The sequence below is a fragment of the Megalobrama amblycephala genome, linkage group LG18 (genome assembly GCF_018812025.1).
Source record: "Megalobrama amblycephala isolate DHTTF-2021 linkage group LG18, ASM1881202v1, whole genome shotgun sequence".
Lineage (NCBI taxonomy): Eukaryota > Metazoa > Chordata > Actinopteri > Cypriniformes > Xenocyprididae > Megalobrama > Megalobrama amblycephala.
This window is the reverse complement of record NC_063061.1, coordinates 37,599,208-37,660,155: the sequence shown is the minus strand read 5'-3', so window position 1 is coordinate 37,660,155 and position 60,948 is coordinate 37,599,208. Positions and strand designations below refer to the sequence as shown.

The 60,948-nt window shown below is 39.4% G+C and overlaps 5 protein-coding genes across 7 annotated transcripts; all 5 read right to left on the bottom strand.

The window, feature by feature from the left end:
- Positions 1-3,259: 3,259 nt before the first annotated feature.
- LOC125252847 (vitelline membrane outer layer protein 1-like) lies at positions 3,260-14,027 on the bottom strand. Of its 3 annotated transcripts, none has more exons than XM_048166463.1 (5): positions 13,656-14,027; positions 12,935-13,041; positions 12,700-12,813; positions 12,301-12,482; positions 3,260-3,500 (listed from the first exon to the last, which is right to left on the bottom strand). In XM_048166463.1, exons 1-4 carry the CDS (start codon positions 13,860-13,862, stop codon positions 12,302-12,304), a joined length of 609 nt encoding a protein of 202 aa, XP_048022420.1. In that variant the 5' UTR covers positions 13,863-14,027; the 3' UTR covers positions 3,260-3,500; position 12,301. The 3 variants fall into 3 exon arrangements, with proteins under 3 accessions (XP_048022420.1, XP_048022418.1, XP_048022419.1); XM_048166461.1 differs by lacking the exons at positions 12,301-12,482; positions 12,700-12,813; positions 12,935-13,041; positions 13,656-14,027 and adding exons at positions 3,572-3,768; positions 4,233-4,346; positions 4,543-4,664; positions 5,320-5,624; XM_048166462.1 differs by lacking the exon at positions 3,260-3,500 and adding an exon at positions 11,954-12,229.
- Positions 14,028-16,760: 2,733 nt separating this feature from the next.
- Positions 16,761-19,131, bottom strand: LOC125252844 (vitelline membrane outer layer protein 1-like). The gene is made up of 5 exons (XM_048166458.1): positions 18,851-19,131; positions 18,338-18,459; positions 18,048-18,161; positions 17,056-17,240; positions 16,761-16,984 (listed from the first exon to the last, which is right to left on the bottom strand). Exons 1-4 carry the CDS (start codon positions 19,055-19,057, stop codon positions 17,057-17,059), a joined length of 627 nt encoding a protein of 208 aa, XP_048022415.1. The 5' UTR covers positions 19,058-19,131; the 3' UTR covers positions 16,761-16,984; position 17,056.
- A 2,260-nt stretch (positions 19,132-21,391) lies between these two features.
- LOC125252846 (vitelline membrane outer layer protein 1-like) lies at positions 21,392-25,739 on the bottom strand. The gene is made up of 5 exons (XM_048166460.1): positions 25,393-25,739; positions 22,378-22,496; positions 22,143-22,256; positions 21,773-21,954; positions 21,392-21,701 (listed from the first exon to the last, which is right to left on the bottom strand). The coding sequence occupies exons 1-4, from the start codon at positions 25,594-25,596 to the stop codon at positions 21,774-21,776; spliced, it is 618 nt and encodes a 205-aa protein (XP_048022417.1). The 5' UTR covers positions 25,597-25,739; the 3' UTR covers positions 21,392-21,701; position 21,773.
- A 12,327-nt stretch (positions 25,740-38,066) lies between these two features.
- On the bottom strand, positions 38,067-43,013 carry LOC125252843 (vitelline membrane outer layer protein 1-like). The gene is made up of 5 exons (XM_048166457.1): positions 42,659-43,013; positions 42,302-42,423; positions 42,070-42,183; positions 38,482-38,663; positions 38,067-38,410 (listed from the first exon to the last, which is right to left on the bottom strand). Exons 1-4 carry the CDS (start codon positions 42,869-42,871, stop codon positions 38,483-38,485), a joined length of 630 nt encoding a protein of 209 aa, XP_048022414.1. The 5' UTR covers positions 42,872-43,013; the 3' UTR covers positions 38,067-38,410; position 38,482.
- Positions 43,014-48,514: 5,501 nt separating this feature from the next.
- Positions 48,515-53,162, bottom strand: LOC125252852 (vitelline membrane outer layer protein 1 homolog). The gene is made up of 5 exons (XM_048166469.1): positions 53,134-53,162; positions 52,777-52,898; positions 52,545-52,658; positions 48,930-49,111; positions 48,515-48,858 (listed from the first exon to the last, which is right to left on the bottom strand). Exons 1-4 carry the CDS (start codon positions 53,158-53,160, stop codon positions 48,931-48,933), a joined length of 444 nt encoding a protein of 147 aa, XP_048022426.1. The 5' UTR covers positions 53,161-53,162; the 3' UTR covers positions 48,515-48,858; position 48,930.
- Positions 53,163-60,948: the final 7,786 nt, after the last annotated feature.

Genomic DNA, 60,948 nt, shown 5'->3' with positions numbered 1-60,948 from the left:
AACTTTTGGAGCATAATAATAAACCAAAAAACAAAGCAAAAAAACATCTTTATTCTACTAATTGGCACTGAAAATGATAACTCCATTATGGCTACTTTCCACATTTTACTGCATTTTCTTGATTCCTTCCTTTTGTCTAAACTTTCCAAACAGATGCCTACGTCTGTCATTTACAGATACAAACTGTTGGCCTACATCGTTAAGGTCCACTTTGTCAAGGGCCTCTTGATGTACATGACATACAGTTACATTATTAAGGCGCTGCTGAGACATAGTAGATCGTAACCAAGTTTTCAGTCTCGTCAGTGCAGTCTATCATCCGGGGTAACACATACTATCACCAGTTAATACTATTTTCCACAGTAGAATCTGCATTTGAAAGCCTGGTCAGTCACTACTGCTAGTTTATTTGTGTGGCTAGCTAGTTATTTTGCCTACTTACACTCTGACTCTGCTTTATGAAAAAGCTTCTTATGTCCCCTTTCTTCTTCTTGGGTGGCATCTACAAAGTACAAAAAGGGGCAAAAAAACGGAATATCAAAATGTTTTTACTCTGGCCTTTGTATGTGGCAGAGAGACAGCCCTGGTAACTTACCGTCGGCGTCGTCAACACACACACACACACACACACACACACACACACCACCCGCTCGCTGCTGGTGCAAGCACAAAAGTAGTACCGGCCCGCGCGTGTAGCCTGTCAGATACCCCGCCGCCAATCAAATTACGGCGTTTCTTGTACTGTCGTCGTCGTCCTGGCCGTTAGAATCGATCCAAATAGTAGTGCAAAGATCCAAATAGCAGTTCAAAGGAGCTTGCTAAATATTGGTGCGGACAAATTTGTCATCTCAAAATATTGATAGGGACTAGTACCTAGCGTCCCCCCCTAAACCTACGCCCATGCTTATAGGCAACTAGCCATCATATCTTCCACTCCATGAAACACGTTAATGCTCAGTAGTACACATATATGGTGCTTTAATGTATTTGCATTGTACTAAAATGCGTTCATTTTCAATGGGCATATAGGCATCCCGAATTTTTCAACATTAACATTTTAATATAACATTATAGTCTTTATAGCCTTTAGAAAAATGTTTTTTTAAGGAGGTGGAGAACACAATAGGCCCCTGTGGCGCGGCCTAAGCTTTTGTCCTTAATGGCATTTTTTCCCCTACATTACTTTTACTTTTATACTTTAAGTAGTTTTGAAACGAGTACTTTTACACTTTTACTTGAGTAAGCTTGAGTTGATATTCAACTTCTACAGAAGTATTTTTAAACCCTAGCATCTATACTTCTACTTGAGTATTGAATGTGAATACCTTTGACACCAGTGGCTGAGAGAGCGCGTTCCGGCGGAAAAGTGACGTCGATGCATACCCTCTATAGAGAGCTGGACTGAGTGGTAAAAGAACCTGCTGCATGACTGGATTTAATAGTGGAAACTGTAAAAACGTGAGTAAAAGGTTTGGCTCGAAAGTGTTTCTTACAACTTGTCAAATAAACCTAATCCATGGATATTGACATGCAGCCAGGAGTCGTGTTTCCTGACATTTAAATGTGCCTGATTTCGATGCCGGGGAAATACATAAAGCAAATCTGCCTGTGAATATTTTATATAACTTCAATATAGGTAGGTTTAAATCCGAGTAATCACTTATATCAGTGTTAGGCTATATATATTGTCATATTGTCCAGCCCTTGTATAGTTTTTGTCAGTGTTTATTAAAAAACACCCAATTATGCAGAATATAATGGTAAATATTTAATTGATGATTTGTCATAAGATGGTAAATATTTAATTGATGATTTGTCAACACAATATAATACAGTAGCCTATGATTTGACCACAAAATCCTACATTGTGACCTTATTGGAATATAAAGTGGATTGGAATATCCAACTTATTCCTACGCCCCATGACACTTTGCACGAATTATGGGTGTAACTTCCGGCTCGCTCTAATGCAATAATGCGTTTTTAAAAAACCTGGGTTGAATGAGACGACATTACTCACCCTTCAACCAACGAACATTAAAAGAACATTTAAAAGTGTAAAAGCATCAACAAGGTATATTCAGGCCATAAAAACAATTCTTGCAATAACGGACGGGTATAGGCCTAACTATAATGATATCTGTATTATGTAATATATGTTGCCTCATGCCTTTATGAACTTCAGCATTGCATGATACTATTTTAAAGTGATTTCCATAATTTTTACAGATAATTTTATTTAGAGATGAAAAAAACAAGAGGAGAAAAACAAGAGATGCTTTGTGCATTTTAGTGAATTTTAATGGGATATATCGTAAATTATATCGGGAGAACTGACCACAAATGTGCAGTATATGTCGTCTTTTTACTATTACAGCAATATGCAAAGACACAAAAGAATATAATCACGAGGATAGAAAGCAGCGTCTGAAAAGAGCTCTTGCCATAGATATTCTTGTTATAACATATTATGTTAAAATACCAACGTTACATTAATCTCATGAATTCTATATAATAAAACATGAAAGAAACATTGACAGCTCATTCAGTCAAACTGATTTCAAATATGAAATTTAATCGAAAGCTTGGCAAACAGCTTTAGAGAATTTGATGTTTCCCCATTCAAAGAGATAGGGGCTGCACTTGGATGCCCAAGAGGCGTTTCAAAGATGGCCGCAGAGTGAAATAACTTGAACTTTGTCCAAGATGGTGGGGCAGTAGTCTGGGGTGGAGTGCCCTCTGGTGGTAATCATGGGCACCCTAGCTGGTGACTGACAGGTTTAAAGGAGAATAAAGTCAAAAGCGCCTTTAACCCTGCTGTATATAAGTATTCTTATGCTTGGCTTGACTTGATTGTATGTAAATGGTTGTATATATGGGTTGTGTCAAAGAAAAAACTTCTGTCATGTAAAGAAAAAAAATTGACATGACTTGATTTTGTACTTAGGGAATAGATTGGATCATGAAAAATCTTGTTTTATATTTTCTAACCCCATTGGCAGATACTTTTTCTTGTTTAAAGCTGAAACTCACTTCTTTTTGATAATTTGATAAGTCATTTTGCTTCTTCAGTAGGCATGTGACGGTACCAAATGTTCATGTTGCGATTAATTGCTGAAGCTTTTATCACAGTATACTGTATTATCACGACATTGAACTAAGTAATGTTGTCATAGTATAAAAGGTTTAAGAACTCTTTTTGTAATCTTTTGTAAACATTCTCTGAATGTTTAAATACAATAATACAATATACAAAAAATATATTAAAGTAAAATTTTAAAACAGATTTAAGTACAAAAGAATTGGACTATAAAGTACAACAGGTAACACTTTACAATAAAGTCTCATTATTTAATGCATTAACTAAGATTGAGCTGACTGTGAATTATCCCTTACAAAAATGTTGTATGACATGGTTCATGTTAGCTTATCATAGTATGATGATCAATTATTACAATCCATTTGGTCTTCTTGCTGTTCTTGTTGTCATCCTCCTACACCTGAAAGAACAAACAGATTTAGTTGATCTGCAGTATGTGTCAGTCTGAGGTTTAGATTGAGATCACTTCACCTTAATCACAGCAGAACATGCGCGCGTCATTGAGAGCGGTGTCATCTATGAAGTATCCCTGTGACTTTTCTACCCGCGTCCTGATACCACATATCCCTTTTCCCTGACACAATGGGCTCCAGTCGCCCCATTCGCCCCGGTCTGTGCCATCACCCTGAAGCAACAAGTCTGTGCCGTCACCTTGACTGCATTTGAATCTGAAATAAATGTGAAAGTATTATGTTAAAGTGCCCATATGCTTTTTCGGATATGACCTTGCATTAAATGTGGTATCGGAAAACTGGGCCCTTCACAAGCTCCTGTTCAAGATGCTTATGCAGAAATGCATTATCATGTGTGTTCGCCCCCAAAATTGGTCACTTCCAGACTATTTCTTAGGTTTGCATTCGAGGGTCAGGTGACAGGGACAGTACCTTGTACTGGTCGCGGAAGCTGCCCTTGCCCCGTTAAGGGAAACTGCCATTTGCATTCTCAAATATGTTAATGACTGCCTCATTCTAGCTCACTCTCGAGATTTGTTGTGCAAACCCAAGGACCTGGTGCTCAAGCCTGCCTTGTGCCTCATATTCAGTGATATTGTTTAATTGAGCTGCTTGATCAGGGACCTTAAACTGAGACCTTAATGGCAAATTCTAACCAGAATGTTCTGCCAAATACTCACTTGATGTTGTTTGCGGCCGTATTATCTTGAAGTTTTTGGGCAGACTGGACTCTTAGCTGGAAAGCTGTCAAGAATCCAGAAGGACACCATTTGGCATCTGTCCACTCACCCCAGCTGGAGAAAAAACACAATTTATGGCTTTTTTAAAGGTTTATTAAGACATTGAAGAACTTTAGTGATTAAATCAGGAACTGTTTTCAAGAAAATCCTCAGTTCATTTCTCTAGCCTATGAAGAAACTGCTCTTTAATGTAATAAACCCAGAGTAAACCTGCTGTAACTAGTTTTCATTTAGAGTCTGAGTCCATTACCTTCCTACGTCAGACTGAACGAAGGTGTCCTCATTTGAGTCTAACAAGTCTTTGGTCTGACTGACACAGTAAAGACGAATCCCATTGAGTGCTGTGTTGTCCGATACATGAGGTTTTTCCACCTAAAAACAAAACAAAAAACAGTAACAACATTAAGACAATCCTCTATTTGATAATGTTCATGGCAGGTTAACTAAGTTAAGTGACCAACGGCTCAACCGCTTCGTTCTTACTGCACTGCAAAATATATATATATATGCTGTATATATTTTCTAGATTTCTTTTTCTTCTTGTTTTCCAGTACAAATATCTAAACATTCTTAAATCAAGATACATTTTCTTTATGAAAAATGTGTCAAAATGTAGTGCTTGAAACAAGAAAAAAATATGTCAACTTGTTAAAGGCTGTTTATTAATACGCAATATTCATAATAAAAATTGTAAATTGTAAATCCACCATGTTTAGGCAAGTTTAACTGGAAAACAAGATAAAAGTACTGATTATTTAAATTTACACAAGATTTACTAAATTTTACATTTCGGGAATTGATTGGATCATGAAAAATCTTGTTTTCCCTCTGAAATAAGTTTATATTTTCTAACTCCATTGGCAGATACTTTTCTTGTTTGAAGCTCAAACTCATAATTTGAAAAGTCATTTTGCTTCTCCAGTAAATATATCTTGATTAAAGAATGTTTGGATATTTGTACTGGAAAACAACAAAAACGCAAAGTTAGAAAATCAAAACCTCTTCCATGAGTCAATGTTCAACTTACCTTCAAACGAAACCCTGCGGCGTATGTTCTAATTGGACACAATTCCCTTTCACCCCACGATCCCTGCTCCATTCCATTCGTCACAGTCAGCAATGATACAAAATTTCCTGTGGACTGAACGCTCACATGCAGCCCAATAATGGCCAACAGTGTAAAAGCAAAGGAAATGAAGTGATGCATTGCTACAGCACTGACCTACAGATAATGATTAAAATATTTCCGCTTGGTTTCTAAACCAAAAACTGACCCTGGGTTTCTGAGTCATCTGTGATTGGTCAGTGGAACCTGTCTGCTTCCTTACTGAGCCAACCAGAACAATAGATTTATATGATTTCATCAATAAATTCAGCCAATCAGCAGCCAGGAACACTGAGCACACATCAATTCCTGTAAATGAACACAAAAATACATGTTTGTGTAACCTATGGTGTCCTTGGAAAGTGTTTTACTCAGTAAAATGCCAATGAAATGCTGAGCTGATTTTGTAATTTTAAAAAGTTTAGAAATGGTGAGCAAATAATAAGACCGACCTTAAAAAACATTCTGTCATCATTTACTCACTCACACTCATGTTGTTCTAAACCTGTATTACTTAATTTCAAGAAGAATTTAAAAGGATTTTCACACAACTTGACTTCTGAAGTCTTATGATAATTTGCATGAAGAAATGAATACAAACAGATCATACTCTGTTAGCAAATGAATCAGCGTTTATTATAATGCAGAACTAAATGATTGTGCAAGTCACATAAACACACTTTAGAAAAACACTGAGATGGTCGAATTGCCAGTAAAATCATGTGCCCTTTGAATGCAATACATGTCTGTTTGGATCTGTCACATGACTAATGTCATAAATAATAAATTTTCTGCAGCCTCAAAGCTATCAATCATCAGTTGATCAAGCAGACACAGAGACAGTGTACCATAACATTCTCAAGTTAAGGAAGAAGCCTCATATTTATACACAAGATTTAGCAAAATCATCCACGATGTCCAGGCCGTCCAATCGTAGTACTCAAAGATCAACCTATACCATATATGGCATATTAAGAAATATAATAACTAGTAAGAGAGGGCAGATGTTCGAATGCATTCGTGTCTTGAGTTCCTGTTTGCGAGAGTGTATAAAGCCTAGTTCTGGTTTTGTCTAGGTGTGTCCATGATGATGTGCAGATAACATAACGAAAAGAAGTTACACAAGGGCAGTCTTACACAAGAATAGTCAAGAAACAAGAAAATATTAACAATTAAAGCCACTTTAAATGAATTCTGTTTGGTTTCTAAACTAAAACCAACCCCAGGGTCAGTAAAACTGCTCTAAGGATTCTTTTTTTCTGATCATTTTTTGAGCCGATCAGAACATCTTCAGACTACATTTACGGTTTATCAGTATTGTGATGTCCTGGTTCTAACCAACGAGCAGCCAGGAGCACCGAGAGCACATCAATGACCTGTACGTGAACACACAAAAATATAAACACTGATCCAATAAAATACACTTTTAACCGTCAGTGTCCTTGAAAACTGTTTTTCTTGGTAAAATGCCTAAAAAATGATTTGTAACTCCATCATCTCGCAAGAGATGAGGAGAACTCAAGAGAGCAACCACCACAGTGTGTTTATTGCAAATGTACAACAAAGTTTATTCGAAAACATTCAAAAGTTGCACAACGGGTAATCAGAAATGGCAAAGAAACAAAACAAGCAAAATCTAACAATTGTAACCACTAAAGCTAACAATCATATGCAATGGCAATTGCTCTACACTCAATCACAAATAAAACAATTTAATTCACATTTATTTAACGTTTTTCACAATAGATATCGTTTCAATGCATTCTTCTTACAGAGAATGAATGTCAACATTACAATTTACAGTAATCTGTTATTGGAGGTGACTGTCCAATGTATGTGGTTTCAGAAATGTACATATATAATCATGCAGTTAGCTAACGATATAATAATTTAGGCATTTTAATTTACAATCACTGTTAGCAGATTAATGATTACATGTTAACAATAATTAGGATATAGAAATTTGGGAATGTGCATGTTGATCCAGATGTTCCTTCATCTGAAGTCCTCGCAGGAGTCTCTTCACATTTGTTGGTCATCTGAAGTGTTCATAAGAGGCTGGATCCAAACTGAAGCTGATACTCTCTAGTCACCTCAGGACGGGCGTCCCGACGTAAAACAGAAAAGCAAATGGAGAATAATTAGCGTAGCTGCTGTTCATTACATTAAGCAAAGATAATCATTGGCAATTGATCTGATATGAGATGCATTATGTGAACGCTTGGCTAAAGAGATGCATCTTTAATCTAGATTTAAAGACAAACAGAATTTCACTCCAAACTCCAAAGCAAAAGTAATCACCAAATCAAACCACTACAAACATACGAGGAAGAAACTGTTCCTATGCCTAGCCGTTCTGGTGTTCAGTGCTCTGTCGAGATGTTGTAAGATATAATGCAGTCTCATTTTGACTGAATCATCCACTGACCTCGATAAACAAACTGCAGGGAGTCGTCCAGTGAGGGTCCAGTGATGTCCTTCAGGCAGGCCAGCACCAGTCTTTCAAATGACTTCATGACCACAGATGTTAAGACAATAGATCTGTAGTCATCCAGTCCTGTGATTTTGGGTTTCTTTAGAATTGGGATGATGGTGGAGCATTTGAAGCAGGAAGGAACGTCGCACAGCTCCATTGATCTGTTGATGATTTGTGGCACAGGATTTCAGACAGGCTGATGTAACGCCATCTGGGCCTGGTGCTTTTCTTGTCTTCTGTTTCTGGAAGACCCGGCACACATCCTTTTCACAGACCTGAAGTGCTGGAGGTGTTGATGGAGTATGGAGAGAAGGTCAGAACTGGTGTGAGACGGGGTTTTTCAAACCTGCATTAAAACTCAAAAAACTCAGAAGTCAAATCAATGGCCAATTGTTGATTGGACAGTGTTGTGGGGTACTTACAATCCGTGAGCTCGTCCCGGTCCATGGCAGCAGCCTTAAAAACGGTCCAGTCAGTGCACTCAAAGCAGGATTGTAAATCCCACTCTGCTTCATTAGTCCTGAGTACAACCTGCACAGCAAACCAGGAGTGCAGGAGCCATTTTCAAATGGGGGGGGAACAAAACTGTGCTCTGGGGGGATGTTGTTATGACCATGGACATCTTTAAATGCTCATGGGCTAAGGAATGCTAATGTCATTTATAGTCAACATAAAACTTCTGTCATGTGAAGAAAAAAATGACAGGACTTGATTTTACATCCAATAAAGGCCAACAGTGTAAAAGCAAAGGAAATGAAGTGATGCATTGTTACAGCAGTGGCCTGATGGATAAAAATAATGATTAAATTAATTCTGTTTGGTTTCTAAACCAAAAACTGACCCCAAGTTTCTGAGCCATCTGTGATTGGTCAGTGGAACCTGTTTGCTTCTTTACTGAGCCAATCAGAATGTAACCCACCACAAGTGGGTGAATAACTGGCCACAGGCTGTAGTAAGAATGTATTGCTTGTACAAGCTTTTATTCACAATAATAAAAATACCAAGTTTTGTATAAAAACAATTAGATATTTAAAACACGAGTACACATCATTCAGCAAGGAGAAAGAAACAAAAACAAAACAAATTTATGACAAACCACAGGGCTCCAATCCGGGCACAACTATACGTGTGTAGGAAAATATAGCCACTACTTGCAATGCACACTCCAAATACAGTACAAAAATCCACGGCACTCAAAAGGATAAATAAATCACCAAGAACCACAGAAGAATGCCCACCACCTCACCAGTGCCAGTCACACCCTTGGAGGAGACCCTGCAGCTGCCATGGAAATAAGATGGAAAACTAAAAAGAAAAAGAAAACAGTATCAATTGAAAGCATACAATAATATAAATACACAACATCCAAAGAAAAAAATGAGGGTAATTCAACAAAAATAAAAGAAATCAAATAGTAACAATAGCCGTGCTAGTCCTTTAAATGAGCTGGATTAAAGAAAAAAAGGAATACATCAACCACACGGTTCTTCTTTAAAAGAAACCTAATTCGCTCTCACTCATTCAACACTCTGAAGGCTGCATCACCAGGCCAATCACCATCAACACACAAGGACTTCTTGATAAAACAAATACATACGACTGCCTTATGCCCCACGTTCAAAAATCACATAAAGGTGACCTGATGCAAGCTCACGCTTATTTCCGAGTTCAATGAATGAATGAAACGAGGACGCGCAGTACTTCCGTGCGTCTATTTATAGCGTGCCAACTACGTAATGACGCAATTCTTAAAATTGTCCCAAAGACTATTGGGAGTTGTAGTCCCCAACCCATACGTCAACCGGTTACAAGAACAATAGATTTATATGGTTTATCAATAAATTCAGCCAATCAGCAGCCAGAAACACTGAGCACACATCAGTTCCTGTAAATGAACACACAAAAATTCAAACATCTGTTTGTTTAAACAGTAGTGTCCTTGGAAAGTGTTCACCTCAGTAAAATGCCAATGAAATGCTGAGCTGATTTTGTCATTTTAAAAAGTTTAGAAATAGTAAGCAAATAATAAGACCGACCTTAAAAACATTCTGTCATCATTTACTCACTCTAAACCTGTATTACGTTCTTTATTTCAAGAAGAATTTAAGTGTCATAAATGTATTTTCACACAACTTGACTTCTGAAGTCTTATGATAATTTGCATGAAGAAATGAAACAGATCATACTCCGTTAGCAAAAGAATCAGCGTTTATCCACGTAAGTGAGCAAGACAATAATACAAAACTAAATGATTGGAAAAGTCACATAAACACACTTTAGACCAGCACTTCTCAAAGTCCGGACTCCGGTCCGGATCCGGACCCGGAGGGAATTCAATCCGGACCCGCCTCCATTTCGTATTTCAACAGCAGTATTTGTGTGTAAGGGATTAAAAATCTGGATTTCCTACTTTGATAAACGCATGTCAAAATCATTTGTTTAGTGTTTTATGTCTTTTTGGAGATGGTCCGAAATTAAAGCGAAGGCGAGATATTTAAAGTTTTCCTCCGTGATTCAGTTGCCATGACATCCAGTGAGTGTATACTTTTGATGTAATTGGACACGAGTCGCGCGACGCAGCGTTTGAATGGGTGTGGAGCAGTGGTTCTCTTCGGCCCCGTCACAAATGTAAATGCGGCCCGCGATATGCCGACCACAATAATAATAATAATAATAAAAAATAGTATACAATTTATTTTTGTTTTAAAATTTAAATTAAAGTGAATTAAATAAATATAAATGAGCTATAATGCTTGTCATATTAAAATAATTTTGGTGAGCATTTATTATTTTCAGACATCAGGCAATGTAACGTTAGGCTAATGACGCAATCACTCAGTTAACGAAACAAACACAAGTGCGCGCTTAGGAAGAATTCAAACAGTAGCCATTAATTTTGTAAATTTAAGCCTCAAAATGGTCAAATTTGTTATTAAAGGAGAAAAGCTAAATGTGGACGATAAAATGAAGGAACACGTGCATGCAAACATGAAGAGTCGCAGCATCAGCAGTAAAGGTAAGAAGAATGGAAGAATCAGTTTGCTGTTAGGCCTAATGAGCGAGATGGGCAGCCTTCCTGTTTGCTTTGTAGTAAAGTACTTGACAAGCAAAACCTACAATTTCAAAAGACTGAACTGTGAATTCGATGTGTTTGTTTGATGTAGCTATTTTAAATCAGTAAAAATAACCGCATCATCGCACCCGCGGCTGGAATGAGCCCAACTCTGCGCGCTCGACTTCGGTAAAGTTGGTTTTATATTCGCACATTCGGACATCCGTATTCAATATCCTTGTTAATCACACTACATTGGACATTCAGTGGACATTCACAAGTAAATATGCCATTAAAACAATACTTGCCTATTTTGATCGACTGTGAAAAATGTTGTAAGTTGACAATCGTTGGTTGTCAATATCATGTCGCTGCTTAAAATTCGCAAACATTAATTTATTGCACATTTATTGGAAAGTCTGAATTTATCAGAAGTCCGAATGTGCGAATATAAAACCAACTTTACCCAAGTGCGCGCTCGCGGATCCGATGCTGCGCGAGGGATTGCGACATGACAGAATGCTTGATATCGTCAGAGATTGTAATTAGCCTACAGCGCGCTCAGTGTTGTTTGTAAAAAGAGCTGAGTAACATTTGCCTATTAAGGCGTTTATGTGATTGTTTGGTGACTACTGCGATGCTGTTGAAGAGAGTCATACAGAATTAAATAGCAACTTAAAGTGATGTATATACAGTTTGTGTGTTCATTGAGCATTACTGATTATTATTGTAATTACTGATTATTATTGTAATCTTGGTATAATAATAGTATTATCTGCTAATACCATAACATTAAATCTGATTGGTTTGCATTGGTGACGTCATATGTAAATTATATGCGGACCGTGAGACTTGCACTTGGACCATTGTGCGGCCCACTGGGAAAAAAGTTTGAGAACCACTGCTTTAGACAAACACTGAGATGGTCGAATTGCCAGTAAAATCATGTGCTATACAAGTCTCTTTAGATCTAATGTAATAAATGATCTGATGTAAAGTGTTGTGCAAAAGATGGTGAAACTACAAGGTTCTGTTAAAGAAAGTCTTTAATGCTGATATATTTGACATCCGTTTTGACTGACAGCAGAAGTTTAGGAGTCTTTTAGAAGAATCACTAATATACTAGAATAAAATAATATGAACTCCAATAATAGGGTGGAATGATGTCCAGTCAGCCCCACATGTGAATTATCCCTTACAAAACTGTTGTATGACATGGTTCATGTTAGCTTATCATAGTATGATGATCAATTATGACAATCCATTTGGTCTTCTTGCTGTTCTTGTTGTCATCCCTCCTACACCTGAAAGAACAAACAGATTTAGTTGATCTGCAGCATGTGTCAGTCTGAGGTTTAGATTGCGATCACATCACCTCATTCACAGCAGTACATTTGCGCGTCATTGAGAGCGGTGTCATCTCCTTTTCCCTGTGGACCTTCTACCCGCGTCTTGATGCCGCAGATTCCTGTTCCACCACACGCTGAGCTCCAGTCGCCCCAATCACCCCAGCCTGTGCCGTCACCCGTCAGCACAACACCATCACTGCAGCTGAACCTGGAGAAAATTCAGATGTGACAATTTTATGATAAAATATGTAATTGTGCTGCTGGATTGAATGTCAGTCACATGATCACCTGCAGCCTATGGCATAATCACAACCACCATCAGCAGCACGACTGAGTGTGATATTAATTGAACTGCTTGATGAGGGAATACAGAGTCTTTAAACAGCAAAATAAATCCAGGATGACTTACAGCAGCACATTCTCACCTGATGTTATTTGCGGCCGTATCATCACCCTTTCCTTGGGAAGATTCGACTCTCAGCTGGAAAGCTTTTAAGAATCCCGAAGAACACCACTTGATATTTGTCCACTCACCCCAGCTGAAGAAAAGACAAAGAGGGTTCTTGATCAAATTGATTATTATTTTCATGAAAATCCTCAATTCACTTATCTAGCTTAAACACTTGAATGTAAGAATTGTTAATAATCAGACTCCCTTACTGTCCTGCGTTGGACACAACATTTGCGGCTGATACTCTGGACGGATATAAACAGTGAAGACGAATCCCATTGAGCGCTGTATCATCACCATTGATATGTGGTTCCACCTTAAAACAACAACAACATTGAGACAATTGAAAGAGCTGAAACTAACCCAACAATTGTAACATTTAAATTCTCATAGTAACATTTAACTTTATGTTCTTTACAGACCCTTGAAAAATCTTAAGCAGGTGCAGCAGGAGCCAGTTGTTCAAAAGTAATCAGATTTCAGCTATCAGATTGGATCAAATGGGGGGAAAAAAAGGATTCTGAAATTAAATTAGATCACAAAATCCAATCTTGGTTTTAATCTGAATAAAATCATCAGTTTGTGTTGTTAAAACTTTTAAGTGAGATTGGGATATTTGATCCAAAAAAATCTGGATGATTGATCCCATCAGAAGGGTGGATTTCAGGAACAAAAATTTATTAAAACTTTAAAACTGCTAAAAAAAAATCCAATCCAATTTTGCTTTGAAAAACCAGCACAAAAGTAAAATTACCTGATCCTGGATAGCAAAATATGGGATTTCCAAATCCAGATCATTTTGATCCAGATGAAACTTTTTGAACAACTGGCCCCTGGAGATTAAATGACTAACTGCAACTCCACAGTTTTGAACCTTTGAAGCACTAATCCACCAGTGTATTAGCAAAATAAAGTCAATGCCCAACTTACCCTCAGACTGAACCCTGCGGCATACGTTCCACTTGGACACATGTCCTGATCCCCCCACGACCCCCAGGACATTCCGTTAGACACGGACAACACTGATTTGTAACTTCTGTGTGTGCTCCGCTCAGAACGTCTTCCTGTGGACTGAACGCTCACATGCTGCCCAATAAAGATGATCAGTGAAAACACAATGGAAAGAAAGTGATGCATTGCTATCGCACAGACTGACTGACTGATAAAAAAAAAATGCTGAAATTAATTTTGTTTGGTTTGCAAACTAAAACTGCTCTAAGAGACAACTGCTTCTTCAAATCCAGAACAGGAATCCTTTCTGAACCGTCTGTGGTCCGTCAGCAGAATCTGCCTGATTCCTTTTTTGAGCCGATCATTTATATGGTTCATCAATTTTGGGATGTCCTGGTTCTACCCAATCAGCATCCAGGAGCACCGAGTGCACCTCAATGACCTGTACATGAACACACAAACATAAAAACACTGATCCAATAAAATATCCATATATTTAACTGTAGTGCCCTTGAAAACTGTTTTTCTTGGTGAAATGCCGATACAATATTGAGTTATTTGATTAAAATAAATAAATAATAGTGATTGCAAGGAAACCACTGATAAAAGAAAAGATCAGTTAGAAGATCATTCTGTCATCATTCACTCATTATGTCTTTCTAAACCCAAGCAGAATTTAAAGGGTTAGTTCACCCAAAAATGAAAATTCTGTCATTAATTACTCACCCTCATGCCGTTCCACACCTGTAAGACCTTCGTTCATCTTCAGAAAACAAATTAAGATATTTTTGATGAAATCTGTGGGTATCTGATCCACACATAGGCCACAACGTCATTGCATCTTTTGAGGCCCAGAACGGTACTAAAGACATTGTTAAAATAGTCATGTGAATATAGTGGTTCAACTTTAATGTTATAAAGTGAAGAGAATACTTTTTGTGCGCAAAAACAAAACAAAAATAACTTTTTTTTAACAATTTGAACTGTTATAGGGGAAAGTGGGGTGAGTTGTGCCAGTTTTTACTCAATGTGACTTTAAAGTGAGGCCATGGCAGTAATGCCTTCAACTTAAGAATGTACATATATTTCAGGATGTGGTGCATGCCTGAGAACAATAACTTTGGATCTGAAATAAATTGTTTCAGAAATATAGCTTTTGGAAAAAAAGTGGTCTCGTGGCACAACTTGCCCCTGGTGCGGGATAAGTTGTGCCTTTGGGGAGAATACGTAGGGGTAATTTGTGCCAGTCATTTCTGAGGTAAAACAGAACATTTTAATGTCATGAACTGTAATGCTATATGAAAGCAAGACAAATTCAATACAAAATTACTCATTTAAGGTTTATTTAGATATTGTCACCCTATTAAACTGTTGGAATAGGCTAAGTCATATTTTGTAGTTTTTGGGAAAACACAAAAAACTTAAATACACAAAATATGATATTTGTGAATCATTTCAGGCAAAAAGGCTTTTGCAATAGATGCCTGTTGACATACATAGAACGCTGTCTCTCAATTATAAGAATAACATATAAGAATACACCACGTTCCAAATTATTATGCAAGTGACATATCAGTAAGATTTCAGTAGAATAAACATTCAGATTTTAGTTTTTCCTAAGAAAATGTTTGTTTGTTTATTTATCCATGTCTTATAACTGGTATCAATCTCAGACAAAATAATTTGCCAGGTCTATGGAAACCCTACTTAGAGGTTGTTCCACATTATTAAGCAAGTCACAGTTTTCATGCAAAATGGGGAGGAAGAAAGATCTTTCTGAAGATGAAAATACCTGTTTGCTGCTCCAACACTGGCTTTTTTTTATAGCTGCCCTTTTAATACAATTAATTTTTTTTGACAGGAACTTTCATTAATAAGCCTTTATCTGACCGAGTTCTGCTGTGCTCTAAATCACTCACAAATCTTATGATAATTCGATAATCTCCATTCAGTTTTCACACAATATTAGTTGTTTTCATGCCTTTTGCACAACATTGGACCATTTCATGCTTTTCATCTTCAGAAAGTGCATTTTATAAGTGTGTGGCATGATGGGTTTTGGTCTAAAATCAAGAATGTCACATAGTTTAACTGCTAAAATGTAAGAGTACAATGTACAATTACAAATTAATAATGTGTTGAAAATAATCATACGTGGGGGTGAGTTGTGCCACTGGCACATAAATATCTTAACCCAGGCCCTCTGGCACAAATCACCCCGGACCCACAAGTTTAAAAAACTAGCATGATCCAGCAGTTAAGAGCTAACATCATGCTAACTGTATAGACTCATTGTGTAGCCTGCTAAAGCACTAAAACATTTGTGAAATGTTTACAAACTTGTCTAGAATTGTTCAGACACTACAATCAAAAAACCTTGATCATAGAAATTTTACTTTGAAAGGGAAAAAACAGGGTTTTTTTAGCTAAAATGTGCTTTCCTCTCATGCCATGTGTCTCTCTTCTTTGGAGGATGAGTAAAATGGACGGCTTTTCAAAATTATGTGGTTACATGACCAATTTCTTCTATGGTTTTCCAGAAATAATGGGTGAAACTACTTCCCCCCTGGCACAAATCACCCCACTCTCCCCTACGCAGTTGAAAAAGTACAAAAAAGTATTCTTGTCTCTTCATAACATTAAGGTTGAACCACTGTAGTCACATTGATTTTAATGATGTCTTTAGTACAGTTCTGGACCTCAAAAGATGTCATGACGTTGCAGCCTATGTGTGGATCAGATACCCTCAGATTTCATCAAAAAAATCTTAATTTGTGTTCTGAAGATGAACGAAGGTCTTACGGGTTTGGAACGACATGAGGGTAATAAATTACAGAATTTTCATTTTTTGGTGAAGTAACCCTTGAAGAGTCATACTGTAAATGTATTTTCACACAATTTAAGTCATAGGGTTAGGAAGAAATAAATACTCACTGCTGTAGAGTATGCTGGTCATCCCCGGGGAATGCACGAATGGATAAGAATGCAATATAAGTCGCTTTAGATATAACCATCTGCCATATGCACTAATATAATAAATGATGTGATGTGAAGTGTTGTGCAAAAGAATATGAAACTACAAGGTTCTGTTCAGAAAGTCTTTAATGCTGATATATTTGACACCCATTTTTACTGACAGCAGAAGTTCAGGAGTCTTTAGAAGAATAGAAGAAACTTACTAGAAGGAATAAAATTATCCCTTACAAAACTGTTTTATGACATGGTTCATGTTAGCTTATCATAGTATGATGATCAATTATTACAATCCATTTGGTCTTCTTGCTGTTCTTGTTTTCATCCTCCTACACCTGAAAGAACAAACAGATTTAGTTGATCTGCAGCATGTGTCAGTCTGAGGTTTAGATTGCGATCACTTCACCTTAATCACAGCAGAACATGCGTGCGTCATTGAGAGCGGTGTCATCTCCGAAGTATCCCTGTGGCTCTTCTACCCGTGTCCTGATACCACACATCCCTTTTCCCTGACAAAATGGGCTCCAGTCGCCCCACTCGCCCCAGTCTGTGCCGTCACCCTGAAGGAAAGAACCTTGACTGCAGTTGAATCTGAAATAAATGTTACAGTATTATGTTCAAGTTCCCATATGCTTTTTCGAATTTTACCTTGCATTAAATGTGGGATGGGAAAACTGCGCCCCACAAGCTCCCGTTCAAGATGCTTACACAGAAATGCATTATCACATGTGTTCGCCCCCAAAATTGGTTAACCCGAAGGACGCGTACTTCCATGTCACTTCCAGACCATTTCTTAGGTTTGCTTTCGAGGGTCGGGTGAGACAGGGACAGCCCAAAGGGGAGGACCTTTTACTGGTTGCGGAAGCTGCCCTTGCCCCTTTAAAGGCCAGAACACACCAAGCCGACGCAGACGAACTAGTGGCGATGAAAGCAGACTGTGGGGTTGGCTCACGTTGGCAGCGTCTGTGTCCAAAGTTGCCCTGACACACCAAACCAACGCTAAACAGCCGACAGCCAAGTAGCACGTCAGTTCTGCGCCTGCGTGAGATGAAATGCCTTTCCGAACCAGCAGGCGGCAGTAGCTGAACAGCCAATCAGAATGATCAGATGGCCCGACGAGCTCCAACGGCGATTCAACATTTCGAATCGAAGAAAAACTGCCCGACAGTCGGCTTGGTGTGTTCCTGCCATATGGGAAACTGGCATTTGCATTCTCAAATATGATTGGCTCATTCTAGCTCACTCTCGAGATTTGTTGTGCAAACCCAAGGACCTGGTGCTCAGGCCTGCCTTGTGCCTCATATTCAGTGATATTGCTTAATTGAGCTGCTTGATCAGGGACCTTAAACTGAGACCTTAATGGCAAATTCTAACCAGAATATTCTGCCAAATGCTCACCTGATGTTGTTTGCTGCAGTATTATCTTTAAATTCATGGGAAGATTCGACTCTCAGCTGGAAAGCTGTCAAGAATCCAGAAGGACACCATTTGACTTCTGTCCACTCACCCCAGCTGGAGAAAAAACACAATTTATGGCTTTTTTGAAGGTTTATGGAAGACAGTGAAGAACTGTTTTCAAGAAAATCCTCAGTTCATTTCTCTAGCCTATGAAGAAACTGCTCTTTAATGTAATAAACCCAGAGTAAACCTGCTGTAACTAGTTTTCATTTAGAGTCTGAGTCCATTACCTTCCTACATCGGACTGAACAGAGGTGTCCTCATTTGAGTCTAATAAGTCTTTGGTCTGACTGACACAGTAAAGACGAATCCCATTGAGTGCTGTGTTGTCCAAAAAACGACGTTCTTCCACCTAAAAACAAAACAAAAAACAGCAACAACATTAAGACAATCCTCTATTTGATAACGTTCGTGGCAGGTAGAGATTAACTAGGTTAACTAACATAAGTGAATAACAGCTCAACCGCTTCGTTCTTACTGCACTGCAAAATAATAATTAAAATTTAAAATATTAAATCAAGATACATTTACTGGAGAAGCAAAATGAATTTTGTCAAAATGTGTCAAAATTAAGTGCTTAAAACAAGAAAAAATATGCCAACTTGTTAAAAACTGTTTAATAAAACACAATAATAAAATAACAATAAAATGTATCTTGACTCAAGAATGTTTAGATATTTGTACTGGAAAACAACAAAAATACAAAGTTAGAAAATCAAAACCTCTTCCATGAGTCAACTTACCTTCAAACTAAACCCTGCGGCGTACGTTCCACTTGGACAAAATTCCCTTTGACCCCACAACCCCCCCTCCAGTCCATTTGTCACAGTCAGCGTCGATACAAAAGATCTTTCGATGCTCCTCTCAGAACGTCTTCCTGTGGACTGAACACTCACATGCAGCCCAATAAAGGCCAACAGTGTAAAAGCGAAGGAAATGAAGTGATGCATTGCTACAGCAGTGGCCTGATGGATAAAAATAATGATTAAAATAATTCTGTTTGGTTTCTAAACCAAAAACTGACCCTGGGTTTCTGAGCCATCTGTGATTGGTCAGTGGAACCTGTCTGCTTCTTTTGAGCCAATCAGAATAATACATTTATATGGTTTATCAATAAATGCAGCCAATCAGCAGCCAGGAACACTGAGCACACATCAATTCCTGTAAATGAACACACAAAAATTCAAAGATCTGTTTGTTTAAACAGTAGTGTCCTTGGAAAGTGTTCACCTCAGTAAAATGCCAATGAAATGCTGAGCTGATTTTGTAATTTTAAAAAGTTTAGAAATAGTAAGCAAATAGTAAGACCGACCTTAAAAACATTCTGTTATCATTTACTCACTCTAAACCTGTATTACTTTCTTTATTTCAAGAAGAATTTAAGTGTCATAAAAGTATTTTCACACAGCTTGACTTCTGAAGTCTTATGATAATTTGCATGAAGAAATGAAACAGATCATACTCCGTTAGCAAAAGAATCAGCGTTTATCCACGTAAGTGAGCAAGACAATAATGCAAAACTAAATTGTGCAAGTCATGTAAACACATTTTAGACAAACACTGAGATGGTCCAATTGCCAGTAAAATCATGTGCAATACAAGTCTCTTTAGATCTGCCACATGCTCTAATGTACAGGTGCTGGTCATATAATTAGAATATCATCAAAAAGTTTATTTATTTCACTAATTCCATTCAAAAAGTGAAACTTGTAGGCTATATTATATTCATTCATTACACACAGACTGATATATTCCAAATGTTTATTTCTTTTAATTTTGATGATTATAACTGACAACTAAGGAAAATCCCAAATTCAGAATATTGTGAAAAGGTTCAATATTGAAGACACTTGGTGCCTCACTCTAATCATCTAATTAACTCAAAACACCTGCAAAGGCCTTTAAATGGTCTCTCAGTCTAGTTCTGTAGGCTACACAATCATGGGGAAGACTGCTGACTTGACAGTTGTCCAAAAGACGATCATTGACACCTTGCACAAGGAGGGCAAGACACAAAAGGTCACTGCAAAAGAGGCTGGCTGTTCACAGAGCTCTGTGTCCAAGCACATTAATAGAGAGGCGAAGGGAAGGAAAAGATGTGGTAGAAAAAAGTGTACAAGCAATAGGGATAACCACACCCTGGAGAGGATTGTGAAACAAATCCCATTCAAAAATGTGGGGGAGATTCACAAAGAGTGGACTGCAGCTGGAGTCAGTGCTTCAAGAACCACTACGCACAGATGTATGCAAGACATGGGTTTCAGCTGTCGCATTCCTTGTGTCAAGCCACTCTTGAACAACAGACAGCGTCAGAAGCGTCTCACATGGGCTAAAGACAAAAAGGACTGGACTACTGCTGAGTGGTCCAAAGTTATGTTCTCTGATGAAAGTAAAATTTGCATTTCCTTTGGAAATCAGGGTCCCAGAGTCTGGAGGAAGAGAGGAGAGGCACACAATCCACGTTGCTTGAGGTCCAGTGTAAAGTTTCCACAGTCAGTGATGGTTTGAGGTGCCATGTCATCTGCTGGTGTTGGTCCACTGTGTTTTCTGAGGTCCAAGGTCAACGCAGCCGTATACCAGGAAGTTTTAGAGTTTCATGCTTCCTGCTGCTGACCAACTTTATGGAGATGCAGATTTCATTTTCCAACAGGACTTGGCACCTGCACACAGTGCCAAAGCTACCAGTACCTGGTTTAAGGACCATGGTATCCCTGTTCTTAATTGGCCAGCAAACTCGCCTGACCGTAACCCCATAGAAAATCTATGGGGTATTGTGAAGAGGAAGATGCGATATGCCAGACCCAACAATGCAGAAGAGCTGAAGGCCACTATCAGAGCAACCTGTGCTCTCATAACACCTGAGCAGTGCCACAGACTGATCGACTCCATGCCACGCCGCATTGCTGCAGTAATTCAGGCAAAAGGAGCCCCAACTAAGTATTGAGTGCTGTACATGCTCATACTTTTCATGTTCATACTTTTCAGTTGGCCAAGATTTCTAAAAATCCTTTCTTTGTATTGGTCTTAAGTAATATTCTAATTTTCTGAGATACTGAATTTGGGATTTTCCTTAGTTGTCAGTTATAATCATCAAAATTAAAAGAAATAAACATTTGAAATATATCAGTCTGTGTGTAATGAATGAATATAATATACAAGTTTCACTTTTTGAATGGAATTAGTGAAATAAATCAACTTTTTGATGATATTCTAATTATATGACTAGCACCTTTAATAAATGATCTGATGTGAAGTGTTGCGCAAAAGAATGTGAAACTACAAGGTTCTGTTTAGAAAGTCTTTAATGCTGATATATTTGACATCCGTTTTGACTGACAGCAGAAGTTCAGGAGTCTTTAGAAGAATATAAGAAACTTACAGGAATAAAATAATATCAAATTCAATAATAGGTGGGATGATGTCCAGTTAGCCTCAGATTCATTTAGGCTTTGTTTTGTCATAATGACCGACTGACTGTGAATCATCCCTTACAAAACTGTTATGACATGGCTCATGTTAGCTTATCATAGTATGATGATCAATTATTACAATCCATTTGGTCTTCTTGCTGTTCTTGTTGTCATCCTCCTACACCTGAAAGAACAAACAGATTTAGTTGATCTGCAGCATGTGTCAGTCTGAGGTTTAGATTGAGATCACATCACCTTAATCACAGCAGTACATTTGCGCGTCATTGAGAGCGGTGTCATCTCCATTTCCCTGTGGACTTTCTACCCGCGTCTTGATGCCACAGATTCCTCTTCCACCACACGCTGAGCTCCAGCTGCCCCAATCACCCCAGCCTGTGCCGTCACCCGTCAGCACAACACCATCACTGCAGCTGAACCTGGAGAAAATTCAGATGTGACAATATTATGATAAAATATGTAATTGAATGTCAGTCACATGATTACCTGCAGCCTACGGCCTAATCACAAACACGATCAGCAGCACGACTGAGTGTGATATTAATTGAACTGCTTGATGAGGGATTACAGAGTCTTTAAATAGCAAAATAAAGCACCACATTCTCACCTGATGTTGTTTGCGGCCGTATCATCACCACTTCCTTGGGCAGATTCGACTCTCAGCTGGAAAGCTTTTAAGAATCCCGAAGGACACCACTTGATATCTGTCCACTGACCCCAGCTGAAGAAAAGACAAAGAGGTTTCTTGATCAAATTGATTATTATTTTCATGAAAATCCTCAATTCACTTATCTAGCTTAAACACTTCAGTTTAAGAATTGTTAATAATCAGACTCCCTTACTGTCCTGCGTTGGACACAGCATATGCGCCTGATGATACTCTGGATGTATATACACAGTGAAGACGAATCCCATTGAGCGCTGTATCATCAAAGTGACGACCAGGGGTATGTCTTTCCACCTTAAAACAACAACAACATTGAGACAATTGAAAGAGCTGAAACTAACCCAACCATTGTAACATTTAAATTCTCATAGTAACATTTATCGGTAACACTTTACAATAACAGTACATGAATAATCATGAACTAATACCTAAATTAATAGTTACTTCAACATGAACTCATGATTAGTTAAGATATGAACTAATGAAGAGTGATCCTTAACTACTACAGGAGTCATAAGGATTCATGCATGAAAACAGCAGCCTTAACTATGCGTTAATACACGTTTGATAATTAATGCATTAATTAACATTTAGGGGTAAACTAAATAAATCAGCCTCCATAAGAGTAAACAAGAAGTACTCTGAATTTGAATTAAACGTGATTTAATACTGTCATAATTTACACTGTAATATCATAATCTGCCATCTGCAGCTTTGTGACAAATGATTGGAATGGCACATGATTATTTAGCCATTAATTACATAGATCTGTCTAATCAAATGTGGAAAATAGACTAACTACCACTAATAAATTTAATTTGATCTAAACCGTTTTCTGATTTTTATTGCTCATGTATATTTAGTCATAGCTAAATAGTCATAGATTATTCCCGGAACTAAAGTATGTAGGGTTTGTTTCTGGCAGGACACTCATTAGTGGCGCACGCTAGGTGTTCTCTTGGTGCGTTTGTTGTGTTGCTGGCATTTTAAACTAATAAATGTTGACTGCTTTGGTAAGTCGAATTCATAATTAAAGACATATTTACATGTATGTTTTATTGGGGTTTTCAGGAGGTTATATGCAGTTATTAACTGTATTTGTATTTTTGTCGTTTAAATGTCTATGCTTTGATTATCATTAGCTTGTGGACGCGCCCGATTTTACATGTAAATGTGTCTTATGTGTGTCTTTACAGGTATGTTTATGGCTTGCTTTCAAGTCCATATATGTTTAATTATGTAAATAAAAATAAAATACAAATACATTTTATTTAGTTTTTTTGCACCGGGGTGTAAAGGAATAAGGACGGCACTCTTAGTGTTTATTCATATATTAGTGAATGATTTGTACGTGCATCGTGTCATGTCTTTACTTGAGGGGGCACGATCATAATTAACTAACCATATACTAACATCAACTAATAGCTTAATAATGCATAATTATGTCATGACTTTACTTGAGGGGGCACAATCATAATTAATTCATTATTAACTAAGCATATACTAACATCAACTAATGGTTTGTTAATGCATAATTATGTCATGACTTTACTTGAGGGGGCACAATCATAATTAATTCATTAACTACTTACCAAATTCAACTTGTGATTTATCATTAACTTACTATCAAATACACATGTACTAACACAACTATATAAGTGTTCAGCCCAGTTAAGTGATGTTGTGCGACTTTTCAAAAAGTCAGAGAATGGAGGTACAGTATGATCACGGCCTGCAAGTGAATGGAGAGTGAACTTCTGAATCTGAATCCAGCAAACGCTCCCTGACCTTAGTTCATGTTTCCTGTTTGGTTATTTTTTTTGGGGAACCGATTCCTCAGGAACTGTTATAAGTCACAGTTGTTTAGTTTGATAGGAAAGAATATCACAAACATATTAAGACCTTTTAAGATAAATTATTAGTGTATTTAGTATTTTATATGTTTGATAAGGAGGATCAGTGAAAATAATGACAAACTAATCATGTGCCTTTCTGTAATGTTTATAATGAAGCTGCTGATGTCACTAGTTTAAATTCTGACAATAATAAATTGTTTAAATTTATTTCAAAGTCCAAGTATTTATTATTCCTTCTTATAGAGACTGTTTGATTTAGTTTACCCCTAAATGTTAATTAATGCATTAATTATCAAACATGTATTAACGCGTAGTTAAGGCTGCTGTTTTTATGCATGAATCCTTATGACTCCTGTAGTAGTTAAGGATCACTCTTCATTAGTTCATATCTTAACTAATCATGAGTTCATGTTGAAGTAATTCAGGTATTAGTTCATGGTTATTCATGTACTGTTATTGTAAAGTGTTACCCATTTATCTTTATGTTCTTTACAGACCCTTGAAAAATCTTAAGCAGGTGCAGCAGGGGCCAGTTGTTCAAAAGTAATCAGATTTCGGCTATCAGATTGGATCAAATCTTGAAAATGTGTTGTTCAAAAGGATTCTGAAATCAGATTAGATCACAAAATCCAATCTTGGTTTTCATCTGAATAAAATCATCAGTTTGTGTTGTTCAAAATGTTTCAGTAAGATTAGGATACCTTTGATCCAAAAAAATCTGGATGACTGATCCCATCAGAAGGGTGGATTTCAGGAACAAAAATGTATTAAAACTGCTCGAAAAATACGACATTTTTATCATGTAATATACATACACACATATATTTTTATTAATTTGCTCTTGATTATCTTAAGTGTTAAAGTAATAAATTAGCAGTAGTCATATTGAGCCTTTCGGTAAACTAATGTACTGTAAAGTACATTACAAAAAAGATTTTGGTACCATAAAATAATCCCCAAACAGCTGAAAGTATCAAACAAAATTATTATATTTAATTCAAAAAACCCCCCATCTCATATTTTTTGTATCATCATGTCCCTTCAGGGTCTCCGTAGAGCACAAGTAATCCGGATTTGGTAATTTGAAAAAGTGTGTATCTGGATCAGGGTGATCCAATCCAATTTTGCTTTGAAAAACCAGCACAAAAGTAAAATTACCTGATCCTGGATAGCAAAATATGGGATTTCCAAATCCAGATCATTTTGATCCAGATGAAACTTTTTGAACAACTGGCCCCTGGAGATTAAATGACTTACTGCAACTCCACAGTTTTGAACCTTTGAAGCACTAATCCACCAGTGTATTAGCAAAATAAAGTCAATGCCCAACTTACCCTCAGACTGAACCCTGCGGCATACGTTCCACTTGGACACATGTCCTGATCCCCCCACGACCCCCAGTACATTCCGTTAGACACGGTCAACACTGATTTGTAACTTCTGTGTGTGCTCCGCTCAGAACGTCTTCCTGTGGACTGAACGCTCACATGCTGCCCAATAACGGCTAGCAGTAAAAACATGGAAAGGAGGCGACGCATTGCTACAGCACTGACCTGATTGATAAAAAAATACTGATTGTTAGATTAATTTTCAGGTAGACTATCTGCAGCCTCAAAGCTATCAATCATCAGTTGATCAAGCAGACACAGAGACGGTGTACCATAACATTCTCAAGTTAAGGAAGAAGCCTCATATTTATACACAAGATTTAGCAAAATCATCCACAATGTCCAGGCCGTCCAATCGTAGTACTCAAAGATCAACCAATACCATATATGGCATATTAAGAAATATAATAACTAGTAAGAGAAGGCAGATGTTCAAATGCATTTGTGTCTTGAGTTCCTGTTTGCGAGAGTGTATAAAGCCTAGTTCTGGTTTTGTCTAGGTGTGTCCATGATGTGCAGATAACATAACGAAAAGAAGTTACACAATGGCAGTCTTACACAAGAATAGTCAAGAAACAAGAAAATATTAACAATTAAAGACACTTTAAATGAATTCTGTTTGGTTTATAAACTAAAACCAACCCCGGGGTCAGTAAAACTGCTCTAAGGATTCTTTTTTCTGATCATTTTTTGAGCCGAAAACATCTTCAGACTACATTTACGGTTTATCAGTATTGTGATGTCCTGGTTCTACCCAATGAGCAGCCAGGAGCACCGAGAGCACATCAATGACCTGTACGTGAACACACAAAAATATAAACACTGATCCAATAAAATATACATTTAACCGTCAGTGTCCTTTGAAAATTGTTTTTCTTGGTAAAATACCTAAAAAAATTTTTGTAACCCCATCATCTCGCAGGAGATGAGGAGAACTCAAGAGAGCAACCCACACACACAACAAAGTTTATTAGAAAACATTCAAAAGTTGCACAACGGGTAATCAGAAATGGCAAAGAAACAAAACAAGCAAAATCTAACAATTGTAACCACTAAAGATAACAATCATATGCAATGGCAATTGCTCTACACTCAATCACAAATAAAACAATTCAATTCACATTTATTTGTATAACGCTTTTCACAATAGATATCTTTTCAATGCATTCTTCTTACAGAGAATGTACAAACCCAATTCCAAAAAAGTTGGGACACTGTACAAATTGTGAATAAAAAAGGAATGCAATAATTTACAAATCTCATTAATTTATATTTTATTCACAATAGAATATAGATAACATATCAAATGTTGAAAGTGAAATGTCATGCCAAATATGAGCTCATTTTGGATTTCATGAGAGCTACACATTCCAAAAAAGTTGGGACAGGTAGCAATAAGAGGCTGGAAAAGTTCGTACATATAAGGAACAGCTGGAGGACCAATTTGCAACTTATTAGGTCAATTGGGAACATGATTGGGTATAAAAAGAGCCTCTCAGAGTGGCAGTGTCTCTCAGAGGTCAAGATGGGCAGAGGATCACCAATTCCCCCAATGCTGCGGCGAAAAATAGTAGAGCAATATCAGAAAGGAGTTTCTCAGAGAAAAACTGTAAAGAGTTTGAAGTTATCATCATCTACAGTGCATAATATCCAAAGATTCAGAGAATCTGGAACAATCTCTGTGCGTAAGGGTCAAGGCCGGAAAACCATACTGGATGCCTGTGATCTTCGGGCCCTTAGACGGCACTGCATCACATACAGGAATGCTACTGTAATGGAAATCACAACATGGGCTCAGGAATACTTCCAGAAAACATTGTCGTTGAACACAATCCACCGTGCCATTCGCCGTTTCTGGCTAAAACTCTATAGGTCAAAAAAGAAGCCATATCTAAACGAAGTGCAGGTGTTTTCTCTGGGCCAAGGCTCATTTAAAATGGACTGTGGCAAAGTGGAAAACTGTTCTGTGGTCAGACGAATCAAAATTTGAAGTTCTTTTTTGGAAAACTGGGACGCCATGTCATCCGGACTAAAGAGGACAAGGACAACCCAAGTTGTTATCTGCGCTCAGTTCAGAAGCCTGCATCTCTGATGGTATGGGGTTGCATGAGTGCGTGTGGCATGGGCAGCTTACACATCTGGAAAGGCACCATCAATGCTGAAAGGTATATCCAAGTTCTAGAACAACATATGCTCCCATCCAGACGTCGTCTCTTTCAGGGAAGACAACATGACAATGCCAGACCACATACTGCATCAATTACAACATCATGGCTGCGTAGAAGAAGGATCCGGGTACAGAAATGGCCAGCCTGCAGTCCAGATCTTTCACCCATAGAAAACATTTGGCGCATCATAAAGAGGAAGATGCGACAAAGAAGACCTAAGACAGTTGAGCAACTAGAAGCCTGTATTAGACAAGAAAGGGACAACATTCCTATTCCTAAACTTGAGCAACTTGTCTCCTCAGTCCCCAGACGTTTGCAGACTGTTATAAAAAGAAGAGGGGATGCCACACAGTGGTAAACATGGCCTTGTCCCAACTTTTTTGAGATGTGTTGATGCCATGAAATTTAAAATCAACTTATTTTTCCCTTAAAATGATACATTTTCTCAGTTTAAACATTTGATATCTCATCTATGTTGTATTCTGAATAAAATATTGAAATTTGAAACTTCCACATCATTGCATTCTGTTTTTATTCACAATTTGTACAGTGTCCCAACTTTTTTGGAATCGGGTTTGTATGTCAACATTACAATTTAGAGTAATCTGTTATTGGAGGTGACTGTCCAATGTATGTGGTTTCAGAAATGTACATATATAATCATGCAGTTAGCTAACTGTCACAGACACGTCAGGTTCCACCTCACTGCAGTACCCACGCACTCAATCACCAGCCTTCCAATCACCGCCACCTGCACGTCATTAACTCTGCAATCACCAGCACCATAAAGCCACCACACTCACACACACTCACTGTCCGGTCTCGTTCGCACTACGACATATGTATGCTTACCTTAAGGACTCCCAAACGACTTACCTACCTGCTCCAGCGATCTCCTTCATCTCCTTCATCTCCTTCATCTCCTTCGTCTCCTGGTCTCCCCGTGTGCAAACCTACCTGTGTGTGTGAGTGTCTCCATCGTCTCCCTCCATTGCATCTCTCATCCAGCATCTGCAAGTTTAAAAGGACAGTATTATATCCCATTCATCTCTCATCACGCTATATCTGCTTGTTATCACTCTGTGCTCTACTACTTGTGAATAAATACTTAACTGGATTGCTTCTACTTCAGTCTCCGTGTCTCTGTTGTAACAGAAGACCGGACCATAACAACTTCACAGTATGAGCACCAACGACCCGTTTCAAGAGCTCGTGGACACGCTGCGCCGAGCACTCACACCACAGCTATCGTCATCTTCCTCCAGCAACGCTTCCACTCCAGCACCAGCCAGCACCGCTTCCTCACCAGCATTCACCGCCAGTCCCATGGCCAAACCGGCGCCCTACTCTGGATCGGCGGAGGAATGCAGCGGATTCCTCCTCCAATGCGAACTGGTCCTGGAGATGCAGCCGCAATTCTACACCACCGACACGGCTAAAATAGCGTTCATCATCTCGCAATTGCAAGGTAAGGCCCTGCAATGGGCAGACTCTCTGTGGACTCAAAAAGGCCCTGTGGTCAGATCATACTCGGCGTTCGTCTCTCACTTCCGGGAGGTCTTCGGGAAACCTCTGACGGATTCATCGACTGGTGAGAAACTCTACAATCTAAAACAACGTAATCTCTCTGTTAACGAATATGCCTTGCAGTTCCGAACGCTAGCCGCCACCAGCGGATGGAATGAACAAGCTCTCATCACATCATTCCGTCAGGGGTTGGAACCCAATATGCGGCTGCATCTCGCTGCATACGAGGACTCCACTGGACTTGAACGCTTTATCCAACTCGCCATTCGCGTGGGGTCCCGTATGCAGTCGTGTCTCCTAGAGCACCAGGGCCAGTCAACCATCACCAACCTCCTCCGTCGGTCCGAACCCGTCAGCCCTCCAGAACCAGCCACCGAACCCATGCAGATTGATCATTCTCGTCTCACCACAAATGAAAGACAAAGAAGGCTGACCCTGAACTTATGTTTATATTGTGGATTACCGGGGCATGTCATCTCTACATGCCCAACCCGTCCTCCTCGGCCCGTGGTGAGTGCAATTTTTCCCTCTATCCAAAAAATGAAACCACTCACTACTGTTGTAATCCTTACTGCTGCAAACACCTCTGTTCCAGTGGTGGCGCTCCTCGACTCAGGGTCAGCAGGAAATTTCATCTCTGGTGCCCTCTGCCGACAACTCAACCTCAAAGTCTCCCCGTTTCCGACTTGCTATCAAATCCACTCCATCACGGGCAAACCCCTGAGCCGTAAGAACATCCGTCATTATGTGGGACCTCTTCAACTCTGTGTCGGCATCCTGCACTCTGAGAAGGTACATCTGCTGGTTCTGGAGGAATCCACCGCTGACGTGGTTCTAGGGCGCCCGTGGCTAGAACAACACAATCCCACCATCTCCTGGCGCACGGGCGAAGTCCTGAAGTGGGGCGATCACTGCTTTCCCGACTGTTTCCCAGCGCTTCCTGTTCCAAAGTCTCCACTCTCCAAGTCTCTCTCCATGAACGCCACCTCTATCGAAAGCCCTGTCGAGAAACGCTCCGTGGATGTTCCCCCGGACTACGCCCCCTTCAGTGACGTTTTCTGCCCGCAGCGCGCCTCCAAACTTCCTCCACACCGGCCATGGGACTGTGCCATCGATCTGCTACCGGGTGAACCAGTGCCTAGGGGACGCATCTACCCCCTATCACTACCGGAGGAGAAGGCCATGGAGGAATACATCAAAGAGGCACTCGAACAGGGATACATCCGCCCGTCTACTTCCCCTGCTGCTTCAAGCTTCTTTTTCGTGGCAAAGAAGGACGGAGGCTTGAGGCCATGCATCGACTACCGTGCCCTCAACAAAATCACCGTCAAATTCCGCTACCCACTTCCCCTCGTCCCAGCGGCCCTGGAACATCTCCGCGGTGCCACTGTGTTCACCAAGTTGGACCTCCGCAGCGCGTACAACCTCATCCGGATACGTGAGGGGGACGAGTGGAAGACCGCCTTTGTCATGCCCACCGGACACTACGAATATCTCGTCATGCCGTATGGCCTGGTCAACGCCCCCTCCGTATTCCAGGATTTCATTCATGAGGTGCTCCGGGAGTTTCTCCACAAGTTCGTTCTGGTATATATTGATGACATCCTCATCTACTCCCGGAGCTTGGCCGAACATCGCCACCACGTTGCGGAGGTCCTTCAACGCTTACGGCAGTTTCACCTCTTCCTAAAAGCTGAAAAGTGCTCCTTTCACCAGCCCTCCGTCCAGTTTCTAGGATACATCATTGACCACAGTGGCATCCGGATGGACGAGGGGAAGGTCACCGCTATCCAGTCCTGGCCCACTCCATCAACTATCAAAGAGCTCCAACGATTCCTAGGTTTCTCCAACTTCTACCGCAGATTTATCAAGAATTACAGCACCATCGTCAGTCCACTCACCAACTTACTCCGTAACCAGCCCAAGTCTCTGTCCTGGTCCCAACTTGCCACCAACGCCTTCGAGACCCTGAAAAGAGCCTTCACCACCGCTCCCCTCCTCGTCCACCCTAACCCGGACCTACCATTCATCGTGGAAGTGGACGCCTCCACCACCGGAGTGGGAGCGGTCCTTTCACAGCAGCAGGGGACGCCAAGTAGACTCCATCCATGCGCCTTCTTCTCCCGCAAGCTCAACCCGGCGGAGGTCAATTATGACATCGGTGACCGCGAACTCCTGGCCGTCAAGCTTGCCCTCGAGGAGTGGAGGCATTGGTTGGAGGGGGCTACTCATCCGTTTCAAGTTCTCACTGACCATAAAAACCTCGAATATCTGAAGGCTGCCAAAAGACTCAACCCTCGCCAAGCTCGCTGGGCCATGTTTTTCTCGAGATTCAATTTCTCCATCTCTTACCGCCCTGGTTCTAAGAACACTAATGCTGACGCTCTGTCTCGTATCCATTCCCCTGAGGAAAAGCCCGAAGAGCCTGAAAAGATCCTGCCGGAGTCTATCTTCGTGAACCCTATCCAGTGGTCTGAAGAAACCATTCCCTCCTCCAATGCCTCCACACGCACTCCGCCGGGTTGCCCCCAAGGCTTGCAATACGTCACACGGGCACGTCGCACTCCACTTCTGCACAATACCCACTCATCACTTGGCACTGGTCACCCGGGGGTCAATGAGACCCTCTCGTTGCTCAAACAACGCTTCTGGTGGCCCAACATGGCCAACGACGTCAGAAGGTACGTGCAGGGCTGCAGGGAGTGCGCCATCTCCAAAAGTCCACGCCATCTTCCCACCGGCAAGCTACTTCCTCTGCCCGTTCCTGAGCGACCCTGGTCACACCTGGGAGTGGACTTCGTCACCGATCTCCCTGAGTCTGACGGTCACACGTGCATCCTGGTGGTGGTAGACCGCTTCTCTAAGTCCTGCCGTTTGATACCCCTGGAGGGTCTACCTACCGCTATGGCCACAGCAGAGATGCTATTCAACCATGTTTTTCGCTATTATGGAATACCTGAAGATATAGTCTCCGACAGAGGACCCCAATTCATTTCCCACGTCTGGAAGGCCTTCTTCTCCCTCCTGGGTGTGACCGTCAGCCTGTCATCTGGATACCATCCTCAGTCGAACGGGCAGACGGAAAGGAAGATCCAGGAGATTGGCCGCTTCCTGCGTACCTTCTGTCACGGCCACCAGAACTCCTGGAACCAGTACCTGGGTTGGGCCGAGTACGCACAGAACTCCCTCCGTCAAGCCACAACTGGACTAACACCCTTCCAGTGCGTACTCGGCTACCAACCCCGCGCTGTTCCCCTGGGATGGGGAACCCTCCAACGTCCCTGCAGTCGACTACTGGTTCCGGGAGAGCGAGAGGGTATGGGACTCAGCTCACCACCAACTGCAGAGAGCCCTGCGCAGACGCAAGAGGACAGCCGACCTTCGGCGCTCCGACGCTCCAGTCTATCAACCGGGGCAGAAGGTCTGGCTGTCCACCAGGGACATCAGGATGCGTCTGCCCTGCAAGAAGCTGAGTCCCCGCTTCATTGGCCCGTTCACCATCCTTCGGCAGATCAACCCCGTCACTTACCGTCTCCAACTCCCTGCACAGTATAGTAGAATTCATCCTACTTTCCACGTTTCTCTACTAAAACCTCACCACCCTTCTGTTGTTCCCTCCACAGAACCTGACGTGGCAGCCGCCGAGCCCCCCCTTCCACTCATCCTGGAGGATGGCACAGCTTACGTGGTTCATGAGATCCTGGATTCCCGGCGCCGTGGTGGTCAGCTCGAATACCTTGTTGACTGGGAAGGTTATGGCCCCGAGGAACGCTCATGGGTGCCCAAGAATGATATCCTTGATCCTATCCTATTACAGAACTTCCACGCCAATCACCCGGACAGACCTGCCCCACGACCTAGAGGACGACCACCACGGCGTCGAGGTCCGCGGCCCTCAGGAGCGGGCCGTGGGAGGGGGGGTACTGTCACAGACACGTCAGGTTCCACCTCACTGCAGTACCCACGCACTCAATCACCAGCCTTCTAATCACCGCCACCTGCACGTCATTAACTCTGCAATCACCAGCACCATAAAGCCACCACACTCACACACACTCACTGTCCGGTCTCGTTCGCACTACGACATATGTATGCTTACCTTAAGGACTCCCAAACGACTTACCTACCTGCTCCAGCGATCTCCTTCATCTCCTTCGTCTCCTGGTCTCCCCGTGTGCAAACCTACCTGTGTGTGTGAGTGTCTCCATCGTCTCCCTCCATTGCATCTCTCATCCAGCATCTGCAAGTTTAAAAGGACAGTATTATATCCCATTCATCTCTCATCACGCTATATCTGCTTGTTATCACTCTGTGCTCTACTACTTGTGAATAAATACTTAACTGGATTGCTTCTACTTCAGTCTCCGTGTCTCTGTTGTAACACTAACAATATAATAATTTAGGCAATTGAATTTACAATCACTGTTAGCAGATTAATGATTACATGTTAACAATAATTAGGATATAGAAATTTGGGAATGTGCATGTTGATCCAGATGTTGCTTCATCTGAAGTCCTCACAGGAGTCTCTTCACATTTGTTGGTCATCTGAAGTGTTCATAAGAGGCTGGATCCAAACTGAAGCTGATGTCCTCTCTAGTCACCTCAGGACGGGCGTCCCGACGTAAAACAGAAAAGCAAATGGAGAATAATTAGCATAGCTGCTGTTCATTACATTAAGCAAAGATAATCATGGGCAATTGATCTGATATGAGATGCATTATGTGAACGCTTGGCTAAAGAGATGCGTCTTTAATCTAGATTTAAAGACAAACAGAATTTCACTCCAAACTCCAAAGGAAAAAGTAATCACCAAATCAAAATACTACAAACATACGAGGAAGAAACTGTTCTTATGCCTAGCCGTTCTGGTGTTCAGTGCTCTGTCGAGATGTTGTAAGATATAATGCAGTCTCATTTTGACTGAATCATCCACTGACCTCGATAAACAAACTGCAGGGAGTCGTCCAGTGAGGGTCCAGTGATGTCCTTCAGGCAGGCCAGCACCAGTCTTTCAAATGACTTCATGACCACAGATGTTAAGACAATAGATCTGTAGTCATCCAGTCCTGTGATTTTGGGTTTCTTCAGAATTGGGATGATGGTGGAGCATTTGAAGCAGGAAGGAACGTCGCACAGCTCCAGTGATCTGTTGAAGATTTGTGGCACAGGATTTCAGACATCTGGGCCTGGTGCTTTTCTTGTCTTCTGTTTCTGGAAGACCCGACACACATCCTTTTCACAGACCTGAAGTGCTGGAGGTGTTGGAGTATGGAGAGAAGGTCAGAACTGGTGTGAGACGGGGTTTTTCAAACCTGCAATAAAAATCAAAAACCTCAGAAGTCAAATCAATGGCCAATTGTTGATTGGACAGTGTTGTGGGGTACTTACAATCCGTGAGCTCTTCCCGGTCCATGGCAGCAGCCCTAAAAACGGTCCAGTCAGTGCACTCAAAGCAGGCTTGTAAATCCCACTCTGCTTCATTAGTCCTGAGTACAACCTGCACAGCAAACACTGCAAAAAATATAATACTCTGACTAGTATTTTTGTCTTGTTTTCCAGCACAAATATCCACACATTATTAAATGTATTTTTAAAATGCATTTACTTGAGACGTAAAAAGTCTTGTTTTCAGGAAAACACATGTGCCAATGTGGTCAGAAAAAATAAACTTAATTCAAAGAGAAAACAATACTATATTTCTGACCACATTGACAGATATTTGTTCTTGACTCAAGCATAAACCCACTTCATTTGATACTTTCCTCAGAAAACAAGTCATTTTGATTCTCAAGTGTATCTTGATTTAAGAAAGTTTAGATGTTTGAACTGAAGAACAAGACAAAAATAGTTAAAGCGTATAGAGTCGCTCAAGGCATCAGATTTGATCAATATTATGATACTCTGGTTCCAGACAGATAGTGATGCAAAACTAAATGACTGAGAAACAGGAAAACTGATCTCAAATATTACAATCAATGCATGTAAACACACAATAAGACAAATGGACAAATACAACTTGTGATTTTAATAATGTATTAGTAAATGTTGAAATTAACATTAATAAGTGCTGTAGAAGTATTGTTCATTCTTCGTCCATGTTAACTAGTAGTTAACTAATGTTAACACAAATAAAATCTCATTGTAATGTGTTATCAAATATTTATTATAAAGACTTCACTTATGCTTCAGTAAAATTATTTCTTTTGGAAATGGACATATTTTTTCACATTTTCACATAATTTATTATTTGATTAATCAGTCATGTGGAGAAATTACATGAACAAGAAGTAAAGAAATATTCAGATGTTAATGATTTCAGTCTGGCGTTAGTTTGAGATTAATATCCGTCAAAAAACAAAACAAAAAAAAAAACTAATAAATACGCATCCAATAATGTAAGAATGTTTATTTCTAGATATGGATGTCAACCAAGAATGCAACTGAACCAAATATTAAATTATTAAAATGAGATTTGAATTTGTGTCGCATCAAAAGAATTTTTAGAATTGGCCATTTTAGCTAAATAAACACATTGGGATATAATTATGCCCTCAGAAGGGTAAGAAAGTTTAGGGTAACAGGGTTGTCAATATTACACTTTAATTTGATGTTTTATTAACAAAGTTCAGGAGGGGCAGTTTCAGATAATTAACCTAATTAATTAACACAAGTGGAGCACAATCAGTTAATCAAGTCATTAATGACAAGAGGTGTATATATACACAACAGTCTTACCTCTTTTGTATACCTTCTCGTCGCTTCATAATATTAATATTAAGGTTGAATCACTGCAGTCACGTTGACTGTTTTAACAACTTTCTGGACCTCAAAAGATGCAATGACGTTCCTGCCTACGTGTGATTCAGATACCCTCGGATTTCATCAAAAATATCTTAATTTGTGTTCCGAAGATGAACGAAGGTCTTACGGGTGTGGAACGACATGAGGGTGAGTAATTAATGACAGAAATCAAATTTTTGGGTGAATTAACCCGTTAAATGTCATAAATGTATTTTCAGACAATTCAACTTCTGAAGTCATAGGGTTGGAAAGAAATAAATACTCACCGACCACATTCAGTTAGCAAAAGAATCAGTATTTAACCATATTATTGTTCCAGCCAGCGATCAAGACACAACTAAATGATTGTGCAAGTCAATGACCTAAACATAAAAACTTTAAACAAACACTGATCTAGTCAAATGTTGCTCATTGCTTATAAAAGCATGTGCCCTTTGAAACAACTTTGCTTGATCATTTATTTACACTTTTTCTCTTTCATGACGTTTTCATGAAAAATAGACACCATGAAGCAGGAATTGAAACTTTAAGCAAATATGATCCATGAAGCGTCTCTGTATCTGTAGGATAATATCAGTCTTTGATCTCTGATTCATAAATGCTTCTTGATTCTGGCACCGTTTGTGATATTAGCTGCTGGTGTGTGTGTACAATCTGTCCCATCATCCTCTGCTCTGGCCTTCCTCTCGCTCATGTCGTCCACAAGTGTTTTCAGTCTGTCCAGGTGATGAAGAGTTCTGAGAAAACAGATAAAAGAAGACCAATCAACACCGATTAGAGCAATGCTGCTTCACTGAGATCACATGACTCTCCTGACCTCCGTAATGACATGTCAGTTTCTTCTGTTTCCTCTTGAGGAACCTTAAAAAAATACCATCACAAAATATAAAATTAAAAAAGTAAGAGTCTGTGAAGGAATAATGCAGGAAAATTCTATTGTTGCATATATTTAAACTTAACATGTTGTGATTGGCTGGTCACATGACATACGAGAACCAATGGTCTTTTTCATCAACAACACCAAACAAACTCAAATGGATTGCATTTTGTAGTTTCAGTTTACTTTTATGGTGCTCTTTTGTCTTTTTTTTAAGCAAAGCGATTTAAAAACTTTTATTATGTGTAAAAGTGCAGTGTGAACATTCTGCATAACATCTCATTTTGTGTTTCACAGAACAAAAAAATCAGAAATTAAAACAATTTGAGGCTCTATTGCTTGCAGTTTCATCTCTGTACAAATTTTGTAACTCACATTGGAGCGCTTTAATATTATCGCCAATTTGTGAATAAATTGCTTGTGTTTGTACATTTTGCATATTGTCTGCTAAATTAATTGATATAGATTAGTCGTTTTTATACCATGTCCGCTATTGAAGTGAGTGGAATGTCACAATGTGACAAAACTAAAATGTTCCCACATTATAAAAAATTAATTGATGAGAAAAAAAATTGCAAATTCATGGCAACATGATGCTTTTCAGATTTTGTTTTGTCAATTTGGATTTGTTTGTTCGCTAAATGCTTAATAACTTTTAAGATGAAGAATAAATGCTAAATATTAGATAAAATGGTGACAGAATCACATTCATATTAATAATTTGTAATTAAAGAGATAATAGGTTTACATCAATGATTTAAAACATCTAGTTGGCATCCTAATGCACACAAAAGTAACCTGAAGGCTAAACTGTTCTTTTATGTTAGAGTAATTTTGACTGTTGAGCCTAAAAAGATCCTGCAGGAGGTGCAAGTACATCATTAAACCCTCAGTATGTTTGACATGGTGAAATTTCAACATTGTTTCAACATTCGCATTTTTTGTCATCACATGGTGTGTATATATATATATATAGCATCCCTATTTGTCCTTAAAGCGAAGTATAAATCCCCACTCTACATTTGTGAACAAATGTTCATGTTAGTTTAATAATGTATTAGTAAATGTTGAAATTAACATTAATAAGTGCTGTAGAAATATTGTTCTTTTTTAGTCCATGTGAACTAATGTAGTTAACTGATGTTAACAAATAAAACCTTACTGTAAAGTGTTTTCAAATATAAATTGTAATGACATTACTTATGCTTCAGTGTCTAGAGAAATAAATCTTTTGGAAATGGGCACATTTTTCACAAAGCTTTTATTTTTTGATTAATCAGTCATAATCATGATGTGGATAATGACATGAACAAAGAACAAGAAGTAAAGAAACACTCAAATGTTAATGATTTAAATCAGGCATTATTTTGAGATTAATATCCCTCAAAAATTAGTTGGCATTCAATAATGTAAGATGATGTTTATTTCTAGATATTAAAATGAGGTTGGGCATATAATCATGCCCTCAGAAAGGTAAAAAGGTTTAGGGTAACATGATTGACAGTATGATATCAGTGATAGTAGTATTATGATCAATTATTATAATCCATTTGGTCTTCTTGCTGTTCTTGTTGTCATCCTCCTACACCTGAAAGAAAAAACAGATTTAGTTGATCTGCAGTATGTGTCAGTCTGAGGTTTAGATTGAGATCACATCACCTTAATCACAGCAGTACATTTGCGCGTCATTGAGAGCGGTGTCATCTCCTCTTCCCTTTGGCTCTTCTACCCGCGTCTTGATGCCGCAGATTCCTGTTCCACCACACGTTGAGCTCCATTTGCCCCAATTACCCCAGGCTGTGCCGTCACCCTGAAGCACAGAATCTTGACTGCATTTGAACCTGGAGAAAATTCAGATGTGACAATATTATGATAAGAAATGTTATTGTGCTGTTGGACTGAATGTCAGTCACATGATCACCTGCAGCCTATGGCATAATCACAACCACGATCAGCAGCACGACTGAGTGTGATATTAATTGAACTGCTTGATGAGGGAATACAGAGTCCTTAAAGGGTTAGTTCACCCAAAAATTAAAATTCTGTCATTTATTACTTACACTCATGTCGTTCCACACCCGTAAAACCTTCGTTCATCTTCAGAACACAAATTAAGATATTTTTGATGAAATCCGATGGCTCAGTGAGGCCTCTATAGGGAGCAATGACATTTCCTCTCTCAAGATCCATTAATGTACTAAAAACATATTTAAATCAGTTCATGTGAGTACAGTGGTTCAATATTAATACTATAAAGTGACGAGAATATTTTTGGTGTGACGAAAAAAAAAACACCACAAAATAACAACATATTTAGTGATGGCCGTTCAGACGTTATGAATCAGCAAGGTATATGCTTCGAAGAATCTGCTGATTATACGATTGTTAAAGCTGCTATATTAAAAGCCTACGAGTTGGTCCCAGAGGCATATAGACAGAGATTTAGACAACACGTGAAACTTCCGAATCAGACTTATGTTGAGTTTGCGCGTGAAAAGGAAATTTTTTTTGATTGTTGGTGTGCGTCTCAAAAAGCCGAGAGCAGAGAGCAGGTTAGACAATTAATCCTTATGGAAGAATTTAAGAGTTGTGTTCCTTCCGCCCTTGCTACTTAAGTAAACGAACAGAAAGCAGACACGCTCCACAAGGCTGCTACTCTGGCCGATTACTTCGTTTTAACGCATAAAGTCACATTCAAGGACGTTCAAAAATCACGAGATAAAGTTCCTGTTGATCCACCTGTTCCGCCTCGCAAATCGTTTAATGGTAAGCCTACTGTTTCGACTGGTGATAGGGTTTGCTTTTATTGTAAGGCCTCTGGTCATTTAATTGCAAACTGCCCTGTTCTACAAAATCTGTTGGTTTGATCTCCGTTGATTCCAGTTCGAAATTTGACTGCATTACGCCCGAGTCTGATGGTGATGCCCGTCTCACTAAAACTGGTTATGGACCTTTCCTGCATTGTGGAACTGTTTATTCCCAGTTTGTGTAAGCCTGTACCTGTTCGTATTCTTCGGGATACGGGGGCCAGTCCGTTCCGCTCTATGGCCAAGTTGATCGTTTCATTTCAGATGAAGTGGATTTATGCGACACGCTCATTGCAAATCCTGATGCTCTCTGTTTCTCCACAGGAAAAAGCAGATCGGATTCCCGTGAGTGCTGAGAATGGTGCTGGTAAAGATCATGTTGATTTGTCTCTGTGTCCAGATAAATTAATTGCTGCCCAAAGGTCAGATTTAACTCTTGCCCCATTGTTTGAATTGGTTCAACCAGTCGGTGTCCCAGGCATATTTTCTCAAAAATGAGATCTTAGTGAGCAAATGGGTGTCTCCTAAATCTCCTGATGACTGGAATACAGTCATGCAAATTGTAGTTCCAGTAGTTTATCGTGACATGATTTTAAGCGTTGCACATAACAGTTTGGCTGGTCATTTAGGTGTCGCAAAAACATATGACCGGATTTTGCTGAATTTTTATTGGCCCGGCTTAAAAAGAGATGTTTCACGTTTTTGTCAGACTTGTCATGAGTGCCCAACCAAATAATTCAGCCTGCACTGCTTTATCCAATTCCCATGGTTTCGGAGCCGTTTGAGCACGTAATAATTGACTGTGTTGGACCTTTTCCGCATTCAAAGTCTGGGTACACGTACCTATTAACTATTATGTGCGTGACTATGCGTTTCCCTGAGGCGGTTCCTTTGCGTTCTGTCACTGCTAGAGCCATCACTAAGGCACTCATCAAGTTTTTCTCAGTTTTCAGTTTACCAAGAGTGATACAAAGTGCCCGGGGAACAAATTTTATGTCTCGTACGTTCTCTCAAGTGCTTAAGCGACGTGATATTAAGCATAACGTCTCTGCCGCCTATCATCCTGAGAGCCAGGGTGCACTGGAGAGGTTTCACCAGACCCTGAAGTCTATGCTGCGCTCTTACTGTTTTGAGCTTGAGAGGGACTGGGAAGAGGGAATTCCTTGGTTGCTTTTTGCTTCACGAGAGGTGGTACAAGAATCACTTGGGTTTAGCCCTGCAGAACTGGTTTTTGGCCACAATCCGCGCGGTCCTTTGGCCGTACTAAAAGAAAAATGGCTTTCTTATCCAAAAAGCAGCACTCTTCCTGAGTACGTTTCACAATTTTATACACGTTTATACCAAGTCCGTGAATTGGCCAAGCAAAATCTTGAGAAGGCGCAAGAGAAAATGAAAACTCGGTTTGATAAGAAAGCCAGAGAACGGAGTTTTAGCCCCGGTGGCAAAGTTTTGGTTTTGTTACCAGTACTTGGTGGGTTATTGCAAGCTCGTTATACTGGCCCTTATGTGATTAAAAAGAAGTTGTCAGATCGAGACTATGTCATTCTTACTCCTGACCGCCGTCAGAGTTCTCGAGTATGCCATGTGAACATGATTAAAGCCTATTACGAGAGAAATTCGGGTGCCAAAAATCCAAAGAGTGGTCTACCTTGCGTTTCAGAGTGTGAAATATCTGCTGTCGGGCTGCTCGCATCTGAACGGATGGATGAGGCAGACGAAGGACCATCAAGGTGTATAGTTCAGGGTAGGTTGAACAATTCAGAGATGCTCTTAACTTTGTCCAGTCAGCTACCGCATTTGTCTCCAGCTGAGAAAGCTGATGTTATGGAATTGGTGAGTACGTTTTCAGTGTTGTTCAGCAACATTCCCGGCCAGACGTCAGTTATCGAACACGATATGGATGCTGTTTTATAGGTGGCGTAAAACCCACATCAATATCATGCTCGATAACTGACGTCTGGCCGGGAATGTTGCTGAACAACACTGAAAACGTACTCACCAATTCCATAACATCAGCTTTCTCAGCTGGAGACAAATGCGGTAGCTGACCGATTTGACCGAGCCGTTGTCTTATCCCTCTCTTGTGTTATGGCAGTGGCTGTAACAGACGTTATTTTGTTTTTTTGGTGCACCAAAAATATTCTTGTCACTTTATAATGTTAATATTGAACCACTGTACTCACATGAACTGATTTAAATATGTTTTTAGTACATTAATGGATCTTGAGAGAGGAAATGTCATTGTTGGCTGTGCAGGCCTCACGGAGCCATCGGATTTCAACAAAAATATCTTAAATTGTGTTCCGAAGATAAACGAAGGTCTTACAGGTGTGGAACGACATGAGAGTGAGTAATTAATGACATTATTTTCATTTTTGTGTGAACTAACCCTTTAAATGGCAAAATAAATCCAGCATGACTTACAGCAGCACATTCTCACCTGATGTTGTTTGCGGCCGTATCATCACCAACTCCTAGGGAAGATTCGACTCTCAGCTGGAAAGCTTTTAAGAATCCAGAAGGACACCACTTGATATCTTTCCATTCACCCCAGCTGAAGAAAAGACAGAGGTTTCTTGAGAAAATTCATTATTATTTTCAAGAAAATCCTCCATTTATTTATGTAGAATAAACACTTCATGTAAGAATTCGATATAATCTGAGCCCATTACTTTCCTACGTCGGACTCAATTGTTTCATAGAGCTCATGTGAGCCTTTGGATGGATAGACACAGTGAAGACGAATCCCATTGAGTGATGTATCATCATTCATAATATAAGATGATTCTTCCACCTTAAAACAACATTAAAAACAATCATCCATTTAAAAGAGCTGACGCTAACCCAACCCATAGTAACGTTTATCTTTATGTTCTTTAGTATTATACAGACCCTTAAAAAAAATCTTAAACAGGTGCAGTTCCCTGGAGATTAAATGACTAACAACAACTGAACAGTTTTGAACCTTTGAGGCTCTGAAGCACTAATCCACCAGTGTATTAGCAAAATAAAATCAATGCCCAACTTACCCTCAGACTGAATCCTGCGGCATACATTCCCCTTGGACACATGTCCTGATCCCCCCACGACCCCCAGGACATTCCGTTAGACACGGTCAACACTGATAACACTGATTTGTAACTTCTGTGTGTGCTCCGCTCATATGGTCTTACTGTGGACTGAACGCTCACATGCTGCCCAATAATGGCTAGCAGTAAAAACATGGAAAGGAGGCGACGCATTGCTACAGCACTGACCTGACCGATAAAAAAAATATACTGATTGTTAGATTAATTTTCAGGTAGACTATCTGCAGCCTCAAATCTATCTATCATCAGTTGATCAAGCAGACACAGAGACGGTGTACCATAACATTCTCAAGTTAAGGAAGAAGCCTCATATTTATACACAAGATTTAGCAAAATCATCCACGATGTCCAGGCCGTCCAATCGTAGTACTCAAAGATCAACCCATACCATATATGGCATATTAAGAAATATAATAACAAGTAAGAGAGGGCAGATGTTCAAATGCATTCGTGTCTTGAGTTCCTGTTTGCGTGAGTGTATAAAGCCTAGTTCTGGTTTTGTCTAGGTGTGTCCATGATGTGCAGATAACATAACGAAAAGAAGTTACACAAGGGCAGTCTTACACAAGAATAGTCAAGAAACAAGAAAATATTAACAATTAAAGCCACTTTAAATGAATTGTTTGGTTTATAAACTAAAACCAACCCCGGGGTCAGTAAAAAAGGATTCTTTTTTCTGATCATTTTTTGAGCCGATCAAAACATCTTCAGACTACATTTATAGTTTATCAGTATTGTGATATCCTGGTTCTACCAAACGAGCGGCCAGGAGCACCGAGAGCACATCAATGACCTGTACGTGAACACACAAAAATATAAACACTGATCTTACGTTTAACCGTCAGTGTCCTTGAAAACGTTTTTTCTTGGTAAAATGCCTAAAAAAAAATAAATAATGATTTGTAACCCCATCATCTCGCAAGAGATGAGGAGAACTCAAGAGAGCAACCACCACAGTGTGTTTATTGCAAATGTACAACCAAGTTTATTAGAAAACATTCAAAAGTTGCACAACGGGTAAATGGCAAAGATACAAAACAAGCAAAATCTAACAATTGTAACCACTAAAGATGACAATCATATCCAATGGCAATTGCTCTACACTCAATCACAAATAAAACAATTCAATTCACATTTATTTAACGTTTTTCACAATAGATATCGTTTCAATGCATTCTTCTTACAGAGAATGAATGTCAACATTACAATTTAGAGTAATCTGTTATTGGAGGTGACTGTCCAATGTATGTGGTTTCAGAAATGTACATATATAATCATGCAGTTAGCTAACGATATAATAATTTAGGCAATTTAATTTACAATCACTGTTAGCAGATTAATGATTACATGTTAACAATAATTAGGATATAGAAATTTGGGAATGTGCATGTTGATCCAGATGTTGCTTCATCTGAAGTCCTCACAGGAGTCTCTTCACATTTGTTGGTCATCTGAAGTGTTCATAAGAGGCTGGATCCAAACTGAAGCTGATGTCCTCTCTAGTCACCTCAGGACGGGCGTCCCGACGTAAAACAGAAAAGCAAATGGAGAATAATTAGCATAGCTGCTGTTCATTACATTAAGCAAAGATAATCATGGGCAATTGATCTGATATGAGATGCATTATGTGAACGCTTGGCTAAAGAGATGCGTCTTTAATCTAGATTTAAAGACAAAGAGAATTTCACTCCAAACTCCAAAGGAAAAAGTAATCACCAAATCAAAATACTACAAACATACGAGGAAGAAACTGTTCTTATGCCTAGCCGTTCTGGTGTTCAGTGCTCTGTCGAGATGTTGTAAGATATAATGCAGTCTCATTTTGACTGAATCATCCACTGACCTCGATAAACAAACTGCAGGGAGTCGTCCAGTGAGGGTCCAGTGATGTCCTTCAGGCAGGCCAGCACCAGTCTTTCAAATGACTTCATGACCACAGATGTTAAGACAATAGATCTGTAGTCATCCAGTCCTGTGATTTTGGGTTTCTTCAGAATTGGGATGATGGTGGAGCATTTGAAGCAGGAAGGAACGTCGCACAGCTCCAGTGATCTGTTGAAGATTTGTGGCACAGGATTTCAGACATCTGGGCCTGGTGCTTTTCTTGTCTTCTGTTTCTGGAAGACCCGACACACATCCTTTTCACAGACCTGAAGTGCTGGAGGTGTTGGAGTATGGAGAGAAGGTCAGAACTGGTGTGAGACGGGGTTTTTCAAACCTGCAATAAAAATCAAAAACCTCAGAAGTCAAATCAATGGCCAATTGTTGATTGGACAGTGTTGTGGGGTACTTACAATCCGTGAGCTCTTCCCGGTCCATGGCAGCAGCCCTAAAAACGGTCCAGTCAGTGCACTCAAAGCAGGCTTGTAAATCCCACTCTGCTTCATTAGTCCTGAGTACAACCTGCACAGCAAACACTGCAAAAAATATAATACTCTGACTAGTATTTTTGTCTTGTTTTCCAGCACAAATATCCACACATTATTAAATGTATTTTTAAAATGCATTTACTTGAGACGTAAAAAGTCTTGTTTTCAGGAAAACACATGTGCCAATGTGGTCAGAAAAAATAAACTTAATTCAAAGAGAAAACAATACTATATTTCTGACCACATTGACAGATATTTGTTCTTGACTCAAGCATAAACCCACTTCATTTGATACTTTCCTCAGAAAACAAGTCATTTTGATTCTCAAGTGTATCTTGATTTAAGAAAGTTTAGATGTTTGAACTGAAGAACAAGACAAAAATAGTTAAAGCGTATAGAGTCGCTCAAGGCATCAGATTTGATCAATATCGTGATACTCTGGTTCCAGACAGATAGTGATGCAAAACTAAACGACTGAGAAACAGGAAAACTGATCTCAAATATTACAATCAATGCATGTAAACACACAATAAGACAAATGGACAAATACAACTTGTGATTTTAATAATGTATTAGTAAATGTTGAAATTAACATTAATAAGTGCTGTAGAAGTATTGTTCATTCTTCGTCCATGTTAACTAGTAGTTAACTAATGTTAACACAAATAAAATCTCATTGTAATGTGTTATCAAATATTTATTATAAAGACTTCACTTATGCTTCAGTAAAATTATTTCTTTTGGAAATGGACATATTTTTTCACATTTTCACATAATTTATTATTTGATTAATCAGTCATGTGGAGAAATTACATGAACAAGAAGTAAAGAAATATTCAGATGTTAATGATTTCAGTCTGGCGTTAGTTTGAGATTAATATCCGTCAAATAACAAAACAAAAAAAAACTAATAAATACGCATCCAATAATGTAAGAATGTTTATTTCTAGATATGGATGTCAACCAAGAATGCAACTGAACCAAATATTAAAGTTATTAAAATGAGATTTGAATTTGTGTCGCATCAAAAGAATTTTTAGAATTGGCCATTTTAGCTAAATAAACACATTGGGATATAATTATGCCCTCAGAAGGGTAAGAAAGTTTAGGGTAACAGGGTTGTCAATATTACACTTTAATTTGATGTTTTATTAACAAAGTTCAGGAGGGGCAGTTTCAGATAATTAACCTAATTAATTAACACAAGTGGAGCACAATCAGTTAATCAAGTCATTAATGACAAGAGGTGTATATATACACAATAGTCTTACCTCTTTTGTATACCTTCTCGTCGCTTCATAATATTAATATTAAGGTTGAATCACTGCAGTCACGTTGACTGTTTTAACAACTTTCTGGACCTCAAAAGATGCAATGACGTTCCTGCCTACGTGTGATTCAGATACCCTCGGATTTCATCAAAAATATCTTAATTTGTGTTCCGAAGATGAACGAAGGTCTTACGGGTGTGGAACGACATGAGGGTGAGTAATTAATGACAGAAATCAAATTTTTGGGTGAATTAACCCGTTAAATGTCATAAATGTATTTTCAGACAATTCAACTTCTGAAGTCATAGGGTTGGAAAGAAATAAATACTCACCGACCACATTCAGTTAGCAAAAGAATCAGTATTTAACCATATTATTGTTCCAGCCAGCGATCAAGACACAACTAAATGATTGTGCAAGTCAATGACCTAAACATAAAAACTTTAAACAAACACTGATCTAGTCAAATGTTGCTCATTGCTTATAAAAGCATGTGCCCTTTGAAACAACTTTGCTTGATCATTTATTTACACTTTTTCTCTTTCATGACGTTTTCATGAAAAATAGACACCATGAAGCAGGAATTGAAACTTTAAGCAAATATGATCCATGAAGCGTCTCTGTATCTGTAGGATAATATCAGTCTTTGATCTCTGATTCATAAATGCTTCTTGATTCTGGCACCGTTTGTGATATTAGCTGCTGGTGTGTGTGTACAATCTGTCCCATCATCCTCTGCTCTGGCCTTCCTCTCGCTCATGTCGTCCACAAGTGTTTTCAGTCTGTCCAGGTGATGAAGAGTTCTGAGAAAACAGATAAAAGAAGACCAATCAACACCGATTAGAGCAATGCTGCTTCACTGAGATCACATGACTCTCCTGACCTCCGTAATGACATGTCAGTTTCTTCTGTTTCCTCTTGAGGAACCTTAAAAAAATACCATCACAAAATATAAAATTAAAAAAGTAAGAGTCTGTGAAGGAATAATGCAGGAAAATTCTATTGTTGCATATATTTAAACTTAACATGTTGTGATTGGCTGGTCACATGACATACGAGAACCAATGGTCTTTTTCATCAACAACACCAAACAAACTCAAATGGATTGCATTTTGTAGTTTCAGTTTACTTTTATGGTGCTCTTTTGTCTTTTTTTTAAGCAAAGCGATTTAAAAACTTTTATTATGTGTAAAAGTGCAGTGTGAACATTCTGCATAACATCTCATTTTGTGTTTCACAGAACAAAAAAATCAGAAATTAAAACAATTTGAGGCTCTATTGCTTGCAGTTTCATCTCTGTACAAATTTTGTAACTCACATTGGAGCGCTTTAATATTATCGCCAATTTGTGAATAAATTGCTTGTGTTTGTACATTTTGCATATTGTCTGCTAAATTAATTGATATAGATTAGTCGTTTTTATACCATGTCCGCTATTGAAGTGAGTGGAATGTCACAATGTGACAAAACTAAAATGTTCCCACATTATAAAAAATTAATTGATGAGAAAAAAAATTGCAAATTCATGGCAACATGATGCTTTTCAGATTTTGTTTTGTCAATTTGGATTTGTTTGTTCGCTAAATGCTTAATAACTTTTAAGATGAAGAATAAATGCTAAATATTAGATAAAATGGTGACAGAATCACATTCATATTAATAATTTGTAATTAAAGAGATAATAGGTTTACATTAATGATTTAAAACATCTAGTTGGCATCCTAATGCACACAAAAGTAACCTGAAGGCTAAACTGTTCTTTTATGTTGGAGTAATTTTGACTGTTGAGCCTAAAAAGATCCTGCAGGAGGTGCAAGTACATCATTAAACCCTCAGTATGGTGTGTATATATATATATATATATATATATATATATATATATATGTAGCATCCCTATTTGTCCTTAAAGCGAAGTATAAATCCCCACTCTACATTTGTGAACAAATGTTCATGTTAGTTTAATAATGTATTAGTAAATGTTGAAATTAACATTAATAAGTGCTGTAGAAATATTGTTCTTTTTTAGTCCATGTGAACTAATGTAGTTAACTGATGTTAACAAATAAAACCTTACTGTAAAGTGTTTTCAAATATAGATTGTAATGACATTACTTATGCTTCAGTGTCTAGAGAAATAAATCTTTTGGAAATGGGCACATTTTTCACAAAGCTTTTATTTTTTGATTAATCAGTCATAATCATGATGTGGATAATGACATGAACAAAGAACAAGAAGTAAAGAAACACTCAAATGTTAATGATTTAAATCAGGCATTATTTTGAGATTAATATCCCTCAAAAATTAGTTGGCATTCAATAATGTAAGATGATGTTTATTTCTAGATATTAAAATGAGGTTGGGCATATAATCATGCCCTCAGAAAGGTAAAAAGGTTTAGGGTAACATGATTGACAGTATGATATCAGTGATAGTAGTATTATGATCAATTATTATAATCCATTTGGTCTTCTTGCTGTTCTTGTTGTCATCCTCCTACACCTGAAAGAAAAAACAGATTTAGTTGATCTGCAGTATGTGTCAGTCTGAGGTTTAGATTGAGATCACATCACCTTAATCACAGCAGTACATTTGCGCGTCATTGAGAGCGGTGTCATCTCCTCTTCCCTTTGGCTCTTCTACCCGCGTCTTGATGCCGCAGATTCCTGTTCCACCACACGTTGAGCTCCATTTGCCCCAATTACCCCAGGCTGTGCCGTCACCCTGAAGCACAGAATCTTGACTGCATTTGAACCTGGAGAAAATTCAGATGTGACAATATTATGATAAGAAATGTTATTGTGCTGTTGGACTGAATGTCAGTCACATGATCACCTGCAGCCTATGGCATAATCACAACCACGATCAGCAGCACGACTGAGTGTGATATTAATTGAACTGCTTGATGAGGGAATACAGAGTCCTTAAAGGGTTAGTTCACCCAAAAATTAAAATTCTGTCATTTATTACTTACACTCATGTCGTTCCACACCCGTAAAACCTTCGTTCATCTTCAGAACACAAATTAAGATATTTTTGATGAAATCCGATGGCTCAGTGAGGCCTCTATAGGGAGCAATGACATTTCCTCTCTCAAGATCCATTAATGTACTAAAAACATATTTAAATCAGTTCATGTGAGTACAGTGGTTCAATATTAATACTATAAAGTGACGAGAATATTTTTGGTGTGACGAAAAAAAAAAAACACCACAAAATAACAACATATTATTTAGTGATGGCCGTTCAGACGTTATGAATTCAGCAAGGTATATGCTTCGAAGAATCTGAATCTGATTATACGATTGTTATATCGCTCCGAAGCTATCCTTAAAAGCCTACGAGTTTTGGTCCCAGAGGCATATAGACAGAGATTTAGACAACACGTGAAACTTCCGAATCAGACTTATGTTGAGTTTGCGCGTGACTCAAAGGAACTGATTTTATTTGATTTGTTGGTGTGCGTCTCAAAAAAGCCGAGAGCAGAGAGCAGGTTAGACAATTAATCCTTATGGAAGAATTTAAGAGTTGTGTTCCTTCCGCCCTTGCTACTTAAGTAAACGAACAGAAAGCAGACACGCTCCACAAGGCTGCTACTCTGGCCGATTACTTCGTTTTAACGCATAAAGTCACATTCAAGGACGTTCAAAAATCACGAGATAAAGTTCCTGTTGATCCACCTGTTCCGCCTCGCAAATCGTTTAATGGTAAGCCTACTGTTTCGACTGGTGATAGGGTTTGCTTTTATTGTAAGGCCTCTGGTCATTTAATTGCAAACTGCCCTGTTCTACAAAATCTGTTGGTTTGATCTCCGTTGATTCCAGTTCGAAATTTGACTGCATTACGCCCGAGTCTGATGGTGATGCCCGTCTCACTAAAACTGGTTATGGACCTTTCCTGCATTGTGGAACTGTTTATTCCCAGTTTGTGTAAGCCTGTACCTGTTCGTATTCTTCGGGATACGGGGGCCAGTCCGTTCCGCTCTATGGCCAAGTTGATCGTTTCATTTCAGATGAAGTGGATTTATGCGACACGCTCATTGCAAATCCTGATGCTCTCTGTTTCTCCACAGGAAAAAGCAGATCGGATTCCCGTGAGTGCTGAGAATGGTGCTGGTAAAGATCATGTTGATTTGTCTCTGTGTCCAGATAAATTAATTGCTGCCCAAAGGTCAGATTTAACTCTTGCCCCATTGTTTGAATTGGTTCAACCAGTCGGTGTCCCAGGCATATTTTCTCAAAAATGAGATCTTAGTGAGCAAATGGGTGTCTCCTAAATCTCCTGATGACTGGAATACAGTCATGCAAATTGTAGTTCCAGTAGTTTATCGTGACATGATTTTAAGCGTTGCACATAACAGTTTGGCTGGTCATTTAGGTGTCGCAAAAACATATGACCGGATTTTGCTGAATTTTTATTGGCCCGGCTTAAAAAGAGATGTTTCACGTTTTTGTCAGACTTGTCATGAGTGCCCAACCAAATAATTCAGCCTGCACTGCTTTATCCAATTCCCATGGTTTCGGAGCCGTTTGAGCACGTAATAATTGACTGTGTTGGACCTTTTCCGCATTCAAAGTCTGGGTACACGTACCTATTAACTATTATGTGCGTGACTATGCGTTTCCCTGAGGCGGTTCCTTTGCGTTCTGTCACTGCTAGAGCCATCACTAAGGCACTCATCAAGTTTTTCTCAGTTTTCAGTTTACCAAGAGTGATACAAAGTGCCCGGGGAACAAATTTTATGTCTCGTACGTTCTCTCAAGTGCTTAAGCGACGTGATATTAAGCATAACGTCTCTGCCGCCTATCATCCTGAGAGCCAGGGTGCACTGGAGAGGTTTCACCAGACCCTGAAGTCTATGCTGCGCTCTTACTGTTTTGAGCTTGAGAGGGACTGGGAAGAGGGAATTCCTTGGTTGCTTTTTGCTTCACGAGAGGTGGTACAAGAATCACTTGGGTTTAGCCCTGCAGAACTGGTTTTTGGCCACAATCCGCGCGGTCCTTTGGCCGTACTAAAAGAAAAATGGCTTTCTTATCCAAAAAGCAGCACTCTTCCTGAGTACGTTTCACAATTTTATACACGTTTATACCAAGTCCGTGAATTGGCCAAGCAAAATCTTGAGAAGGCGCAAGAGAAAATGAAAACTCGGTTTGATAAGAAAGCCAGAGAACGGAGTTTTAGCCCCGGTGGCAAAGTTTTGGTTTTGTTACCAGTACTTGGTGGGTTATTGCAAGCTCGTTATACTGGCCCTTATGTGATTAAAAAGAAGTTGTCAGATCGAGACTATGTCATTCTTACTCCTGACCGCCGTCAGAGTTCTCGAGTATGCCATGTGAACATGATTAAAGCCTATTACGAGAGAAATTCGGGTGCCAAAAATCCAAAGAGTGGTCTACCTTGCGTTTCAGAGTGTGAAATATCTGCTGTCGGGCTGCTCGCATCTGAACGGATGGATGAGGCAGACGAAGGACCATCAAGGTGTATAGTTCAGGGTAGGTTGAACAATTCAGAGATGCTCTTAACTTTGTCCAGTCAGCTACCGCATTTGTCTCCAGCTGAGAAAGCTGATGTTATGGAATTGGTGAGTACGTTTTCAGTGTTGTTCAGCAACATTCCCGGCCAGACGTCAGTTATCGAACACGATATGGATGCTGTTTTATAGGTGGCGTAAAACCCACATCAATATCATGCTCGATAACTGACGTCTGGCCGGGAATGTTGCTGAACAACACTGAAAACGTACTCACCAATTCCATAACATCAGCTTTCTCAGCTGGAGACAAATGCGGTAGCTGACCGATTTGACCGAGCCGTTGTCTTATCCCTCTCTTGTGTTATGGCAGTGGCTGTAACAGACGTTATTTTGTTTTTTTGGTGCACCAAAAATATTCTTGTCACTTTATAATGTTAATATTGAACCACTGTACTCACATGAACTGATTTAAATATGTTTTTAGTACATTAATGGATCTTGAGAGAGGAAATGTCATTGTTGGCTGTGCAGGCCTCACGGAGCCATCGGATTTCAACAAAAATATCTTAAATTGTGTTCCGAAGATAAACGAAGGTCTTACAGGTGTGGAACGACATGAGAGTGAGTAATTAATGACATTATTTTCATTTTTGTGTGAACTAACCCTTTAAATGGCAAAATAAATCCAGCATGACTTACAGCAGCACATTCTCACCTGATGTTGTTTGCGGCCGTATCATCACCAACTCCTAGGGAAGATTCGACTCTCAGCTGGAAAGCTTTTAAGAATCCAGAAGGACACCACTTGATATCTTTCCATTCACCCCAGCTGAAGAAAAGACAGAGGTTTCTTGAGAAAATTCATTATTATTTTCAAGAAAATCCTCCATTTATTTATGTAGAATAAACACTTCATGTAAGAATTCGATATAATCTGAGCCCATTACTTTCCTACGTCGGACTCAATTGTTTCATAGAGCTCATGTGAGCCTTTGGATGGATAGACACAGTGAAGACGAATCCCATTGAGTGATGTATCATCATTCATAATATAAGATGATTCTTCCACCTTAAAACAACATTAAAAACAATCATCCATTTAAAAGAGCTGACGCTAACCCAACCCATAGTAACGTTTATCTTTATGTTCTTTAGTATTATACAGACCCTTAAAAAAAATCTTAAACAGGTGCAGTTCCCTGGAGATTAAATGACTAACAACAACTGAACAGTTTTGAACCTTTGAGGCTCTGAAGCACTAATCCACCAGTGTATTAGCAAAATAAAATCAATGCCCAACTTACCCTCAGACTGAATCCTGCGGCATACATTCCCCTTGACACATGTCCTGTCCCCCACGACCCCCAGGACTTCCGAGACACGGTAACACTGATAACACTGATTTGTAACGTATGTGTGTGCTCCGCTCATATGGTCTTACTGTGGACTGAACGCTCACATGCTGCCCAATAATGGCTAGCAGTAAAAACATGGAAAGGAGGCGACGCATTGCTACAGCACTGACCTGACCGATAAAAAAAAAAAATACTGATTGTTAGATTAATTTTCAGGTAGACTATCTGCAGCCTCAAAGCTATCAATCATCAGTTGATCAAGCAGACACAGAGACGGTGTACCATAACATTCTCAAGTTAAGGAAGAAGCCTCATATTTATACACAAGATTTAGCAAAATCATCCACGATGTCCAGGCCGTCCAATCGTAGTACTCAAAGATCAACCCATACCATATATGGCATATTAAGAAATATAATAACAAGTAAGAGAGGGCAGATGTTCGAAATGCATTCGTGTCTTGAGTTCCTGTTTGCGAGAGTGTATAAAGCCTAGTTCTGGTTTTGTCTAGGTGTGTCCATGATGTGCAGATAACATAACGAAAAGAAGTTACACAAGGACAGTCTTACACAAGAATAGTCAAGAAACAAGAAAATATTAACAATTAAAGCCACTTTAAATGAATTCTGTTTGGTTTCTAAACTAAAACCAACCCCGGGGTCAGTAAAACCGCTCTAAGGATTCTTTTTTCTGATCATTTTTTGAGCCGATCAAAACATCTTCAGACTACATTTATAGTTTATCAGTATTGTGATATCCTGGTCCTGGTTCTACCCAAACGAGCAGGCCAGGAGCACCGAGAGCACATCAATGACCTGTACGTGAACACACAAAAATATAAACACTGATCCAATAAAATATACGTTTTAACCGTCAGTGTCCTTGAAAACTGTTTTTCTTGGTAAAATGCCTAAAAAATGATTTGTAACCCCATCATCTCGCAAGAGATGAGAACTCAAGAGAGCAACCACCACAGTGTGTTTATTGCAAATGTACAACAAAGTTTATTAGAAAACATTCAAAAGTTGCACAACGGGTAATCAGAAATGGCAAAGAAACAAAACAAGCAAAATCAAACAATTGTAACCACTAAAGATAACAATCATATCCAATGGCAATTGCTCTACACTCAATCACAAATAAAACTATTTAATTCACATTTATTTGTATAACGTTTTTCACAATAGATATCGTTTCAATGCATTCTTCTTACAGAGAATGAATGTCAACATTACAATTTACAGTAATCTGTTATCAGAGGTGACTGTTCAATGTATGTGGTTTCAGAAATGTACATATATAATCATGCAGTTAGCTAACAATATAATAATTTAGGCAATTTAATTTACAATCACTGTTAGCAGATTAATGATTACATGTTAACAATAATTAGGATATAGAAATTTGGGAATGTGCATGTTGATCCAGATGTTGCTTCATCTGAAGTCCTCACAGGAGTCTCTTCACATGTGTTGGTCATCTGAAGTGTTCATAAGAGGCTGGATCAAAACTGAAGCTGATGTCCTCTCTAGTCACCTAAGGACGGGCGTCCCGAGATAAAACAGAAAAGCAAATGGAGAATAATTAGCATAGCTGCTGTTCATAACATTAAGCAAAGATAATCATGAGCAATTGATCTGATATGAGATGCATTATGTGAACGCTTGGCTAAAGAGATGCGTCTTTAATCTAGATTTAAAGACAAACAGAATTTCACTCCAAACTCCAAAGCAAAAGTAATCACCAAATCAAACCACTACAAACATACGAGGAAGAAACTGTTCTTATGCCTACCCGTTCTGGTGTTCAGTGCTCTGTCGAGATGTTGTAAGATATAATGCAGTCTCATTTTGACTGAATCATCCACTGACCTCGATAAACAAACTTCAGGGAGTCGTCCAGTGAGGGTCCAGTGATGTCCTTCAGGCAGGCCAGCACCAGTCTTTCAAATGACTTCATGACCACAGATGTTAAGGCAACAGGCCTGTAGTCATCCAGTCCTGTGATTTTGTGTTTCTTTGGAATTGGGATGATGGTGGAGCATTTGAAGCAGGAAGGAATGTTGCACAGCTCCAGTGATCTGTTGATGATTTGTGGCACAGGATTTCAGACAGGCTGGTGTAACGCCATCTGGGCCTGGTGCTTTTCTTGTGTTCTGTTTCTGGAAGACCCGGCACACATCCTTTTCACAGACCTGAAGTGCTGGAGGTGTTGATGGGTGTACAGTATGGAGAGAGAGAGACAGGGTTTTTTCAAACCTGCAATAAACACCACTCCAATGTTGGAGTATTGTTATGACCGTGCACGTGTGCATGCGTCAAACGCATCTTTCCATGCTCAAAGGAATGCTAATGTCATTTATAGTCAACATAAAACTTCTGTCATGTGAAGAAAAAAAAGAAAGGACTTGATTTTACACTTTGGGAATTGATTGGATCATGAAAAATCTTGTTTCCCTTTCGAAAGGGAACTTCAACTCTGCGTTTATCGCATATGGGGAACCGTCACTCGTGACAGGTGTCCGAATGCCAAAGAATCACACCACTCCAATCCTATTTTCCGGCGACAGCCTATGACGTCATCATAGCACGAACCTGGAAGTATAAAGGGAGCGCCTGAGGAAGCAGTCGACATCTTCTCGTCTTTCGGGACTGTTCTGTCTATGCCATTGTTTTCAACACCGGTAAGAAATTATTCCATATATGCCTTGCAAACATTCAGGAGAATGTGTTCATCCGTGTCCCAGGTTTTTGACACTTGATTTACATGTTTTTGGCGTTTGTCTGTCTGGAGAGGAGCACACATAGACGGTGATTGAGGGTGCCGTCTGTGTGTTTGTCTATTGTTCACTGTGAGCGTCTCTCCTATCGGGACGCTTCGTTCTCGTTTGACACTCTTCCCGAGGGAGGAGGTGTCTGCATCTGTGCCTGGTGATTCTAGCCCCGTGTGTGCTGAGGCAATACGCCGACTGCAATCATAGGGCTCGCAGGTGAGCTTGTTGGGAAGTTTGAGAGAATTGTATTCTCTCTCGGCTTACCCGGGGCTGACGAGGATGAGTGGCTGAATGACGGTGACGTCCGTGTTTGACATCATCGCGTACGATAGCGAGCGCTCTTCTGGCTGCTGGGTATGTGGAGCTGTTGTGTTTTTGGGACACGCTTTTCGGCAGGCTGCAGCTGCCGTGAGAGCTCATTTAGAAAGGGAGTCGCGCGCAGATGGCTCGACAAACGGTTCCTTTCTATCCATGAATATTGCGGCTCCCATAGATATTCATTCTTTCCTGATCTCCACGTTTGAGATCAGGAGGGCATGGAAAACCCCCTAGCTGTTCAGATTTGGATCTGAGCCAGACAAACGGGAGGAGGTGCTATGGCTGAGGTTAACAGCTATGGTTATAGGCTGTTATTAGCCTTCCTGGTGCTGTTTTTCCCAGGTGGTAGGCACTTATCTTTGAGAAGATAAGTTATGCAGTGCTGCTAGGCCCCACTTTTTAGAAGTTTTGTCATGCTTATAATGTCTTCATATGAGCCCCTTGAATTATATTCAAGTTTGAGCATACAGTGCTAAATGTTTTTAGCTTTCGGTCTCAAGGGTTCAATACAGATCTCAGATCTGTTTTGTGAAAACATTTATCCTGTTTGGATGGCATGTATTACAAAGCATTTGCACTTGCTTTGGGTTCTAAGCTTTAGCCCTACATACTTTCATATATGTCAGCTTACTCTAGTGCTGCCACAGGTTAGTGCCTGTTTCTGTGATAGCAGGCTGTGGTTAGCCTCTATCTATGAGCGTGGTGTTATTTTGTACTCCCCGGTTAGGGTTTGTGTTTCACTGAGTGCATCACCTGTTGGATTGCACACTCAGGTTGAGTGTAGAGATTCTTATTCTTGTTAGAATAGTATGATCTCTGTTAGCTCCCAGTCGATCATGACCACAGCAGATGTTTACATATGCTGTTAGATTGTTGGCTCTTTATGGGTAGCCTCTTTCTTGTACAGCTTGTTTCTCGGGTGCTGTTTGTTTACGATCACGAGTTTGCTCACGTATCTTAGCACTGCCTCAGGCTTATGCTCATGTTTGTTTGAGGTGGTAGGCCTTGTGGGCCTCCCTTAGACCACGAGAGCATGTTTATGTGTACTATGTATATTGCCTGTTGGAATGTGTAGGCTTAGCTCTGGTTGTGTAGCTAGTTACCCACGATTAGCTTGTTGGGTCTAGAGCTGGTCCCCTTTGAGCTTGGACCCTATATATGACCACTGGCTGGCACCTCATGGTGCTAAAAGTAGTAGGCCCTACCAGGCCTCCTTTTCAGTTTTCTATGTTGGCCCAGCTGGGTTGGTTATATTTAGAATCATTTCCAAGGTTGAGTCTTGTTTGCTGACTCACACCGCCATCGGCCATGCCCACCTCTGTAAGAGTAGGCCCTAGGTCAGGCCTCTCATAGAGTTTCGTGGCACAGTGTGTTCTCCTCTTATCCAAGGGTTTTATCGAGTACTTGTGTGCCGCGTCACCCCCTGGGTGGTTTCTGCCGCGACCACGTAACACTATCTTGTTCACGAGCCACTTCCTCTATTCATATTACTCAACTCCTGTAAAAGGTTTACCTTTATAGATTCAGGAGGAGTCAGGTAGGCATATAATATTTTCTTCTTAGATTATATTATCTCAGGGTCTACTTCTGATCACTACCGTACCTCCTAGGTCTATGGTTCAGATATCAACCAAGCCTACCTGGGTGGGGTGGGTTAGCCTTCCGTTCAGTGCACCACAGCTGGCTCTTCACCCTTAGAGGACAGCTATGCCTGCTAATGCACTCCCATGGCCCACTCTGTTGCGACTGGTTGGCAACCTTGACTGACTTTGTAAAGTCCGTCGGGATATCTTTATAAAAATCTATCTTTTTCAGACAGTCAACTTCTGATACCCCAAATGGATTCTCACTCTACAACAATAAACAGACTGAGACAATACTATCAGAGTTTGAGGGCAGTCCTCATTCTCATTTTATTATTTCTTGCAAAAGCAAAAACTAAATACACCACTTTATGCCAGCTAAGCTGGAAGTTCCATGGGCCAGATAAATAATTACATTTTAAAGCTTACCCTCTTCTCTATTCAGTATATGTTCTTCTCTAAGAAAATCAGGTGTCTTCTTTGATCTTCTGAGGGTTGTGATCTGGTGAAGACTTCCGCTTGCTGCTTGCTTGTATGCTCTTTCTTTCTTCAGCAAAATTACACTACTACTACTACTCCAACTAACCAGAGAGCTATAAAGGCCCCAATATTTATATTCTCTTTTGACGCACTTTATCTTTTCATTTACGCACATGTGGTTTCTACTTGCGTCGATTGCTAGGTTACTTGTCTATCACCTTTTTTCACTTGCGTCAATGCATTTCCTATTTGCGTCAATGGCTTAAGCAATACACACATTTTTTATTATACATTTTTATCAGATTTCTACCTTACTAGACATTTATTTCCTAACTGTCTTCATTCTTATCAGTTACACACAACAATATCTCTATCCCCCAGAACCCATGTTCACCTACACACATAATGCAACAGTTGGCACCTTTACAGGATGTGGTATACATTTCACTCAAGCTCACAGCATGTGTTTTTGTATCATTTATGAAAACTTCATAGACCCCAGAGATTCTTCAAGTTTAGCAATTTTCTGCTTTTTATTATATCTTTTAAAATCTTTATCAAATTGTTTGGAAGAGAACACTCCATTTCTCTTGACACCCCCTCCTTGGAGTGTGATCTTCCCCCCATGATTTCCTTCTCTTTCTTGAATTACTATAGTTTCCCCTGTACGTTTATTCAATAAAATATACAATTTTCCTAACATCTGGTAAGTCACAACTTCAATTCCTTGCTTCAGTGGAGTCTCATCTCAGTATACCAGCCAAGAACTTCTTAAAAATCGACCTTTTGTTTTTATTTTAAATAACAAATCTATATCTACCTTTGCAATTGGTAACCTAACCACTCCATTAATGAGGAACCACCTTCCAACTGGTCCTCCTCTCAAACAGGTTCCGCAGAGGATGCGTTTTTCACGAGTAACCCAAATCCCATAGTCTGGTGTGCCTCGCTCGCATTCCCCACACTGGACCTGAATTCAGGGAGTTAAAAATTTAGATGCCACAATCATGTCTCTTAAAAACATAACATTTATTAAAGCCAATTCTATCCTGTTGATTGGCATCTCAACTTCTCTTGTCAAAGAGGTTCACTTTCCGGTGAGGCCCCTTTTAAGACCGGTTCTGCATAGGGTGCGTTTTTCACGATTAACCCAGATCTTGTTGCCTGGTGTATCTCGATCGCACTCCAAATGCTAGACCTGAATTTTTAGAGTTGTTAGTTCAGCTGCCAATACTCAGGAATCCCCATTTCATTTATACTTTTTAATATTTTACCCCCATGGCTGATATATCTTTCTGTGAAACCCCCTGAAAGTCTATTCCACACTATTTCACATGTGTTGAGTTCTAAATCTCTCTTATCATAAGGTCCTCTAACTAAAATTTCTTATTGTGGTCGATATTTCATTTACCACCTTCTGATTTTTAATATTCTTTATTTTAATTTTTACATCTAATTTCCCTTCTAGACATTCATCATGAATTTTTCCTATCTCTGTGGACCATGAGTTTCGACAACAAATTATTTCTTCACCACATAACCAACATTGCTTCTGTTCAATTACTTTGGGTTCTGGGTTTTCTTCATTTACAACAATTTTCAATTTCTCCTTTTTTACTATGTACATTCTTCCCATTTTCTCCTTTTCCTTTTGCTCCATTTCCTGCTCCCATTCTTCCAATTTCTCCTCCATCATTTTCTCCACCTATTTCAACATACTACATTAGTTCTAATAATTCTTTTCCTGACATTGCTTCCCTAGCAGTACTTCTATTATTTTAAGTTTGCTCTCTGCCATACTCCAAATTGGTACTATTTTTTTCATCATAATCTTTACAGTTTTTGCCACATCTTCTATCCACATTTGCTTTCTATCTTCTACCATCTGCCATTCCCGTTGATTTCTGTACTTCAACCCTCTAACTATCCTAACATACCCAACTATCACTGCTTCTATTTCTCTTGCCAAATCTATCTCCTCTTGTTCTCTTTCCCCAATCAAATTGGCTAAACAATCTTCTAATTTATCAATATTCTCCAAAATTGTATCTTCCTCTACTCGTCACTCTGATCAAATCAGCCAATTGATCACATCCTCCACAATCTTTAAAGTTATCAATTTCAGGTGTTGATAAATCTGAGGGTTCTATATCAGTAAAATCATCATCATTGAAATCTTCTTTATTTTCACCCCCATTGGTCTCCATCAATGTACGACTGTCAATTTCTCTAAGAGGGTAATCTAAATAATTTTGGGATAAAGTTTCATGCTTGGTGAGATCCATCATCCCTCTAATTCTTCTTAATGAGGAGCCCATAGGTCCCCCAAGCAGCCCCCTCTCTTCTCCTCTGTTGCTCACGAAGCTCCCGTCTTCATCTGACATTGTTCCTGTCTAAAAAAGCCCAATGTCATTAACTCTTTCTACTTTTTGCCTGTGGAACAACACTTCAAATAATCCCAACCACAAAATGATTAACATTTCAATTTTCTTTACTTTATGTGCAATTGCCAATATGGTCAGCACCATTACCCACATTATTCCTTTGCCTATTATTATTTTAGTCTCCAATTTTTTCACGTCCTTTCATTAATTGCTTAATTGGGTTCAC

Excerpts from the sequence above, each read along its gene's own strand:
- LOC125252847 (XM_048166461.1), bottom strand. The coding sequence starts at position 5,499 with ATGCATCACTTCATTTCCTTTGCTTTTACACTGTTGGCCATTATTGGG. Across the intron at positions 4,665-5,319 it reads CCGCAGGGTTTCGTTTGAAG|GTGGAAAAACCTCATGTATC; the intron begins GTAAGTTGAACA and ends TTTTGTTTTTAG. Across the intron at positions 3,769-4,232 it reads ACGGCCGCAAACAACATCAA|ATTCAAATGCAGTCAAGGTG; the intron begins GTGAGTATTTGG and ends CATTTATTTCAG.
- LOC125252844 (XM_048166458.1), bottom strand. The coding sequence starts at position 19,057 with ATGCATCACTTCATTTCCTTCGCTTTTACACTGTTGGCCTTTATTGGG. Across the intron at positions 18,162-18,337 it reads GTTCAGTCCGATGTAGGAAG|CTGGGGTGAGTGGACAGAAG; the intron begins GTAATGGACTCA and ends TTTTTTCTCCAG. Across the intron at positions 17,241-18,047 it reads ACTGCAGCAAACAACATCAG|ATTCAACTGCAGTCAAGGTT; the intron begins GTGAGCATTTGG and ends CATTTATTTCAG.
- LOC125252846 (XM_048166460.1), bottom strand. The coding sequence starts at position 25,596 with ATGCGTCGCCTCCTTTCCATGTTTTTACTGCTAGCCGTTATTGGGCAG. Across the intron at positions 22,257-22,377 it reads GCTGTGTCCAACGCAGGACA|CTGGGGTCAGTGGACAGATA; the intron begins GTAAGGGAGTCT and ends TCTTTTCTTCAG. Across the intron at positions 21,955-22,142 it reads ACGGCCGCAAACAACATCAG|GTTCAGCTGCAGTGATGGTG; the intron begins GTGAGAATGTGG and ends AATTTTCTCCAG.
- LOC125252843 (XM_048166457.1), bottom strand. The coding sequence starts at position 42,871 with ATGCGTCGCCTCCTTTCCATGTTTTTACTGCTAGCCATTATTGGGCAG. Across the intron at positions 42,424-42,658 it reads CCGCAGGATTCAGTCTGAGG|GTGGAAGAATCATCTTATAT; the intron begins GTAAGTTGGGCA and ends TGTTGTTTTAAG. Across the intron at positions 38,664-42,069 it reads ACGGCCGCAAACAACATCAG|GTTCAAATGCAGTCAAGATT; the intron begins GTGAGAATGTGC and ends AATTTTCTCCAG.
- LOC125252852 (XM_048166469.1), bottom strand. The coding sequence starts at position 53,160 with ATGTATGCCGCAGGATTCAGTCTGAGG. Across the intron at positions 52,899-53,133 it reads CCGCAGGATTCAGTCTGAGG|GTGGAAGAATCATCTTATAT; the intron begins GTAAGTTGGGCA and ends TGTTGTTTTAAG. Across the intron at positions 49,112-52,544 it reads ACGGCCGCAAACAACATCAG|GTTCAAATGCAGTCAAGATT; the intron begins GTGAGAATGTGC and ends AATTTTCTCCAG.